Source organism: Caretta caretta, chromosome 3 (assembly GCF_965140235.1).
Source record: "Caretta caretta isolate rCarCar2 chromosome 3, rCarCar1.hap1, whole genome shotgun sequence".
In the NCBI taxonomy this organism is placed as follows: Eukaryota; Metazoa; Chordata; order Testudines; family Cheloniidae; genus Caretta; species Caretta caretta.
This window is the reverse complement of record NC_134208.1, coordinates 63,790,887-63,862,975: the sequence shown is the minus strand read 5'-3', so window position 1 is coordinate 63,862,975 and position 72,089 is coordinate 63,790,887.

Sequence of the window (72,089 nt, the reverse complement as noted above, 5' to 3'; positions counted from 1 at the left end):
TAGTAAGTAGCCCAGGGAACCAGAAATTGATCCAGGTGTGAAACCAGGAGCAGAGTCAATGTGTTTCAGAGTCAGTGACCCAGTGGTGAATACATTCACTGCTGATAGGGCCTTGGATTGGTACCTGCTGGAGTGGGGAGGGGCTCCAGCCACCAACCCACCTTTCGGTGGCAGCCTACCCCTCACTCCCTTTGGCCACTAGTTCACACTGCCTTGTGAAGAAGGGCATGCTCATTGACCCTGGCTATTAGGCCATACCGCAGTGTGCTAAAGGGTGGCCCTACTGACTCTGGCTGCTAGGCCACACTTTGACTCTGGCCATTAGGCCATTCCACCCTGCGCTAAAGAGCAGTCCCATTGAGTCTAGCTGCTGTGCCACACTGCCCAGAGAAGAGGGGCAGTCTTATTACCTCTGGCTGCTAGGCCATACCCCCTGGCACTAAAGGGTGATTCTATTGATCCTGGACACTAGGCCCAACTGTCCTGAATCTTTCTTCAGGTATGTTGGCAACAAGAAGAAAGCCAAGGAAAGTGTGGGCCCCTTACTGAATGAGGGAGGCAACCTAGTGACAGAGGATGTGGAAAAAGCTAATGTACTCAATGCTTTTTTTGCCTCTGTCTTCACGAACAAGGTCAGCTCCCAGACTGCTGCGCTGGGCATCACAGCATGGGGAGTAGGTGGCCAGCCCTCTGTAGAGAAAGAGGTGGTTAGGGACTATTTAGAAAAGCTGGATGTGTACAAGTCCATGGGGCCGGACGTGTGGCATCCGAGAGTGCTAAAGGAATTGGCGGCTGTGATTGCAGAGCCATTGGCCATTATCTTTGAAAACTCGTAGCAAACGGGGGAAGTCCTGGATGACTGGAAAAAGGCTAATGTAGTGCCAATCTTTAAAAAAGGGAAGAAGGAGGATCCTGGGAACTACAGGCCAGTCAGCCTCACCTCAGTCCCCGGAAAAATCATGGAGCAGGTCCTCAAGGAATCAATCCTGAAGCACTTACACGAGAGGAAAGTGATCAGGAACAGTCAGCATGGATTCACCAATGGAAGGTCATGCCTGACTAAGCTAATTGCCTTCTATGATGAGATTACTGGTTCTGTGGATGAAGGGAAAGCAGTGGATATATTGTTTCTTGACTTTAGCAAAGCTTTTGACATGGTCTCCCACAGTATTCTTGTCAGCAAGTTGAAGAAGCATGGGCTGGATGAATGCACTATAAGGTGGGTAGAAAGTTGGCTAGATTGTAGGGCTCAACGGGTAATGATCAATGGCTCCATGTCTAGTTGGCAGCCGGTATCAAGTGGAGTGCCCCAGGGGTCGGTCCTGGGGCCGGTTTGGTTCAATATCTTCATAAATGATCTGGAGGATGGTGTGGATTACACTCTCAGCAAATTTGCGGATGATACTAAACTAGGAGGAGTGGTAGATATGCTGGAGGGCAGGGATAGGATACAGAGGGACCTAGACAAACTGGAGGATTGGGCCAAAAGAAATCTGATGAGGTTCAACAAGGACAAGTGCAGAGTCCTGCACTTAGGACGGAAGAACCCAATGCACCGCTACAGACTAGGGACCGAATGGCTAGGAAGCAGTTCTGTGGAAAAGGACCTAGGGGTGACAGTGGACGAGAAGCTGGATATGAGTCAACAGTGTGCCCTTGTTGCCAAGAAGGTCAATGGCCTTTTGGGATGTATAAGTAGGAGCATAGCCAGCAGATCGAGGGACGTGATCATTCCCCTGTATTCGACATTGGTAAGGCCTCATCTGGAGTACTGTGTCCAGTTTTGGGTCCCGCACTACAAGAAGGATGTGGATAAATTGGGGAGTCCAGCGAAGGGCAACAAAAACGATTAGGGGTCTGGAACACATGACTTATGAGGAGAGGCTGAGGGAACTGGGATTGTTTAGTCTGCAGAAGAGAAGAATGAGGGAGGATTTGATTGCTGCTTTCAACTACCTGAGAGGTGGTTCCAAAGAGGATGGTTCTAGACTATTCTCAGTGGTAGAAGAGGACAGGACAAGGAGTAATGGTCTCAAGTTGCAGTGGGGGAGGTTTAGGTTGGATATTAGGAAAAACTTGTTCACTAGGAGGGTGGTGAAACACTGGAATGCGTTACCTAGGGAGGTGGTAGAATCTCCTTCCTTAGAAGTTTTTAAGGTCAGGCTTGACAAAGCCCTGGCTGGGATGATTTAATTGGGGATTGGTCCTGCTTTGAGCAGGGGGTTGGACTAGATGACCTCCTGAGGTCCCTTCCAACCCTGGTATTCTATGATTCTATGATTCTAATCTAACCCTGACCATTAGACTATACTGCCCTGAGACGAGTGGTCTGTTGGACTTGGTCACAGGGCCAATACCCTCTAGGGCGTGATGGGGTATACCTACCCCACAACAGGGGCAGATTATTCCACACTGCCTACTGCGGCGTTTCTTCTTATATGCTCTTCTAAAGCTCCAGGTACAGGCCACCATTAGTGAAAAGACACAGGGCTGTATTTCTACATTCTTAAGTAAGGGTGTTTCCACAACTTCCCTTGGCAACCTATTCTGTAGTGTAGTATGCTATGAGGGCATGATCATGAGAAGAGCTAAGTGCCTTCTACACGGTATTGCTCAGTTCAACACCTATAGACATCAGTAAGCACTGAAATTTTGCAGGTCAGGAATGTCTCTATTATCATTTGTTTCACTAATGAAAGCAACTTACTGTGTACAGCTTCTAAATGATTAATTTGCAGTCCCACCAACTCTTTCTTGTTGTATTCCCTCCACTTCCAATGTAAATAAAGACTTTGTATTCTTTGTTTGCTTTTACAAGATTCAGAGACTTTTACTTTGATAATTGTAAACAAGACCTACGGGGGCCACAGAGGATAGATGTGCAGCTGTAGCTGTCTTGGAAACAATAGAATATTATTGGGAGATGCAATATGTCATTGAAAGAAATGAAAATGAAACATAACTTTAACTTCTTAGATAGGAACCTACTTTATGCTGGCTTGCAGCACTCTCATAAAGTATGCAGGTATTAAGACCTGTTAGAGATTTTGGAAATTAGGTCTTTGCTCATGATATGAGCAGATGTTCTGAATTGAAACAGTTTTGGCAATAAGTTAGGAACAGCATCTCCATCCTCTTAAAGAATACAGATTACTCTGTCTCCAGCCATGTGTGTGTTGGGAATGAGACCAGGAACTAAACATGATTCTACTTCAGAGGCATTGTTACTTGGCTAAGTGTATTCTCTATGGCCAAAAAAAATGATGTCCAACAGGAAAAGAGTGAATGCCTTAATCGTGTGAATTACATTAATCTTTTTGAGAGTGCTATAAATTACCAGGGTGGGCTCAACGAAGTTATAAATCCAGAAATGTTATCAAAAAGCCATTATGAAACAATGAGACCTTTTATAATAGAAAATTATCTTTTGACAGATGAGGCAACTTGAGATCAAGACTTTACCTTTCAAGACCTATTTATATAAGATCTGGTTTTTTACATAAAATAAAACCTCTACATCTCAAGATCTGAAAATGGGTTGTGTCTCTCATGTTTTGATGTAGCTCCTCTTCCTAACTTCCCCCTCTCCCATAGGTGCTAGAACTAGGGATGATGGGGGTGCTGCTGGACCCCCTGACTTGAAGTGGTTTCCATCATATACAGGCTTTGCAGTTTGGTTCAATGGTTGTCAGCACTCCCACTATACAAATTGTTCCAGCACTCCTGCCCTTTCCCCTCTCAGATAACTAGCACCTGGGATGGGTCGGGGGTCCTTGAAAGGGGTCATGGTCTGCACTACCAATGAGATTTTGGCTAGCTATTGTGCAAGAGCAGAAGAACTCCCTGCACTTCCTTGCCTTATGCACCATTCAGGGACTGACCAGAATCTGGCCCCAAATAATCCACTATGGCTCAGGTGATGCTCTTGGCAAATCACTCCGCATCATAGAAGATATTGACTGTTGTATAGACGTGGCACCATTCCTATGTAAGGATATAATCCCAAAAATATGGATATTAATAATATTAATCAAAGATTAAATAATATGCTGCATTTTGGGCCAGATCTTAAACTGGTATAAATCAGCATAGCTCCATTGACATCAAAAGAGTTATGCTGATTTCTGTCAACCGAGAAACAGGGTCTTTCTTGCATGACCTTGTAAAGGACCAGACAATTTGTTAAAGTATTGATAGATTCATGTAATATGTTAAAGATTACCTAAAGCCATATTACACATAGCAATAAATTCCCCCAGGATAATAACTCTTGTACTAAAATAAGGACTAAATTAAATGATGATGATTTTATTACAAGAACAATAGGTGAAACACCTGTAACCACATGTGTTTACATCATATCTGAGACCAGTTAACATATTCAAGGGTATGTGTTGGATTGTGTAATGATGGTTAATATGACAGGTTTCAGAGTAACAGCCGTGTTAGTCTGTATTCACAAAAAGAAAAGGAGAACTTGTGGCACCTTAGAGACTAACCAATTTATTTGAGCATGAGCTTTAAGTGAGCTGTAGCTCACAAAAGCTTATGCTCAAATAAATTGGTTAGTCTCCAAGGTGCCACAAGTCCTCCTTTTCTTGATGGTTAATATGTAATCAGTTAATTTACATGCTTAACAGTTGTAATAGGGGAATTTTTAAGCTAAATATAAATATACTCTTATGCCATGGGCTATGCTATTAACGTAGAATGTTCGGACAGAGCTGTTCAATTTGACTGGTGGTGAAAGTTTGTGTAGTTCAAATAATTACATGAAACTAATATATAAAACACCTGGTGACCTACGCATTTGATACATTAACCTCACTAAGATATGTCCTTCTATTGGACGATACAGTTAAGGGGCAGAAAGTGTGCTTTATTCAGCTAATTGTTCAAGACAAGTCTCTTTTCTTGAGAGGACCTAAGAAGTGAGGCTCACCTAGCAGTACTGCCTTGCTTCTCATGAGCCAGAATACTCCATGGATGGGAGATCAGAGAGAGTTAGGTCCGTGGCTGGCCCTCTTTCTTGTACTTATGCAGTGCTATAAGCGTGTGTGGTCCTTTAGAAAACAGATAAAGACTCGTTCCTTAATCTGAAAAGATTACAAACCAAAGGTCCCATTCCTGCAATGAGCTGTGTGTGGGCAGATCCCAGTTAGTGAATATTTAGACTCAGTTGATATATCTAAAAAGATACTAGATTCATGTTTCCTGAAGTCATTTCACTTATGATCTTTGCCAACTGTAAGATCAAAAGGTTTCTCCTGTAAACTTTTCTTGGGTGAGACCACAGATCTCCAAAGACAACAACAGCCTGCATAGGAACACTGCAGGGAATTTCCCCAGACTCACTAGTTCTCCTTTTATTATATATGGAAACGTGATTTGTGACAGTTTAACATTTTTGGCAGGACTTCATACAGCAGACTTTTTCTGTTTGGAAACTGTTATCATGATAAGAAAATTAAGGAAAAAATAGTTCTCTCTAAAAACCTGATCCAATATTCATTGAAGTAAATCTGAGTTTTCTTTAATTGACGTCAGTGGAATTTGTCTCAAGCCTTAAATTGTATTTAAATTAGGAGACACTGAACTAGAGATGGGACCAAATAAACTTGAACATAGGGACTCAAAATCCAGATTTCCCACCAGAATTACTATGAACCAAAACCAATGTATTAGAGCTGTGAAAAATGATGCAAAGGAGAATCTAGAGTTTTGGTTCAAAATCATCTTTTTAGTGAAGCTTAAAAAATAATTGAATCACAGCTTCATTTGAAAGATTTCCTTGCAGCAGGGGCTTTTCCTGATGAGTAAATAATGGAGTCTTATCTTTTAAAAAGACTGGTTTGAAGAGATAAAATGGGACTTTATGGTCAGATTTTTAAAGATATTTAGGTGCCTAGTGGGATTTTCCAAAGTACCTAGGTCCCTAGGTAACTCCCACTGAAAGTCAGTGAGACTTAGGCTCATAAGCGTCTAAGTCTATTTGAAAATGAGACTTGACATAAAATGACTTGACATGAAATTAATATACAATATTGGTCTAGATCAGCAGTTCTCAAACTTTAGCAACCCGAGGACCCCCATTTTGATTTTAAAAAATTTTGTGGCCCCCTAACCACCTTCTAACTTTCTCCGGGAGTGCTCGACCCATGCTCAACCCCAGGCCCCGCCCCCACTCCACCCCTTCCCCCAAGGCCCCACCCCTGCCCCGCCTCTTTCCGTGCCCTCTGCCGAGCGCGCCCCATTCCCACTCCTCCCCTGGCCTCCCAGCACCTCCTGCACACCACTGAACAGCTTCAGATTAGACATAGCACAGGAAATCCTGGTTCCATTGAAGTGACTGGGAGCTTTGACATCGATTTCACTGGGGCTAGGCTTTCACATAGTCATGTAAATTTGCTGTACTATCTACACAGGAAACACTATACAGTGCATTTCTGCCTAGTGCTTTCTTGTGTGCTGCCCCATACCTGGAAGATCTCAAGGCCATTACTGTCTCATTATTCAGAACCCTCTGTAAGACTAACTTGTATCAGTATCATTACAAACACACTTTAAAAAAATTCTTTACTCATGTTGGTTTGCACTAATCTTTCCTGAGTAACTGCAAATGTATTGATAGTCTTTCCTCATCCAACCCTTCATTACTGTTTTGTTCCCTTCTTTCATTGTGGCATGTATGAAACAGGTATCACTTTGAGGATAGGGTCAGTAATTTACCCTGGACTTTTGCATTATCCTTTGCATTTAACTGTCCATTAAATCATTCAAGGATATTTCATGAGTCAAGAGTATAGATTCTCAGACTGTGTGGCCAGCCTTTGGATTTTGGGTAGAGATTATTGTTACTCTCCGAAAGATGGCTGAGAAGTTATATTGTTTTAAAACCATCAAACTCTCACATGCTCTTGGTTTGTAAATTTTGCATTTTATCACTCTTTAAAACTGTGCACACTATAACTATGTATCAAAGCCAAAAATTAAACAAATTTTAGTAAAGACGGTTTCTGAGGAAATAAAGTCATCTAAACCACAGAGAAACACTTTTACTTATAATAAAATATGGAGAACAATGGGTGTTTACCCTATTGCATATTTCACTTATCAGTGCAAAACATCATTTTGGAAAGTGATCAAATTTGACACGTTTGTAATTGACAAAATTGATTGTAATCAGTCTTGTCCCAAATAGCTACCTTCCACTCCCAGTAGACAAGGTTGGAGAACAAACTCAGAGCAGTGGGTTAATTATTGCTGTTTTTACAAATTCTTCAATTTTGGAAGTAGGAAAATGATAACATTGAAACTGCTGCCCATTTGTATTAAGTGATTGTAATTTCTTATGCTATGCAGTGCTACAGTATGTTTCAGGTTGCCCTTCATAACTAAAAGATAGACCCAAACCCCAGATCAGTATGCATAGGGAGGCAGATTCTCAGCTGGTGTAAACTGCCCTAGCTACATCAGTCTATCACAGTATATGAGGATCTGCCCTGAGATGTTTAGATCTAAGGCTGAACTTGGTGGTTGGACCTTCTCTCTTGAATAAATCAGACCAAAACTTTGAATTCAAACACACTCAGAATTCAGATCTGGAGCCTCTGATGCTTAGTAAACATGGCTAGGTGTGGTAGGAAAAAAGAATTTAGTAAAAGTGAAAAATATTACTCAAATCAATTATCAGTTTTCCAGAAATGTTCCTCAAAAAGACTTTTCAATTAACAAGATCTGCCTAAGTTGCACTAAGGGATAAGGCAGAAAATAGAAGCACTGAGGAAGATTTAAAAAGGTATTCAAGCTGGATGAGGCAGACAGGAATGGAAAACTTAAAATGAAATCATTATTCTGGAATTTGTAAATACGTAAATATGTTCCATTGCTTATGCATATGGTTCTGTGCAGTGGCACCTGATCCATGAATATTTGAGAAATTATGGATGTTAAAAAAAATGTTACACTTAGATTCACAAAGGAACTTGGGCACTTAGAAAACCACTGGGATTCACAAAGCGGTAGTTCAGTCCCTTATACAATGAACGGGGAGAGAGAAGTGAAAAGCCTGCACACTAGGTCAGCACATTTAGGTTGCTCCTGGTCTACATTAGCCAATCGGAGATGCCAAAGTGAGGAATGTATCCTAAGTCTCTCTGTCAGGAAGTACAGCACCTAAATCTGGGCTGGAGGTAGACACTCCCTCCTGCTTGGGATTATCAGTTGCAAATCCTCTCTTGGCTTTGGGCACTGTTAGGATATAGATATTCAGGCCTGTCTGTAAAGGCCTATACTCTAAGAATTTAGGTGTATTCTTATCACTTAGCTAGTTATAGAGGTATAAAAGAGAATCAAAATCACTGACTGCCAGTGTAAGGTCCTTCTCTTACTGTGACAGTCTGAGGGTATGTCTACACTACGGAATAAGGTCGAATTTATAGAAGTTGGTTTTTTAGAAATCGGTTTTATATATTCAAGTGTGTGTGTCCCCACAGAAAATGCTCTAAGTGCATTAAGTGCATTAACTTGGCGGAGCGCTTCCACAGTACCGAGGCTAGAGTCGACTTCCGGAGCGTTGCACTGTGGGTAGCTATCCCACAGTTCCCGCAGTCTCCGCTGCCCATTGGAATTCTGGGTTGAGATCCCAATGCCTGATGGGGCTAAAACATTGTCGCGGGTGGTTCTGGGTACATATCGTCAGGCCCCCGTTCCTTCCCTCCCTCCGTGAAAGCAAGGGCAGACAAACATTTCGCGCCTTTTTTCCTGAGTTACCTGTGCAGACGCCATACCACTGCAAGCATGGAGCCCGCTCAGGTAACCGTCACCCTATGTCTCCTGGGTGCTGGCAGACGCGGTACGGCATTGCTACACAGTAGCAGCAACCCCTTGCCTTGTGGCAGCAGACGGTACAGTACGACTTGTAGCCGTCATCGTCATGTCCGAGGTGCTCCTGGCCACGTCGGCTGGGAGCGCCTGCGCAGACATGGGTGCAGGGACTAAATTTGGAGTAACTTGACCAGGTCATTCTCTTTAGTCCTGCAGTCAGTCCTATTAAACCGTCTTATGGTGAGCGGGCAGGCGATACGGACTGCTAGCAGTCGTACTGTACCATCTTCTGCCGAGCAGCCATGAGATGTGGATGGCATGCAGTCCTTCTGCACCGTCTGCTGCCAGCCAAAGATGTAAAAGATAGATGGAGTGGATCAAAACAAGAAATAGACCAGATTTGTTTTGTACTCATTTGCTTCCCCCCCTCCCCTGTCTAGGGGACTCATTCTTCTAGATCACACTGCAGTCACTCACAGAGAAGGTGCAGCGAGGTAAATCTAGCCATGTATCAATCAGAGGCCAGGCTAACCTTCTTGTTCCAATAAGGACAATAACTTAGGTGCACCATTTCTTATTGGAACCCTCCATGAAGTCCTGCCTGAAATACTCCTTCATGTAAAGCCACCCCCTTTGTTGATTTTAGCTCCCTGAAGCCAACCCTGTAAGCCGTGTCCTCAGTCGCCCCTCCCGGCGTCAGAGCAACGGCAAACAATCGGGCATCTGAGAGTGCTGTCCAGAGCAGTCACAATGGAGCACTCTGATGGGGCTAAAACATTGTCGCGGGTGGTTCTGGGTACGTATCATCAGGCCCCCGTTCCCTCCCTCCCTCCGTGAAAGCAAGGGCAGACAATCATTTCGCGCCTTTTTTCCTGAGTTACCTGTGCAGACGCCATACCACGGCAAGCATGGAGCCCGCTCAGGTAACCGTCACCCTATGTCTCCTGGGTGCTGGCAGACGCGGTATGGCTTTGCTGCACAGTAGCAGCAACCCATTGCCTTGTGGCAGCAGACGGTGCAATACGACTGGTATTCGTCCTCGTCGTGTCCGAGGTGCTCCTGGCCACGTCGGCTGGGAGCGCCTGGGCAGACATGGGCGCAGGGACTAAATTTGGAGTGACTTGACCAGGTCATTCTCTTTAGTCCTGCAGTCAGTCCTATTAAACCGTCTTATGGTGAGCGGGCAGGCGATACGGACTGCTAGCAGTCGTACTGTACCATCTTCTGCCAGGCAGGCAAGAGATGAGGATTGCTAGCAGTCGTATTGTACCATCTTCTGCCAGGCAGGCAAGAGATGAGGATGGCTAACAGTCGTACTGTATCATCTTCTGCCGAGCAGCCATGAGATGTGGATGGCATGCAGTCCTTCTGCACCGTCTGCTGCCAGCCAAAGATGTAAAAGATAGATGGAGTGGGTCAGAACAAGAAATAGACCAGATTTGTTTTGTACTCATTTGCCTCCTCCCCTGTCTAGGGGACTCATTCCTCTAGATCACACTGCAGTCACTCACAGAGAAGGTGCAGCGAGGTAAATCTAGCCATGTATCAATCAGAGGCCAGGCTAACCTCCTTGTTCCAATAAGAATGATAACTTAGGTGCACCATTTCTTATTGGAACCCTCCGTGAAGTCCTGCCTGAAATACTCCTTGATGTACAGGCACCCCCTTTGTTGATTTTAGCTCCCTGAAGCCAACCCTGTAAGCCGTGTCATCAGTCGCCCCTCCCTCCGTCAGAGCAACGGCAGACAATCGTTCCGCGCCTTTTTTCTGTGCGGACGCCATACCAAGGCAAGCATGGAGGCCGCTCAGCTCACTTTGGCAATTAGGAGCACATTAAACACCACACGCATTATCCAGCAGTATATGCAGCACCAGAACCTGGCAAAGCGATACCGGGCGAGGAAGCGACGTCAGCGCGGTCACGAGAGTAATCAGGACATGGACACAGATTTCTCTGAAAGCATGGGCCCTGCCAATGCATGCATCATGGTGCTAATGATGCATGCATCATGGTGCTAATGATGCCAATCCAAGGACGACGGGTGGAATATTTTGTACCTTGGGGAAGTTTTGACCTAAGCTGGTAAAGATAAGCTTAGGAGGTTTTTCATGCAGGTCCCCACATCTGTACCCTAGAGTTCAGAGTGAGGGAGGAACCTTGACAATGCTATTGGTAAGTTTCTGGATAAGACTAAGGAGAAACATGGAGTAGAGGTGGCAGATTGGTTTCCTGACCTTAATCTGGTTTTGGTGTCTGCCCAATGTACTATGAGACATGTTACTGTGTCTGAGTTTGACAAACAGAAGCAGTATAGATTGAAACTGATGACCAAAGTGTGTGTCTTTTTGACCAGTAGAAACATTGGGGATTAATGGGTATAGGAGAAATTTGGTCATTTTGTTTGAGGGGTTTTTTGTGGGGAAGGGCAGATTCTAAGCCTGTCTATTGGCTTGCTGACTGGAGAGGGGAGGTTCTTCAGAGTCATGGTTCCACTGCAAGTGCAGGGATTGCTGTTCTTTTTGAAGACATGGTGAAGCCTGATTCAGCAGCTGTGCAGGAAGTTTTCCACACCGTTTTGATGGTTCAAGCTACTTTTGAGCAATATTTTATTATTATTTCTTAATGTCTATTCTCCTACTGAAGGGAAAGCCAGGGTGTGTTTTTAAGTGCTTGAGTGCTCTCTTGACAAATTGTTTGAAAAGTGATATTTTAATGGAGGGGGAGCTATTTTAATAGTATTCTTAATGAGAGATTGGGTAGGAATCATTTGGAACTGCATGCACTGTCTGCTCAGCAAACTGCAGCTCATTTACAGGCTTCTGACCTGACTGATGTGTTGCAACACTTCACCTTTACCTGCCCCTCTACTCTTGGTTCAGTATTAGTGTCAGCTCTTTCTCTATGGCCCATTCGGACCATTTGTGTTTTTCCTTGTCCTTTGTCTCATTTGCTTGCTAATTGTATTGTTTCTCCTGGGATTTCAGATCATGGTTTGGTCTTATTTGTCTTGACTCTTCCGTCTATCAAGACTGTCAGCCATACTGGCATATTAACACTCCTTTTACTAGAGGTTCACTTTTGGGACTCTTTCAATTATTTTGGGGGTGCCTGTTTTGTCTCAAAGGATGCTTTTCCCTCCTGGAGGCAATGGTGGGAGGATGGTATAGTTGAATATTAAATGTTTGTCAGCAATACACTCAGTAGATAACCCTGGGCCTTCGTTGGAGTAGAGTTAAAGCCGGGGATTGTGGAACTAGAAAAGTATTTCATGGCAGTAATGATGCTGGATTGAATGAGAGCTTGAAATATAAAAAACAGCTCTTGCAGAACCTGTTAGATAGCAAAGGTCAAGGTTCACTGCTTAGGGCCCGATTTCCAGGCCTTTCTGAAATGGATTCATCTGCACAGTTTTTCCTCAGCCTAGAAAAGAAACAATGCTGAGCAGAAGATGATTGGTCTTTCAAGATGATTTCAAGATGTCATCAGGTCAAGAGTTTTCAGATCCTGTGTGGATTAGGAATTTTGCTGTGAATTTTTTCTCAGATCTGTATACCACAGAGCCTTGAGGATCTTCCTAGGATTTCAACATTGAATGAGGACAGACATGAATGGGACCTGTTACTCTCAGAATTGACTTCTGCCCTAAATGGCTTTGCTCCAAGGAAGGTACCTGGTATTGATGGTTTACATTTTGAATTTTATAAGGCCTTTTGGACTTCCCTTTAGGTTTTTCAGGAGAGCATCAGAAAGGATTCTTACCCTATTGCACAAGAAGGGGGACTTTGTGGAGATGAAGAATTGGAGACCTGTGTCCCTGCTTTGCTCTGACTGTCAACCTTTTACAAAGGCCTTTACAAATAGATTGAAAACTGTGATTGGTATGGTCATGCATGTTAATCCAGACTACCAGGACTAATTTTGATATCCTTTTCCTACTGTGGCCTCAAAAATGTTTTGTTTGCATGTTGAGTTGATTTCCCTTGATCAAGACAAGGCTTTTACTTATGTAGATCATGGATATTTGTTTCACACTCTTTGTGCTTTTGGTTTTGGGCCCAGGGTTGTCTCTTGCATTCACTTACTGTATAATAATAATATTATATATATAGTCTGCTTAAGGTGAATATGGTTTTAAGTGCTCCCTTTCCAGTCAGTAGGGGAATCAGATATGATATGCTCTATTGAGCTTTGGTTATGCAAGTAACAAAACTGGTTCCTTTAACTGTGCTAATTTTACATGGGTCTCAGCAGATATCTTGCCTGTCAAGCTTGGTTTCCATTCCTTTCACTGGGTTTCTTGTTTTTTTTCAGAGGTGGAATCACCGCTTTCTAGGGGCAATATTACCAAGCTAGACTGTTGCCTCCTTGAGCGAGCCATTCCTGATTATACTAATGGTTCTATTTTCTACCTGTTGCTCTTACTGTGAATTGGGATGCTGATAAGCCTGGCAGCTTGCCTGCCTTCAGTGAGTCTCTGAATGTACTTTTAATGGTAAACGCTGTAAATCATTGTATATGCTTGTGATAAATATTTGTCATTTTTAAACACTTAGTGATTATCCCTATATCCTATATGGTATGGAGAAGACAGTTTCTAGTGACAGACTCCATCCATCCAGCCTGGTGAACTATATACAAGCCTCCAGTTAGAAGAGGATGATGCTCTCCAATGTGAATTTGTCATGGAGCTATTGCCATGAATGTGTTTTTATATCATTTGACTCTGGAGGTGTCCTTGCCAGGTCCTTTTTGTGACATGGAGACAGCTTTTCATTTGTTTTTTCACTTGTTCCAAGTCACAGCCATTATTTGTTTTACTGCAGGATATTTTTTGGTTATCGTCACTTGATTTTTCTCCTACTGTATTTTTACTATTAAGTATAGATTCACAAATAGGTCGGTAGTATGCCTTGCAAACTTTATTTTGGGTCAAACGAAGATGTCCATTTTAAAAATATAGGTGATGTAAGTTATTTGGTAATGGGGTTGCTGACATTCTTCTTTTAGATTTTTGTTGGTTTTACACCTTCATTTGGAGTTTAGATATTACACTCCAAAGTGATTTGGATCAGTTTATTCAGCAGTGGGCTGAAATGCACTTTTTACTTTTCGGGAAGGGCACTTATTGTTGAATTTGTAATTTATTTTCTTGTTTTTACTGTGTTTCTGAATTGATTTTATTAAGAGTCTCTCTCTCTCTCTCTGGCTCAATGACTCCAATGATTTATTCACAGTGAAACAGCTTCAACAGAAGAGACTGAGGGGGCCCCCCCATCTTGATATCCTATAACCCAGTGGTTAGTATATTCACAACAGAGGTGCCTGGTCTCTGTTCAAATCCCTTCTTCCCCTCAGGTGGAGGGGAGACTTGATCTGGGACATTTTCCACACCCCAGGAGGCTAACCACTGGGCTAAGCATTATGAGGGTGTGACTCTTCTTCACCCTGTTTTGGCGGGTTTTGTGTGAGCTCACTTATGGGGTCTGCTCAGTAGTGGAGCTCTGAGCAGATTTACTGGATTGAATTAATTAGATGGAGCAAAGCCAGTCTTCCCCTGGTTTGTGCATCAGCATATGGGTCTGAACACCTAGAATAGGTCCGTAGTGCACCTGTGCGTAGGAAGAAACTTAGGTGTCTAGGAAACTTTTACATCAGATATTTAGACCCCCAAATGAGTTTTTCAGGGTTTGGCAGCAACTGAGCAGGGATTTTGTGAATCCCAGTGGGGTCTGATTCTGGGAATTTGGCACCTAAGTCCTTTTATGAATCTAGCTCCTAGTGTGGAAGATTAAGTTGAGGTAAAAAGGATAATTTGTTAGGTTGAAATAGAACGTGTCTGACAGAAGTAGTCAAACAGGTTTTTAATTGGTTGAATGTCTTCCAATGGGGTTTCACTTAAGCTGCAATTATAAGTAGGAAAAGCTATTTGAACTCAGTTTAATTACTATTGCAGGGGACATCTGGCAAAGCAGGGCTTTTTCTTTTGTGGGCAATTAAAAGTGAAATGTGAGAAAGCTATAAGCAGGATATATGTATTAATCTTCTATATGGTTTTTTGTTTTGAATCTCGTGTATTTCTCTCAGATGTCATTTTAATGTAGTATCTTTTATGGCATGTGATTAAAGATTATTTAAAACTTTATACTGCCAGTGTCCAAGCTCTGTTGGATTGTGTGGAATTGAAGAGTTTTCCCAGGAATTGCCATTGTTTTGTTGTCACAGAAACAACAATTAATTCAGTAACTTAAAAAAAAAAGTTCAAAAAGTCTCAGGGAGGTTGCAGGAGGAGATGCTTATATTGTAAAATAAAATATATTCCCAGTATTTTGGGGCCTCAGCAGCAGCTCACAGTTCCTGTCTATCTGATGATGCTGAAAGGGTTGGTCAAAAAGTTTTGCTTTATTACTTTAAAATTATTTCCCTGATTTGTTTTGTGGATTTCACTAAGACTTTAGTTACCACCTGTTTGGCCTGCACATGGCTCAGAGGGAGTAATAAAACCCTCTAAAAATGACCTCATGTCAGTTTTCGAGAAGTGTCACGCATTTAAAGTCCATTATCACAGCCTTTCAGAACTAAAAGCAAATACTGCTTCCACTGGAAAGCCAGGAAATTCCCTTTTTAGTTTTAGTATTTCTGCTTCCTTTCTGCCACGTGCCAATTGAAGCACCAAGTGCTGGATTCAATCTGTCCAGGGATCCTTTGCAAAAAATAAATAAATAAAACAATGTTTGAGCCCCCACCCAGAGCTTTACTTCTACTGCCTGTTCTGGGAAATTAAAATGTAACCTCCTTGCCCTTTGCAGGAGGTTCTTCCACATTTGCAAGCACTCAGAGTCCATTGGGAACATGGAACCACAAGAATATTTCTGGGGGGGAGGAGAAAGGGCGGGGGGAAGAGAACTCAATATATATTACATACAACAGACTAAGTAACCCAAATCAGTGTTTTGGGAGTTGGTTAACCCCACAGTTCTAAGCAGTAATTGTTCAACTTACAGAGCTCCAGGTCTTTCAGACCCACTAAAACTCCACCCACTGAAAACCCCATTGCAGTCAAGGGACAGCTTTCTTACTCCAGTCTGCTCTAATCCAAAGAGAACTTCTCCACTAAGTCCTACTTGCTCTTATGTATTGCTACCTGGTCCAGTTCTGTGATGTGGTATCTCCATTTCTGCTGGTTTGGTGGGCCAAGGTGCTGCAAAGTCAGCTGACCTTTGCCAAGATACTGCACAATCCTCACTGAGTCACCACCATCTTGGTTCCATCGGGTCTAACTTCAAAGGCAGCTGTGCTCTGCTGTTGCCACTGGTTTAAGCTGGGCCTCACTGTAATGTCAGATCTGCCCTACCACTGCCACCACTCCAATCAGACCTCACTGCAAAGTCATCTGTTTAATGCCACTGCTACACACCACACAGGTTGCAGAATCTCAAGATGAGGAGTCAGGAGCAAAATACAACTTCTGGACAGAGATTCTGCTCCTTGGGACACAGCTCCTAGTCTCTAGGACAGAGCCGTTTTCTTTTCTTTTCGTCTTTTCTGAGCTTGTGTTTGTTACCAACCAAAGTCCCCTATCCATAATTCAGGGTGACCCATTCATTCCAGAGCATATCTGGCACAATTCCTATGCCTTTCATTAGTAAAATATTATCATTTATATAATCTAAATAACAACAAATATCAACTAATGCAACAAAACTGGAGTTATGGATAACAATGTTATAATTCAAGGATATGAAACTGGCCAGAAATTCCTTTTTGCCTTTCTTCTTTACAAAAAGAGCAAAGTTCCATCCCTCTTAGACTTCTGGCCCTGGAGCTTACATCCAGGTTACAATAGTGCCTACAGGCCTCAAGCTTAATCTGGGTCCCATTGTGCTAAATGCTGTATAAACAGGTGGTAAAAGATAACCCCTGTTCAGAAGAGCTGTCTTAAATTATCCAGAGGTTTAGAACATTGGCATGAATTCCATAGAGTTGGATTAGTGGCCAGAGGGCAAGTAAGGCAGTCTAAGGTGCATGATATGTCTATTTATCAAATGACTCTGAAATTTATCACACAGCTGTCAGTTCAACAGATGTGATGGGCATATAAGTAATAAAAATACTTCCAAACTGGCCAATTTTTGTTACTTCTAAATAAGTGTGTGCATGTGACATTAAGCATCCCTGCATTCACACCCTCCATGCTATTGTAATAATCTTTGTACAAAATATGCCTTGCATGGTATCATGAAAATTAATACCTCGCTGATCGTTAATATTCTTGTGTTGTATGTACATGATGGGTATTAAAAATTATGGATATCTGCTAGAATTATGACTAAAGTGCGTGTAAACCAGACATGTCAGGAGAATTTGTTAAAGAGATCTATCCTAAGCAAATGGGTGGGTATTTAACTTTAGTTTACAGAGAAGCAGTAAACGGGACCATCAATATAGCAGGCGGAGGAGACTCAGGAAACTGAACAATTTGCATTTCAGCAAACACAAGTGGGAGAAGAAAAAGCATGGAGCTTCCTTCAACACCAGACTCAATGTTGCCTTCCTCACAGTTTGAATAAACTTCCTTTTGTGGGGAACCCTTAGAAGATGCCATTTCAAAGGTTTACTAGTCTATAAAGACATGGGAGCTAAACCTCAAGTGATAAGCAATTGAATCAACTGATTTTACAGAATATTATTTATTTTAAAAAGTGTATACATGGAGGTATTTTTTTAAAGTTAATTACACAGTGGTGATTAATATCATTGTGAAATGTTTGTATTAACACTATATGAGCAAATATGGATAATTAAATATATTATGTTTTAAAGTCTGTAGCCAAACAGGGAGAAACTGATTCCATTCCAGGCAGAAGAGAAGGCACCAGGTTTCCTGTCTCCTCTGTAAATTAAGCATGGTGGAATCAAAACAAGGGGAAGTCCCATTTACGTACAGGGGGATGGGAAGCTCACATTAAGAGAAGAACAGCATGAGATCATCCTGCTGCTTGAAACAAAGTCATTGAGCTTTAGAAGATACAAGCAAGGCAAGAAGCCGTCTTTAGCACCCATCACTAAACAGACACAAGGGAAGTGTTCTTGCAAGCTAAGAAAAATGGGTCCTTTAACCAAGGTGGGGTTGAAGTGTCTGGGAACTGAATATAGGTGTGAAAAAACATCTTGAACAAAGCCCGAGTCTTGCTGGATTTTTAGTTGTGTGTTTTCATTTTGGTTTTACTTTTAACCCTTCCTAACTTTATTTCTTTTACTTGGCATCACCTAACCTATGTCCTTTTGTTAATAAATTTGTTTGCCTATTACTCTAAACCACCACTGCTATGTTTGAATTAAACTGAATGTTAGCTCCAGTTAATGTGGCAAGCTGGTGGGCTTTCTGGCTTTAGAGGAACAACCAAAGCATATTATTTCTCTGAATTGTCCAGGGGAGAGCTAGACATTACAAAGCACACGGTTTGAGGAAAATTCAGAACTAGGAGTTAGTTGGGGTCACCCTGCATGTGACAACGCAGGCAGGTGTAAACCTGAGTGGAGTTGTGGGCTCTAGATAGGCTGCAGGGGGTCAGAGCTGCTGAATCAGGGGTGTCTAGCACAGAGAAACTCCAGGGATGACCTACATGTTTGTAAGCTGGTTGTGAGCATGCCAGGTTGGAAGCCACAGCAAGAGAGCATTTTGAGACACCCAGGGTCGCAGGGAACGTGGTGGCACCACCACTTATTGGCCTGGATTGCACCTGTCATAATATGTATTATACAATATACTGACAGTCCGAAGACGGTTTTCAGAAGTGATAAACCTGGTAAATGACTCAGGGTTGGATATGGCAAAAACTAGACAAACTGCATCAACAATCTGCACAAAGAGTAACTTTCTACTTCACTGGCTGCCCTTGCTGTACTCTACAAATGCCATATGGAGTCAGGGATAAGTAGCAATGAAAACGATTAAATGAGTCATGGATTGAGACTCTGCTGCCATTGTTGTTATATTTAATAAGTACCTAAAGAGCAGAGCAATGGCACTATGAAAAAAATATTTTCAAGCACTATAATCTATGCCAAAATGCTTTTTATTTATAAAGTATACCAAAATGAAGCAGCATAGCAACATAAATTAGGAGAAAGTGATCTACTCTCTAGCAGCAACTAGCGCTGAAGGAGTAAGTGAGGAGGTTTTAAATCCTTCCATGCCCTTGCAGAACATCAGTTCTGGTGCAGAAGGATGGAAAGTGACCTCCTTACCAGCAGCAGCAGAGTTAAATAGCTCACCATAGAGACCCTCTTTCTAACTGTTATACCTTTGTTTTCTGACTACTGCACCTATAATTCTTTAAGGAGTCTGGTGTCCACATAGATATTTTGTATTCCACTCAATCCAGTCTGTTACAGTGGGACACACCAATCCCATGCTCTCTCATGGAGCACTTTTTTCTATCCTGTTTTAATGTTTTTTGTCCAAAATAAAATCATTCTGACTGAAAGAGGAGCTATTCTTTGTGTGGAGAAAAACGTATCTTGTGAGGGGCTGGGTCTTGCTATCACCTCAAGCAGCTACTGGGTGGAATCAACTAGAGGTGGTCCCGGCTGTGGAAAAAACCCTCAGTTTCAGTCACAAAGGTGTCTCTGAAGGCCTTTGGGTTTTGTGGAGTTATGTTAAATTATCTGTAGTCAACAATATCTGAAGCACATAACGAAGAAGACATTAAGCAACATACTGAAATATCGCCAGCAAAAGTGTTCTAATGGTGAGACTTAACAGAGCAGGGAGAAGTCTCTCAGGGGTAACGATGGGCACCCTATTGCTTCTGTTATTTAAGGACTGGAGAAAGCAATCAAGAGCGTACTGTAAGGAACAATCCTGCATTAGCGAGTGGGTTCAAATCAGTTACAATAGAGTCTTTGGAAAACAGCTATATTATAAGACCTATCAGCTTCTATGGGAGCCAATTTAAATGTGCATTGTAATAAGAGGGATGACATTATTTGAGAATATTGTCTGTAATTTAGCTGCATTCCTCTCTTGCTAGAGGCTTGATTTTTTTCAGAAGTGCTGACCACCTGAGGTTTCCATGGATTTCATCTGCAGTTGTGGGTGCTCAGAACATCTAGTCATTTATCCTCAGTGATGAGCTCTGGGCATAAGGGACTAGAGCTAAGTGGCGAAAAGTAATTCTGTTTCATGGAAGAATTCTATATTTCAAAATCTGGTTTCATTCTACTTTGGAATGAAAAATGAAAAAAAAAAAATTCTCCATGAAAGGAAAAGGTTCCCTGGCTCTGGGGCCCATCTGCCATGCGGTAGCCCAGAGCCACAGACTCTGGAAGCCCTGGGTACCTAACTTCAGGGCAGTCAGATAGATGGATTGCCTAGAAGTTGGGAAGATGAGCTGACAGGAAACAAGGTAACATGTTTCAGACCCTGCTTGTACCATGGGACTTCATCAAAATAGAATCACCTCTGGGAAACGTTTCTGAGCATAGTCTGACCCAGTATGGCAACACCTAGGTTCTGATGTTTCAATTTCAACAAACTGCCAACTTCTGAAGAAAAAATGTTTCATCATTTTTTTCTTACAGCTCTATAAGTAATTGCTGTAGATGGCTATAAGTAATCCTGAGTTTTAACTGGTAAATTTATTTACATCTCTTATATGCTTCCTTATTCAGAGACCTTAGTGTTTGGGCCTACACATTGGCTTGTAGGACTCTTTTCACCATAGAGCCAATTGTTTGTGATTTGACATGGTTTGATTTATTAAGAAGCATGATATTTTTTTTCCAAACGTGTATATTCAGGAGAGACAGAGTTTTTTTTCAAATAAAAAGACGATCAACGAAAATTATTTATGGTAACTTTTTACGTAAAATTGCATGTATCCTGGCCAATAGGGTGGTGGTCCTTTGAGCAGCTCATTTAACATGCTTTCAACCTCTGGCTGTAGACCAGGATTTAACAATTCACTCCAACTCTCTCACCCATGCCCCACCTATGGAAGCTGCCAAGATGTTCTCATAGTCATGACCATCAATCAGTAACAAGACTGGAATGTGAAATGATCAGTTATACAACAGGCTCTAGTTTGAAAAATGGTTCTTCACTTTCCCATTATGAATATTTAAGAAAATGGCTGAGAGGAGCTCTGCTTGGCTATAGGAATGAAAATTGTGAAACTCATTACTATTATACTTATAAAGGAGGAAAGTGTTACAGACTTCTAATCTGAATCACAACAAAATAACCTCTCATCTCTAAATATTGTTTTTATTAAGCTACCTTGATATAGAGATACTCTGCCAAATTTAATTTTTAGATACAAAGCACAAGCCTTCATTTATTCTTGTACACCTACATTTGAGAATAGAATGTGGCCCACTTCATTAACCTTCTAAAGTGTCCGTCTTACACATTTATACGTATGCATCCGATGAAGTGAGCTGTAGCTCATGAAAGCTCATGCTCAAATAAATTGGTTAGTCTCTAAGGTGCCACAAGTACTCCTTTTCTTTTTGCGGATACAGACTAACACGGCTGCTACTCTGAAACCTGTCACATTTATAGAGTGTCAATGAAAACATCTAGACCCCAAGGTCTATAACAAACTACCCCTTTTAAAACACACAACTATCGCACTTCAGAAACGTGTATAAACTAAAACACCAATGTTATTTAATCTATGAATTTTGTTTTCCAAAAATGCTATTTTGAAAAATTATTGTCATCCTGTATTGACATTACCATGAGTACAGTTGCAGTTGCGAGGTAAACCTGCAACTGGACCAGAGGTGCTCACTCAGCTACAATGACTTACCCTTATCTGGCACTGGGCCAGCGCATGGGGCTCTCCACCTCTTGCGTACCACATCATATACTCCAGGAGGTGAGAGCAGCCTTCTGTTTCTGAACCATGCCTAGGAAACAGCTGTACACATTCATCCTCTCTACCTTTCACTTTCTAACCCTCGTGTCTTGCCCCGATACCAAGTGGCAGGACCTCCTACCACCTGTGGACAGTGAGGGGCCCTGGTGGGTTAGTCTGTATTCCACCTTCATCCCCTGGCTTGCCAGGGATATTAGTTGGTGGCCCCTTCTTGGAGCTATGAGCACAGGCGTGTAACTGGTGCAGTTCACCCTCCTCCCTTACATGTTCCCCTTTTGCAGCATAAAGGACACACATCTACCTCTAGTGCATTGGGCTGCAGCCCCTTTTCCAGCATCTCCAGAACTTTCTCCTTAGGTTCTGGCTGCACTTCTTCCCATACTTCCTAAATGACACAGACCCTATCTATAGCCCCATCAAGTCATGAGACCTCCTCATCAACCTCTGCCTGGCAGTCGCCAAGGTGGCCACCCATTATACCAGGAGGAAGATGCTGGACAGGGAGGTGCTCTGCAACTGTGGGCCTATTTCTGCTCTGTCCTTCGTTCCTATAGCCAAGCAGAGCTCCTCTTGGCCATGTCCACTGGCTCCCTAGACACTTTCAAGGAGCAATAGATGCTGCCAGGGGTTCTCTGCTCGGTGTCCCTATCTGGCTACCTGATTTTGATCCTATGATCTCAATCCTATCCCTGTTTTATCATGTGTTGCCCCCCAAATTCTTTGACGTCTGGGTTCAGTGGCTCCTTCCCTTAAGCTATGGGAGCAGCCTTTAGATGTAGGCAGGCTTGTGCCCACCCATCCAGAGCCTCAATAGGTACAATGATGCAGCTCTCAGGCATACTGCAGCAGCCTATCCCTGGGCAAAACCCAGGTTAGATGACCCCCAGGCACAGGTATTTCATGCTCACTACCAGATATGCAAGTTGGTCTGTGTAACAGCACCGCGTGCCTTGGAACCTTCCTGCTGCCTCTGGTGTTACAGACTCGCTAGATGTCCAGCCTTCCCTCAGTCCTGCCGCTGTCTCTGTTCCTACCCCAGACTTGCCCGAGCCTTGTTCCAGCCCATTTCAGCCCTGTTTGTACCCTATTCAGACCTTGCTCCAGCCCTGTTCCTGACTTGCTCCAGTACTATGCCCATCCCCTTACTCCCAGGCTCTGGAACTTACTCCACCCCAACTTTGACCTTCAGCCTGCTTCTGGACTCTCACCATGATCTTTATTTGGCTTGTCCATGGACTCTGATCCCAATGGTGTTTCCATTATAAAGCCTGGTTTCTAAAGGGCACTAAGCAGAGAAAGTCAAGTGAAAGACAGATGGGAAAGTAACTTAGGGTATGTGTACACGACAAAATTAGGTCGAATGTATAGAAGTTGGTTTTTTTAGAAACTGTTGTTATATAGTCAATTGCATGTGTCCCCACACAAAATGCTCTAAGTGAATTAAATTGGCAGAGTGTTTCCACAGTACTGAGGCTACCATCGACTTCCAGAGCATTGCACTGTGGGTAGCTAGTCCACAGTTCCCGCAGTCTCCGCCGCCCATTGGAATTCTGGGTTGAGATCCCAATGCGGCAAAAACATTGTCGCGGGTAGTTCTGGGTACATGTTGTCAGGCCCTCCCTCCCTCCATGAAAGCAATGGCAGATAATTGTTTCGCACCTTTTTTCCTGAGTTACCTGTGCAGATGCCATAACACGGCAAGCATGGAGCCCGCTCAGCTCACCGTCACCGTACATCTCCTGGGTGCTGGCAGACGCGGTACTGCATTGCTACACAGCAGCAACTCATTGCCTTGTGGCAGCAGACAGTGCAATAAGCCTGATAACCATTGTCATCATGTCCGAGGTGCTCTTGGCCTCAGTAAGATCAGTCAGGAGCGTCTGGGCAGACATGGGCACAGGGACTGAAATAGGAGTGACTCGACCAGGTCATTCTCTTTAGTCCTGCCGGCAGCTGTATTGCACCATCTTCTGGCAAGCAGCCAGGAGATGAGGATGGCTAGCAGTCCTACTGCACCATCTGCTGCCAGCCAAAGATGTAAAAGATCAATGGAGTGGAGCAAAACAAGAAATAGACCAGATTTGTTTTGTATTCATTTGCTCCCCCTCCCTCCCTCCGTGAAATAAATGGCCGACAATCATTTTGGTGAGGTCTGTCAGGGACACCTTGAAAAGTTTAGTGGCAATTCAGTCCTGCATGGAATACCAGGCGGGAGGGATAGCTCAGTGGATTGAGCATTCGCCTTCTAAACCCAGGGTTTTGACTTCAATCCTTGAGGGGGCCAGTCTGTGTGACAGTTGTGTCTGTTTCTCCTTGATGTAAAGCCACCCCCTTTGTTGATTTTAATCCCCTGTAAGCCACGTTGTCAGTCGCCCCTCCCTCCATCCGAGCAATGGCAGACAATCATTCCGCGCCTTTTTTCCATGCAGATGCCATACCACGGCAAGCATGGAGGCCGTTCAAATCACTTTGGCAATTAGGAGCACATTAAACACCACACTCGTTAGCCAGCAGTATATGCAGCACCAGAACCTGCCAAAGCGAAACCGGGCAAGTAGGCGACGTCAGCGCAGTGACGGGAGTGATGAGGACATGGACACAGACTTCTCTCAAAGCATGGGCCCTGACAATGTGGGCATCATGGTGCTAATGGGACAGGCTCATGCCATGGAACGCTGATTCTGGGCCCAGGAAACAAGCACAGACTGGTGGGACCGCATAGTGTTGCAGGTCTGGGACTATTCCCAGTGACTGCGAAACTTTTGCATGCATAAGGGCACTTTCATGGAATTTTGTGACTGGCTTTCCCTTGCCCTGAAGCACCAGAAAACCAAATGAAAGCAGCCCTCACAGTTGAGAAGCGAGTGGCAATAGCCTTGTGGAAGCTTGCAATGCCAGACAGCTACTGGTCAGTCGGGAATCAATTTGGAGTGGGCAAATCTAATTGTTAGTCTCTAAGGTGCCACAAGTACTCCTTTTATTTTTACTGATACAGACGAACACGGCTGCTACTCTAAAACCTGTGGGGGCTGCTGTGATGCAAGAAGCCAACGCAATCAAAGATCTGCTGATATCAAGGGTAGTGAGTCTGGGAAATGTGCAGGTCATAGAGGATGGCTTTGGTGCAATGGGATTCCCTAACTGTGGTGGGCCATAGACAGAACCCATATCCGTATCTTGGCACCAGAGCACCAAGCCAGCGAGTACATAAACCGCAAGGGGAACTTTTCAATGATGCTGCAAGCACTGGTGGATCACAAGGGACGTTTCACCAACATCAACGTGGGCTGGCCAGGAAAGGTATATGACACTCGCATCTTCAGGAACTGTGGTCTGTTTCAAAAGCTGCAGGAAGGGACTTTCTTCCCAGGCCAGAAAATAACCGTTGGGGATGTTGAAATGCCTACAGTTATCCTTGGGGACCCAGCCTACCCCTTAATGCCATGGCTCATAAAGCCATACACAGGCAGCCTGGACAGTAGTCAGGAGCTGTTCAACTACAGACTGAGCAAGTGCAGAATGGTGGTAGAATGTGCATTTGGATGTTTAAAAGCGCGCTGGTGCAGTTTTCTGACTCACTTAGACCTCAGCAAAACCAATATTTCCATTGTTATTACTGCTTGTTTGCGCTCCACAATATCTGTGAGAGTAAGGGGGAGACGTTTATGGCGGGGTGGGAGGTTGAGGCAAATTGCCTGGCCACTGGTTATGCGCAGCCAGACACCAGGGCAGTTAGAAGAGCACAGGAGGGCGTGGTGCACATCAGAGAAGCTTTGAAAACCAGTTTCATGATGGGCCAGGCTACGGTGTGAAAGTTCTCTTTGTTTCTCCTTGATGAAATCCCCCGCCCCTTGGTTCACTATACTTCCCTGTAAGCCAACCACCCTCCCCTGCCCCCCCTTCGATCACCACTTGCAGAGGCAATAAAGTCATTGTTGCTTCACATTCATGCATTCTTTATTAATTCATCACACAAATAGGGGGAGAACTGCCAAGGTAGCCCAGGAGGGGTGGTGGAGGAGGGGAGAACAAGGCCACACAGCACTTTAAAACTTTAAAACTTATTGAATGCCAGCCTTCTGTTGCTTGGGCAATCCTCTGGGGTGGAGTGGCTGGGTGGCTGGAGGCCCCCGCATCATGTTCTTGGGTGTCTGGGTGAGGAGGCTATGAGACTTGGGGAGGAAGGCGGTTGGTTACACAGGGGCTGTAGCAGCGGTCTGTGCTCCTGCTGCCTTTTCTGCAGCTCAACCATATGCTGGAGCATATTAGTTTGATCCTCCAACAGCCTCAGCATTGAATCCTGCCTCCTCTCATCACATTGCGGCCACCTATCAGCTTCAGCCCTCTCTTCAGCCCACCACTTACTCTCTTCAGCCCGCCACCTCTCCTCCCAGTCATTTTGTGCTTTTCTTCACTCTGACATTGTCTGCCTCCACGCATTCATCTGTGCCCTGTCAGTGTGGGAGGACAGCATGAGGTGAGAGAGCATTTCATCACGAGTGCGTTTTTTTCCGCCTTCTAATCTTCGCTAGCCTCTGGGAAGGAGAAGATCCTGTGATCATTGAAACACATGCAGCTGGTGGAGAAAAAAAAAGGGACAGTGGTATTTAAAAAGACACATTTTATAGAACAATGGGTACACCCTTTCACAGTAAAGCTTGCTGTTAACATTATATACATAGCACATGTGCTTTCGTTACAAGGTCACATTTTGCTTCCCCCCCACCACGTGGCTAACCACTCCCTCCTCCCCTCTCCCCATGGCTAACAGCAGGGAACATTTCTGTTCAGCCACAGGCAAACAGCCCAGCAGGAACGGGCACCTCTGAATGTCCCCTTAAGAAAAGCACCCTATTTCAACCAGGTGACCATGAATGATATCACTCTCCTGAGGATAACACAGAGAGATAAAGAACACATGTTGTTTGAATGCCAGCAAACATATGCTGCAATGCTTTGTTCTGCAGTGATTCCTGACTACGTGCTACTGGCCTGGCATGGTAAAGTGTCCTACCATGGTGGACGGAACAAGGCTGCTTTCCCCAGAAACCTTTTGCACAGGCTTTGGGAGTACATCCAGGAGAGCTTTATGGAGATGTCCCTGGAGGATTTCCGCTCCATCACCAGACACATTAACAGACTTTTCCAGTAGCTATACTGGCCGCAAATGCCAGGGCAAATTAATCATTAAACATGCTTGCTTTTAAACCATGTATACTATTTAAAAAGGTACACTCACCAGAAGTCCCTTCTCCACCTGGCAGGTTCGAGAGGCAGCCTTGGGTGGGTTCGGGGGGTACTGGCTCCAGGTCCAGGGTGAGAAACAGTTCCTGGCTCTTAGGAAAACCAGCTTCTCCACTTGCTTGCTGTGACCTATCTACAACCTCATCATCATCATCTTCCTCATCCCCAAAACCTGCTTCCGTGTTGCCTCCCTCTCCATTGATGGAATCAAACAACACAGCTGGGGTAGTGGTGGCTGAACCTCCTAAAATGGCATGCAGCTCATCATAGAAGCGGCATGTTTGGGGATCTGACCCGGAGCAGCCATTTGCCTCTCTGGTTTTCTGGTAGGCTTGCCTCAGCTCCTTAAGTTTCACGTGGCACTGCTTTGGGTCCCTGTTATGGCCTCTGTCCTTCATGCCCTGGGAGATTTTGACAAATGTTTTGGCATTTTGAAAACTGGAAGGGAGTTCTGATAGCATGGATTCCTTTCCCCATTCAGCGATCAGATCCCGTACCTCCCGCTTGGTCTATACTGCAGCTCTTTTGCGATTCTGGGACTCCATCATGGTCACCTCTGCTGATGAGCTCTGCACTCACCTGCAGCTCGCCACTCTGGCCAAACAGGAAATGAATTTCAAAAGTTCCCAGGGCTTTTCCTGTCTACTGGGCCAGTGCACGTGAGTTGAGAGTGCTGTCCAGAGCAGTCACAATGGAGCACTCTGGGATAGCTCCTGGAGGCCAATACTGTTGAATTGTGTCCACACTACCCCAAATTCGACCTGGCAAGGCCAATTTCAGCGCTAATCCCCTCATCGGGCTGGAGTAAAGAATTCGATTTTAAGAGCCCTTTAATTCGGAAAAAAAGGGCTTCATCGTGTGGCTGGGTGCAGGGTTAAATTGATTTAACACTGCTAAATTCGACCTCAACTCCTAGTGTAGACTTGGAAACAGTCTTTGAAAAGGGACATCAAGAGGTGTACAGATAAGAGTCATATCTATCAATCCAAGAAAATAAATGATTAAAAACATTTACTCATAGAATTTCTGTACATGGCAGCTAAAACAATGTACTGGTAAATAGTGCTGCTTGGAAAATGGTATTTTCCACACACACACAAAAATTGTTTTTTTCCAATTTTTTCCCAAAGAAATAGTCTGTTTTTCCTATGAGAAGCCAAACCATTTTAGTTATTTTGAATATTGAAACATTTTGGGGTTTTGGAACAATTTAAAAAAAACAGTTTGTTTGTTTTTTAAATTCACAAAAATACATTTAGAAGAAAAGTCCATACTAGCAAAGCTTGTGAAAAGGACAAGTAAGTAAATTTGGGATCCAATGTGCAAGCGCAGGCAGGAATGGCATAACTAGCTGCTATTGGCACTAGAAATCCAAGTTGTGTACATCCCACTGATCATCATACTTGATGACCAACCCGGCATTAGGCTCAATATTCACCAAAAATATTTTCTGTGTTTGTCCTGTCCTTTGCCACAGGTATATAAACCTCCACTAGAGTGTGGGATAATATAGCTATACATACACACATCTTCTGAAAAAGAGCACAAAATGTTTTTTAATTGTTTCTTTGGCTCAGTCAGGCAACCACCGTCTAAAAAGCTCTTAAAAGCCAATACCTGCCACTTAGGGACCTACTAACACAGAGGCGGACAAACTTTTTGGCCTGAGGGCCACCTCGGGTTTCCAAAATTGTATGGAGGGCAGCACAGAGCACTGGGTCAGGCTGGGGCTCTGCAGCTGCGCTGTGCCAGGAGCTCGCAGCCCCTCCCCACCCAGAGCATTGCGCCAGCCGTGCAGTGAGCTGAGGCTGCGGGGGAGGAGGAACAGCGGGGGAGGGGCCAGGGGCTAGCCTGCTGGGTCAGGAGCTCAGCGGTTGGGCCGGAGGGTCCCGCGGGCCGTAGTTTGCCACCTCTGTACTAACACATACCAGAACTAGAAGCTCAACTCTAACAGAGGACTCCAATCCTGGGCTCTGATTAGCAGAACCCTTTGAGTCCTGATTGGTTCCCTGCTTCTATTTAAACCTAGCACAAGAACAAGAAGTGCTAGGCTGGGTGGGCTATTTTCTGACCCCAAATGAAGTGACTCTGGAACCTGAAGAAGAGTCTATTAGAAAGGGAGAACAGATGCAAAGTAGGGAAAAAAAGAAAAGCAGAAACAGATTGAGATTTTGATGATTCTGCAAAGGATGTGAGGGAGAGTCAATCACCTGAACCATTCTTTTTAGGTGACATATCTGAGGAATTGTCCCAGATTGAGGTGTCCATAGAAAATGTTTTGGAACAAATTGATAAATTAAACAGTAATAAATCAACAGGACCAGATGATTTTCATTTGAAAGAACTTAAATATGAAATTGCAGAATTATTAACTGTGATATGTAACCTATCACTTATCACTTCTCTGCAAATAGAGTGGCATGTAACCCAACACTTATTTGTTTTGGAATAAGAAATAATTTTTAATTTCAGTCTCAGAGCTTAGGGAGATAGAAAAAAAGGGTGTCTTGGTATGTAGAAGTGATTTAATCAATGAAGTTTATTTCTTATAACAGAGTTGGTACAGATGGGAATACATGCAGTATTCACTTGGATCCCAGTGCATATTGGGATAATGGGGAATGAAATGGCAGACAAAGCACCTAAAAACATTGTAAGAAATGGAAGGATTGACATAGAAATACTCTTGAATAAACAGGAATTCAAAAGCCAAGTACAGAAAAAACTAAGAGGAATGGCAAAAAAGAATTGGATTAATGAAAAGAAAGGAAGAAGATTTTTTCAATTGTGCCCTAGAGTTGAGGATGATGACCTACGTCAGGGCTTGGATAGGACTAATGAAGTGCTTTTGTTTAGAATGTGAACTGGCTTAAACAAAAATCTTTCTTAAATAAATAGGCACAAAGATGGACTATGTGCATTCTGCAAGGTGGAAGAAACAACTAGTCACTTTTTATGTAAGGGTTTTGATAAAGAAAGGGAAAAGCTTCCTGAGGAATTCAAATGTGTTAGAGTAACAAAAATTACATTATGCTATTTAGCAGAAATACTGGGGGAATGGGGTATTATTAAAAGGGCATTGTTACAGTACCAGAAAGACACAGGGCGGAGTATAAACAACTCAGTACTGAGGAATTATAGCTGGTGGCAGCTATAGACTATTCAGTCAAGTCTGCTTCACCTTAAAAAGAAGAAAAAGGAAAGACAAGAAAGGAGTTGTCCATGGGTTTCTCCTGCTTCCCTTGTGCTACCTGCTTCTACTGTCTAATTCTGATCGCCAGGTAACCTGATCTTGCTTACCTCCTGACGCCTGACTCTTGGTTTGCCCTCTGACATACCCCACGCTCTGATCTCCTAGTGTCTGACCTGGCCCGACTCCTGCTCCAACTACTTGGTCAGACTAGCCATGTCCTGCTTGTAACAGGCTCTAGGCAGTTTTAGAAAATTAAATGACATTATATAAAAATACATTCCAAAATATATGTGGAATGATGAAGTGCCTATGGGATAGCAGAATATGATTTTCCCACCATAACAGTTGCAATAATTATCTGACACAGTAGCCCTCAATCCATTCACTCTCCAAATATCTAAGAACAGGGGAGCTTTGCAACATACTCACATTAACAGATACAATGAATGCCTGAAGAAAACATTATTAAAGGGGATGTTCTAGAATGTTTGATAAAATGTATGGTCTATTTGTAGGTACATCTTAAGCAGCAATTGTGTGTTGTTCTAGGTGCTTGTAACTGTAATTCATTATAGATGTTGGTGTAACAAAGATTTAATAATTCTTACAAAACATATGCCCCAACTGTGTTAAGATTAAATTTTGTCCTAATTATGGTTGCTCTGTGTAATGTCCTTTTCAGTTGAGCATGGTAATATTACTAGTGAATACTATCTCTAGAAGGATCACAAGAGAGCAGCAGACATGAGGGATCAATGAAGGAGGAGATGAAGCTGGGAGGTGGTCAATCTGGGATTAGGTGGATGCCTCACAAAGGTAATAATAGCCAACAATGGGGATTCAGTTAAAATCTCCTAATACTATCTCATCCTCCTCCTCAAACAGAAAATCTGTATCCACAGTGGTACAAAATTAGAATTTCACTTGGCCTGTCAGATTCTGTAATTTCATCTGCAATTTGACAGTTGAGTCTGTAGCTAGTCTTCAAAATTTACCACATTAAGAGAAATGGAAAACAAAAGTTAACTTCACTAAGTGCTTTTGTTTTGGGCTTCTCAGCTGTGGATGAAAGTTGGGAAAAAGCATTATTACAATCTCTCAAATCATATGAAACTTGTTTTTTGGTTTTGTCACAAACTCAAAAGGTTTGCTGAAGTTCATAAGCATTTTGCGTGAACCTGGGCTGTTTTATGGTTAACAATAGAAACCATGCAAAATGTTTGGATTTGCACACAATCATGTGAAACTTGGTGGTTTCAGCTGGAGTTTATCGTTGAATTTGAATATCCTTTCACACCCACTCACTTGGGGCAAAACAGAAGTTTTGTGTGAATCCTTGTGATTCAAAGCCAAGATAAATACAGGGTCAATGATCTTCTGAACTCCTGCAAACCAAAACCACCGAATTATGTTATCCACAATTCATACAGGACAATAGCACAATGCTTCCATTAGCCAGGCTCTCTTCACTACCAGGCATTCTAGAAATTTTTATTTTGGGGCATAGGGTCTAGAAATACCAATGAAACCTGCCTGAAAGTGTTAATTCTACAATACCATATGCCCTTCTGTAAGCGCAAAGCTTCATTTGCCCTGCTGAAGTTGGTGATGACGACTCATGTCAGGCTGATCTGTTTGGTCATTTTGCAATGTTTCTCCGGGAATGGTCCATTTATAGGAATGCAAAAAGATTAGCAATACAAACAATGAATATGCAATTTTTTTATTACTATGTTTATTTTGTGCTCGAATAATGCAAAAAACCTCAACGTTGGTTGATCAAAACTTCATTTTGGTAAATGTTTAGAACTCACAGTACAGCATAATCCCACTATTAAAATCTTAAAGACAAAGCTAAAACATGGCTAAGATATTTGACATTGGCTCAGGCCACTATTCAGGAAAGCTCTTCAGCACGTGCTTAACTTCAAGTTAACTTTAAGCAAGTGCTGTGATTTGCTAAATAGAGGCCTTCAATTCATGTACAGTGACTATTTTTCATGAGGATTGCTTTTGCCTTTGAACACTCTCAGTTCCCTCTGACCACCCACCAGACCAGAATAATTAATTTTGTCATGACCTAGCAGGAAAGTAATGAAACATCTTTAACATGTCTACATTAATCCTTTCAGAATAAAAAACAGACACAGGGGGCCTGATCCCAATCCCACTGATGTATTGACTTCAGCAAACTTTGGATCAGGTCCCAAGAAAAACATTGTAATCTAATGGCTAAGATACAATATCAGATTCTTCAATAAAAATTTACTTTGTTTCTGTTTCACTTTTCATTTTATTGCATTTTATCCATTTTTGAGTGTGTCTGCTACGGAGAACACACCATCCCTTTGTTATTATTTCCACCATAGCAACTAGTATTTAAACATTGAACACTGAGCATTGTTTTCTATTTTTCTTTGCTTTCATGAATTCATGGAACAGTAGGCCATCTTAAATGAAATAAGAATACCAGTATTGCCTTGCATCATTTATACTCTGAAGGTAGTAAATAGGATCATGATGTTGTTCATAGCAAACGTTACTGTTCATTTGTTAACTGAAAAACAGACTCTGGACCAAATTCTACTCTCAGCTGCACTGGTTTTCATTCTCAGTAATTTTATTGACTTTAGAATGATTTACACTGAGGTATCCTAGAGGAATCTTCTGATTTAGGAGAGGGTAAATGTTGTCTTCTGGAAGAACAAGCCAAGCTCTCTCTTCACAAGGACCTTTGTAACAGCAAGCCACCTTCATGTGTTTATTGGTTTTGATCTCCTTTGTATTTAGAGATCTGCCAGTGAAAAGCACTATTTAAGAGTTAGCTATCATTATTATTTACAGTTTTGTTATAAGACTTTAATAAATGAAAAAAATGAAGTATGAAAAGCATTAAAATGTCATCAATGGTATTATCTGGACAATTTTTTCACTCAGATTGGCAATGTGGGTTTCTTGCCCATAGTATTGACTTTATTGCACAATAATATTATTTATATTTCCAATTATTTCATAGAGAATTTAGATAAACTGTACAATGTATATAGCATGTTTTGTATCCAATATCGTCAGCAATGGACTACCATGTTAACATAACACAGATTTACCCTCTTTTGTTAAATCCTTTTGGTTTCTTCATAGATCTTCTCTTATCCTCCCTTTAAATCAGTATGTTATCCAGAAATTAATCTAAACTCAGATTTTTAACTGAGGTAGCACTCATGAAGAACAGTGCTTCATACCCCACAATCTCAATAGCATAGCAGGGTTTGCATCAGTTTAACTAACTTGATTTAGTTAAACTAATAATGTTTTTCTTGAATTGACAAGATCTTATTACCCACTGTCCCGAATTGAATCTTTTTGAACTTTAAAAAAATCCAAAAATCTTTTTTTTTTAAAGTGGGAGAGGTTAAGAAGTCATCTTGACATGTCTGCATTTCCTCTACACAGGAAGACCCAGAAGCACTGAGTACTAGAAGAGAGACTACTGGTATTTCCTATCTATCCAGAAGCAGAAAACACCAAATCTCATGGGAAAGCTTTGAGCCTGCAGGATTTCCAGAGCAATCTCTGGAGCAAAGAAATTCAGGTAGAGTGTTTATTAAATATGTTTTAAGGTGGAAGTTACTGAGGTGAGATAATTATTACCTAACTTCCCTACTTATGTGGTATAAAACGTGATGAAAAAAAGCAATAACTAATTTTCTTTTTTAAATCTGGATGCTTAATGACCTAAAACAAAATTTGAAACCCTTTGAAAAAGACCCCTGGCTAATAATTATTTAACCAGAGACTGGAATTATAAAGGGATGTTCTCTGTGGGTTTGATCCTATGACAGCCTTTCCACTAGTTTCAATGGGCTTTGGATCAGGTTCTATTGAGGCATTTTTGAAGATAACAATCACTGTGGCATTTAGTTGCCAGTTGCGGTAATATTTATTTGGTGATATCTAGTCAGAGCAGTAACAATGTCTTCAGTCTTCAATCTGTATTTGGTTCTGAGTTTTTAAATATGTTGGTGTTGTCTGGAAACATAGTAATATTGACAAAACTATAAAGAATTTTAGCCCCCACGCTAACTCACATTGAAGTCAATGGTAATAGTTCCACTGATTTCAATGGGAGTTAGATCAGACCTTTCGAGAGCTTACACATTTTTCTCATCTAGTGACAATATCTAGGATACAGCCCCACTCAGAAAAATGAGAAAAAATTAAATCAGAGTAAAAATAAATATTTTTCTCCTAATTCTTTGCACCATTCCCATTGCTAACATAACCAATCTTCTAATAAAGGATCAGCTGATGTGTAAAGCTGGGTGAAAATGATCAGATTAATAATTTATTCACTGAAAAATACAGTTTGGGATCAACTGAAACTATTCCTGAATTCAGGTCAAATTTGGCAAATAGTTTTGGCTGAAAAAAAATCTGATTTTCCCTCAAAAAATCTAAATGTTTCATTTTGACATTCTCTAAATGAAATGCTTCAACTTTTCATTTTGAAATGGTTTCATTTTTGCATTTTGATAGATTTATTTTAAAGAACAAAAAAAGTAAAAAAAAATAGCCAAAACCAAACAATAATGAAAAAATATTTTGGATGGAACAAAATGTTTCATTTGACCCAAAATAATTTTTTTTTTTTGGTGATTCTTTCAGTGTAGCCACCAAACCAAAAACCCATTAATTCACCAGCTCTACAGATAACAGCTCTGCACATACCAGTAGGGGGACACAAAACAGAAGCAGGATTTAATGAACACCACAGTGAAGGGCTGAAGCAATTTCAAAAGTGCTCTTCGAGCACTCGTGTGCAGCCATGGTAAGGCACAGCATCTCATCCAAAATTCTAATTTAGAACCACCACTTCTGAAAGACCTCTGTAAAACCTGGAATCCTACTGTGTGACCCTATTCAAATCTTTTGCAAATACTTATCCCCCAAGCTCTAGCTTTCACCATCAGAACCAGCTCAAGTAAAAAAACATACTTTAAAAAAATCATACTAAAATTGTATACATGTTATTAAAGTCCCGCTCCTAAAAAAACATTTAGACTATTTGTGCCATAACCTGTGCATAACGTTTCTTAGAAATATAACAAATATAATTGCTTTAAATTTCAAAGAATTATTCAAGTCTCATAGCAACCAAATGATAACTTGTGAAAATTTTCTTTGGAAAGGAAGGAAGGAACAGTATAACTATTTTTTCTCCTTTTCCAAAATTCACATGTTAAGCTATTGCCAGAGTAGTTATCTGTTATTAGTCACAAAAATTCTCACTACTTTGAGGAGCTTATTTCACTTCACAGATATCAGAAACATCACTTTCCCTTTGAGATCGATACAGAGTTCACCTGTTTTGTTTATACTGTTTTACTGTAATTATATTAATAGACTGCTTGAAGCTATTAATTTATAGACTCAGTTAAAATAAATATTCACTATCTAGATGAATTTCATAGTTAGGGGTAAAAGATACCATACTGACATCTGAGGAGAATCAGTGAGCTGATGAATTTTCCTGTTTTTCTTTTCAGGTGCTCTGGCTGTCAATACAAGAACTGTAAATACTGTATGAGGCACCCCCACTACCAATATCAAAACCCTTTCAAGTCATACTATATCTATCCAGAAAGTTCACAAAATGTACCAGATCATATATCACCCGGAAACAGAGTGCTCCACTCATCGTATCCCAGCATGCACATAGTTCAATGGAGACTCAGGCAGGTGGGGGAGGGCACTGCGGCTGGTCAGTCAGCTGAGAGATGAGTTTCTCAAAGGGAAAAGAGAAAGTGACAGATGGGCAGTGCGAGGACATCAGGTGAGGCAGCCAACCCAGACACCTTTTTACTGAATTAATTGAGAAAAATAACCCCAGCTCCACCTGTCATATCAAAACACCTGCACTCACTTTGGTATTCTGAACTACCCAACTGACTGGCAGAAAGTGGGAGTTGCACTAAGCAACAAAATACCCTAGTGCTTCTGGCCAAGAATTTTTCAACTAAATATTTTTTAATTAGAAAACACTTTTTATTGAAACCAAAACTGTTTGCAGGAAATGTTTGATTCCAACAACTTTCTTTTAAATCAAAAAAATGTGTGAAATGTTGAAACGGGACATTTCTACCATTTACAAAATGAAAAATTCCATTTTTTTTCAGTTCAAAATGTCATTTTGTTTCAAAATTTAATAGATTGAAAGCTAAACAAAATGTTTCAACAAAACATTCTGATCGACTGAAACAAAAAATGTTGCCAATTGTTGGCTTGCAAACATTTTCAAGACTTACTTTTCTGAACCAAAAAAAAAAAAAATTGAAATCTGGAAAAAATTTCCTGGGACAGGAAAATCGATTCCCACCCAGTTGTAATCTGTATACCCAAGATTTTGGGGGTAACAAAGCCTCACAAGCCTGTTTAGCTCACTTCTATAAAATTGATCTCTCAAACTTTTGTTGTTTTTCCGTCCATTGCATCTGAACATGCCTGCAGCAGTGCCTGCCAGCTGGTACAGAGACTAGAACAGACTTAACAAATTAGTAGAGTCCTCCACCTTGTGGCTGAACTCTGTGAACATACTTCCTGCACATTATTGCAACTAAGTCTTTAATTGGGGCCTTCATTATTCATAGGCACCATCTCTACCAATGGGATCTTCCCCGGCCAACTCATTGGGAGCTACACTGATCTTGTCCCAGCTGGAAGTCACTTACTGCCTGAATATCTTGCGTTGTGGATATCACATTCATTCAACTGGTGTTGAGTGTATAAATAATTTTTGTACTTGTATTTTTATATTCCCAACTGCACATTATTCTCAAGTCTGTCACTCTCTCCACTTTTACGCTTTGCTAAGAGAATATGCAGAATTCTATTTTTAAGAAGAAACACATAAAATAAAACTAAATCACTAATAGCAGTTTCAGACATTATTCTTGCTAAAACTGATGGGTACAGGTTTTTGTTATGAACCTCAAAACATGTCTGTTGAAAGTTTTACAACCCTTTCAGCACCACTTTGCATGACTGGGCACTAAATGAAGATATGGCCCAACAAGTGAAGGCCAAACAAAAGGGAATTGGTAGAAAGGCTAATCTGCTAAGTTTACAGATACACAATCCTGAGTTTACTTGAGTGTCTTTTTAAACAATATTTATTTTTTAAAAAATGCATCAGCAACATTGTTTTAAAGTGATGGCTTTAACTCTCTCATTCTGCTTACAATATCAATCCAACATTCTATCCACCGGTACAGTGCAAGTCTTGTAAGATTTCTTAATGGAGTGGTATGTCTGTCCATAGTCTCTGGCATCAGTGATTAAATGTTCCAAGTAAAGCAGTTATAAACTCAGTCTCCTGTGTTTAAGCACGTGAAAAGGCCTCCCAAAGAACATTGGGGTGAGATGGCAAACAAGATCTGCTTCTTCACTTGTTTATTTAACTGGAAGATATCAAGATCTTTTTCCCGATACCGAGGAAATAATTGGGATATAATTTGGTCCTCCCTGCATGAGTCTTCCCTTGCTCATTTGCAGATTAACTGCAGGTGCAATCGTCCCAATTCCAGTTCATGTAGTTGCTGCAATTGCTTTTCTTCATCTTATTGTGCCATTTGCGGTCTCTCACCTCTGGCTGCTGCAGTTTTTCCTGCCCATGCCTCTTTCTGTCTTGCTGCTGAATGTTTTCATTAAACAAAAAAATAAATGAGACAAGGATGGTGAGCCAATATCTTTTATTGGACCAACTTCTGTTGGTGACAGAGATGAGCTTACACAGAGGTCGGTCCACTAAAAGTCATTACCTCACCCAACTTGTCTCTAATATCCTGGGACCAACATGGCTACAACACTGCACAATATATATGTCCGTTACAGTTAATAAATGACCAAAACATGAAATAGACTGTTGAAAAAAAAGTGTCCCCTTTAAAAGTGTTTATTATGTGTTTTGTGTGGACACACATTCAATGCCTACAATTAAAGAATGATTATCAGTTGCCACTCAGTGAAATCTCAGCTCCCAGAATTATTTTCTATTCTCAGTTTAGGTGCCTACATATTATGATGGATGCACTAGATTTAACTTGACGGAATGATAAAAGGGCATTGTGAGTATGGGACTAGAAACCAGAGACTGACGTTTTAAGCCTAGTTCTAATATTTATTTGCTATGTGGCTTTGAGTAAATAAAAAAGGGAGCAGACAGGTTGTGATCTCTCTCATAGGGATGGTAAGAGAACTAATTAGATAGGACCAGAAACTGATCTACTTACTCTGTACATGTAGTATCTTACTCTGCCAGTAGTCCCGTTTCAATTGGGACTACATGGAGCAAGGTGTTAGTGTGAGTACAATTATCACAATTTGTTCCTTATTGTTTGTAAAGCATACTATGAAGTAAGAGTAAAGCATTGTTATGATATTATTTGTTTAGTTAGTTGGTATTACCTTTTACTATACATTGGTGTGTGCTAAAACAACATTAATTGACTTGTTAATGCAAAGAGCTCTCATAACAAAGAAAGGGCCTATGGTGCAGTATCATCTACTGCAACATCTAGACAAAACAGTTTGCTTCTGGACGAAAACAAAACATTGCCAGATAATTATTTGTGGCAAAATAAAAGCTACCCTTTCTTACAAATCTGGACACAGCATTGAAGTGTGCCCTGGGGAAGAGTGACTATTAAACACTTTCATCAGATGTAACTATTTCAGGAAAAAAAAAATCTGTCTATGGCTTCTGTTCTGGCAACATTTTAGAGCTGTGATGTAGATACTTTAAATGATTTGTCTTAATAGCTTGAGTTGTAAAGAGCTTTGTAAACTTTTGCAATCTCTAAAAACCCATGTTAGCCAGCATAATTTAATTGGTTAGGGCTTTAGTCATCAGAATTTTTTAATTCCAGTTTTGATAACAGAGTCAGGTTTCAAGTTACACATACACAAAATACTTATATTGGATTACAGAGTCATCTGCTGCCATATTAAATATATGGAAAAGCAGCTCCAAACAGCAATGACATCAAGATCTTTCCATTCCCTCTGCTCGGGGATCTATTATTCTGAACATGTAAATGTTTAACAGAATTACATGAAGACACAGCCACTTCACAATCAATCTAGTCAACAAAGATCTGGCTAACAAACAGGCAAACTCTGCGTGGCAGGCCAAATTGAAAGGCACTGTGGCCCTACTATTACCCGAAGATTTGAAATCAATTATATCAAGCCAATGAGTTTGCCTAAAAATACCATTTTCAATTTAAAACCTTTATTTTCAATTTATCTATTCTGGTAGTAAAGGTTTTGGCCTGCCCTAAGGGATTTTCCAGGGAAAGCCGCAGCTAGCTAACTTTCTCCTGAAGGACACAGATACAGCCCTCCGATCAAGAATAGGCAACAAGCAATAAATTCTTCAAAAACAAAAATAATATTTATTTAGAAGTGAACAGTTACAGTAAAAGAGTAGCGATAGAAGCAATAGGGTTACAGTATAAAAATGAAGCGGCACAGGAAATAAAGAAACAATACTACAATTACAGTTTCAATTAACTCTATCACATATAACAATATAATCATGAACTTAATACGCTATACCTTATAATGTAACAATTAAACATATAACGATATATTAATTAACATTCAATACTAAATCCTTAACACTAAGCATCCAATTATTAGATGGGTAGGGAGATCTCACTCAGACCACAGGCATCCAGCTTTATTTACACTTGAAACCCATACGACCTATTATGTTAAATAGAAAAAGATTTTAACTTACAGAGGCTTCTCTAATATCCCTTTGAACCGTCTAGGAAATGGTCCTTCTGCTCTGTCTATTTTTGGGATATGGTGTTTGGGGAGCATTGTCCAGTGGTGGGCTGCTGTCTGTTCAGCTGCTTGCTGTTGCGTCTTCCTTCAGGAAAGTAGCTCCTCAGGCAGGAGAGACGGAAACCTGCTGGTTGCTGGTGCTGGGCTGCTGTGGAGGGCTCCTGCTGGCCAGGCGGCAGAAGCGGCCATTGTCAGGGGCAATCCTGGAACCCTGGGTGGGCTGCTGCTGCGGTACCTGTTTTTCAAGCAGCCTTTCTTTTGCCAGGTTCCCCGGGAGCTGCTGACACTGTTCCACAACCACCTTCTTTCTTCCAGGTATCCTGCAGCGTTCCTCTCTCTTGGGGTCCTTATTCCTACAGAGCTTTAGCCTGCTGGCTGTGGCCCTTATATACTGTTGGCCACCTAGGCTCAGCCAATCATCTTTCAGCTTTTCGATGACATCACACCCTAGTGATGTGTACCTACATGTGACAGAAGCCCCATTCACTTCTATGGACATCAATGTATTCCTATGGGATTTCGCTTAGTCATTCTGATTCATCATTTACCCTTATTGTATCCTGTGGGGTGCGATGCATTCCTATGCGGGTTTCTTAGCTGACTTTTGGATGAACCCTAGCAAAAGTCCCATGTAGTCCTTTGGCCTGCAATGTATCTCCACAAGATGTTTCTCTGAAAACATCCACTCAATGTGCAGAATCAGTCAAAAAAGCAAACAAAATGTTTGGAATCATTAAGAAAGGGATAGATAATAAGACAGAAAATATCATATTGCCACTATATAAATCTATGGTACCCCCACAGCTTGAATACGGCATGCAGATGTGGTCGCCCCATCTCTAAAAGATATACTGGACTTGGAAAAGGTTCAGAAAAGAGCAACAAAAATGATTAGAGGTATGGAACAGCTGTCGTATGAGGGGAGATTAACAAGACTGGGATTTTTCATCTTGGAAAAGAGATGACTAAGGGGGGATATGATAGAGGTCTATAAAATCATGAGTGGTATAGAGAAAGTACATAAGGAAGTGTTATTTACTCCTTCTCATAACACAAGAACTAGCAGTCACCAAATGAAATTAATAGGCAGCATGTTTAAAACAAACAAAGGGAAGTATTTTTCACACAACGCAGTCAACCTGTGGAACTCCTTGCCAGAGGATGTTGTGAAGGCCAGTACTATAATGGGGTTCAAAAGGTAGCTAGATAGATTCATGGAAGATAGGACTATCAAAGGCTATTAGCCAGGATGGGCAGGAATGGTGTCCCTACCCTCTGTTTGCCGGAAGCTGGGAATGGGCAACAGGGGGTGGATCATTTGATGATTACCTGTTCTGTTCATTCCCTCTGGGGCACCTGGCATTGGCTACTGTCAGAAGACAGGATACTGGGCTAGATGGACCTTTGAGCTGACCCAGTGTGGCCGTTCTTATGTAAGAGATGATCCAATACAGTCTCCTGATTACATCATTCTATAGCTGCCATTACTGGATTTTCTTAATTTAAACTATTCTTAATTTTTATTTAATTAAAGATTTATCCCTAAAACTAATTACTGTTATAAGCATGTAAAAGGGTCCTGATACTATCACCACTCATTTTATGTTCAGTTAAGTAATTTAATAATTTTTCTGAATTTAAACCCCTTCCGTGGTTTTTCTGCAGATTTTCCCATTTAGAGTTTGGTAAAGCATTTTGGGCAACTTAGTCAATATCTCTTGTCACACTACTGAATAAGGACCTGCGTTCTAGTCCTAGCTCTGCTAATGCTCTACTGTGGACAGGTAACTTTTCTTTATATACCCTTTGTCTGTCTTATGTAGAATGTAAATTCTTTGGGTCAGGGACTGTCTTTTGTTATATGTTTGAACATGACCTAGTACAATGGGGCCCCAATCTCAGATGAGGTCGGTAGGTGCTACAAATAATAATCTGGTTCCACCTGTTACTACATGCATTTCCTTTTTCTCCCTTAGGTTTTACTGGTGATAAATCTGATTCTTCTGTGTCTCTCAACCCAGAAATATTTCACATAGGAACTATTGAGTCTATTTCCCAGCAGTGTTCTTAGAAGTTAATAATACTGTCTCCTTTCTTCTCTCCTGTTCCAGCCTCTCGATATAAGAAAATAGTCTGGCCAAAGACAAAAGGAGAAATGTCCACTCTGCTCTAAGGACATTTGGAAGCTTGCCTTCTAATGTCTTATTACCTTGCCTTCTGTAGCAGGTTAGGGCAGGAAAAGCAGCAAAAGTTTCACAAGGAATCTTGAATCTTACAGAAGGGACCCCCAACCAAAATACTTAGTCAGTATGTGGAGATTTTCTTGAACCAGCCCTGCTTTGTGGAGCCTCCTTTCTTCCTACACATCCACATAAAGCTTCAGTAACCCTAAAGAAATATTTCTTTCCTAAACACCTGACCCCGAATCTAATTCTTCCTTCTAGTATTGCTGTTTCCATGTTGCGTTTTTTGAAAGCTTTCCTAATAGGGACGAATTCCCTCCTTTTGACTTGTACTTCTGGGCTCATGTCCAGGAAGGACACAACTTGATAGGATTGTACAACATATCTCTTGCTTTTCCAGTTCTGGCTGGAGTTCTCTTGTTATCACGGATGTTTATAATAGTTAATATAAGGGTCATTCCTGTAACCTGCCCAGACTTCTTACTTTCAACTCTTCGTTCGTATATACTTATATCAATATAGAGAGAAAGTGCACATCACACACTCCACCATTAGACTAGGAATGCTCAGACTGCCATCCCAAATTGTTATAAGAAAGATCATTCTATAGTTTTCTAAGGAAATATTCATGAATAAATTTATCAATACTGACAGTACTTTACATGCTCCTCTTCTATATATTTCAAAGACTTTTTATGGAATTAGCAGTCCCATGGGAACATTTATTTTCATATATGATTAATGTCACTTTTTTAACACGTGCCTAGTTTTTGCTGACACAATGTAATCTCTAGGAATTCAATGCTTACTGGGGTTTAGGATATAAAATTCTGCAAATACAGCCATATTTCTGTACTGTGGTTGCTAGCCCAAAATCAGAAAGTGTAGAGATGCACAATTTATTTATTAAATTAAGCATTATGAAAACACTTTAAAACCTGGAAAATGGTGTTTGGTTTGACAGTTAGGAAGTGATTTGGGTCAAACAAAGTAGTCTGACCATCTTTATCTTAATCTGTCCAATTTTTCAAAGAAAAATCCCAAAGGTGTTTTGCATCAAAACAGTTTAGTTGTTTTTAGGAGCCTTTTTTCCCAGAAAAAAAAAAGACCAATTTAGTAAGAATTGTGCCAAACATGTCCTTTAATCAGATAAATCTCTAAATAAACAGTATAAGCCTATTTTGGGTTAAGAAAAGATCCTCTCTCTTTGATAACTGTCACTGATTTAATTTCACATTAAAACTGAACACGTTATGTTTTTACTCAACTATGTCCTTTAAAAAAATTAAAAAGGCAGCATTCTTCAGAGACAACTTGTTCATTAAGAAATAAAACGTGTTCTGGACTGGAAGCAGTTATACAAAAACACTGTCTATATATATTTTTTTTAAGTATATCAGATCACGAGTTGGGAAACAATGTGAGGTTTGTCTCAAAGAATTGAAAAAATACATATAAAATATCAAGATGGGAAATAATGGCAGGATTGTCTCAAAGCCAGGCATAATTATGCCATTAAACACCTGAAATATTACTGAAATTCCGCCTGGTTGTCTAACACCTGAAATCTTTATATACCATACTTTGCAATAAGCACTATTTTGTGATTATTCCATCTTCTTCTTTCTCCCTTTCATATTACTTGGCATGCATTATATCTTCTGTCTATGTATGCTTTCAGAGCCAAGGAATTCCCATGTTTTTAAAAAACGCATATTGTGCAAGATAAGTTCATATGAGGTCTGAGGAACTATTTGGTTCCAAGTGCATCTTCTGCAGAGGACTTTATTGCGAACACATTTCGTATAGTGGCATGATTATCAGAGCATTTTACAATCATTCATAAACTTGTATTGATTTTCTTATCAGAACTGAATAAGTTCAGGGGGCATTTCTCCAATAATGAAATTCAATTATATTAAAGTGAATTCTGAAGGAAGAAAAATAACCAATAACTTTTGAGAAGTATTCAGTGATACATAACGCATGTCAGAAGAATGGCACAGGAGCATTGCTACAATGCTGTAGCTGATACCTTCTTCACTCCAAGGAATGATCTTTTTGCCAGTGAAGTCAATAGGAGTTTGCCGCTTAGTTTGGTGGGAGCAGGAAAGGGCCCTATAAAATAATATAGGTTGTTGAGCCAAAAAACTGAGTCATTTGAATGTTGTTCTGTACTGTTAGATCCACCTTTGAAACAACAGCTATGTTTAAAAATATTTTCTGTAGCTTCAAATTAAAAACACAAAAACAATCTGATTTGTAATGTAATCAGAGCAGAGTGTTTATAATTGTAAGTAGGGTTCTCCTGAGCAGTTTGTAAAAAGCAACTGGAACTTGACCTTGCATGCCTTTCTTACACGTATGTGATCTGTCAGAGCCCAAACTATTTAAAGAAAAAATATGTAAGAACATGTTTTAGTACTCATTTTCTTAAACTCATTTTTTCCCCTGTAATGCATAAAACATTTGTTTCTAACCCTGATGATTAAATGTCAGGACTGAACATTGACAATCTTGGAGTTGAGACAAATATAATTTTTGGGAAAAGTTGTATATATGGGAGAAAAAAGGAACAGTTTTCATAACAATTTGAAAAAATGGTACATGCGTGCGGTTGCTCAGAGGTTTGGAATGTTAGAAGCCATTACAGGGCAGGTGTGACTGTCAAAGTGCCAGGTAGAATTTGTGAAATGACTCTGCAGTTTATACCATTATGCAAAATGACACAATTTTATTCTTATTTGTTTTCTGTTAGGCATTTGTTTTACAATGCTTTCAGGAGAGGAAAAGGGAGATTCTCTTCACCCACGTAAGATATAACAGATAATATTTTCTCCTGATTTCTGTCAGAATGCAGCCTCAGAATGCACTCTCCTTCCATCAGATCTGACTCCTCAAAAAGTGTCTCTTGCAGAACCAGCTGCCACCTAGACTTTCTGCAAGAGATAGAAGAACAGGCTACCCTTGGGATATTTCTTTACAGTCAAATCTGATTTCATTTGGCCCATTGGTCAACTGCTGAAGATCTTGGAATATTACTGAGGCAGAGAATAAGGTTGCTAATTTGTTTGTGACAATATCAGTGTGAGTGGTGATATGTAACAGAATCTGGAGACCAGTAAATGGACTTGCTAGTTATATGAAATATTGCTATATCAGCACCACAAGTATTGTATTTCTAGAAACATAGCCAGAGAATGAGCCCAGTTAAATGAGATGGCGAAGGGTCCATGATCACACCCTTTGCAGCGAGGACTGCACAATGTCCTTGGCCAAAAGGACTAGCTTAGTGGCAACTAGATAAACCAAATATGGATTTGGCAACAAGCTCTGTAGCTGGAACACTCACACCATATGCAATTTCCCTGGGTGAATATGATGAGGAAAGATTAGTTTGCAGTTTGACACAAGTCTACAGTATTCAACACACTACTTTTTCGAGCATGAAAGTCTCAGGAAACAGATTGACTCAAGTGGCATAGAATATTATTTTAAATTTTCCTAAAAATTTATAAATCCTAGAAGCCCAGTTTCTCCCAACTCCATAAACTGTCTCCACCATCTCCCTGAGATATCAAAGGACCATTAACTTAATTAGACCCTCTGCCTCTTTATTGCAGTTATACTCATTATATCAGAAAACAGAGAAACACATGACTAAGCTGACAAATCACAGAGACCAAAAAAATAGCTAAATGTATTGAATAAACTGAATCATTAGAAATAGTTCAACCAGATCTATAAAATAGTTTCCATCCAAGGAGCTGAAGGTTCTTTATTAAATGTGAGCTTATGACACTCCTGTGAAATACGTAAGTATTATTTTCTCTATTTTACAGTGGTGGGAATTGAGGAACAAAGAGGTCAAATAATTTGTTCAGGGTATAAAAACCCAAAATAAAACCCAGGTCTCCAACCAACCATGCCTGTTCCTTAACCAGAAGATCATGCTGCCTTTCTTTAACATCCCTTTAAAGTTCCATACATTTTATAACCATCAGAGGAATGTAACTTTTCTGGGATGTACAATATATGGACCATCATTAAAGGGAAATATGGATCACAAATCATCCATGCTAACTGAAACATCCAGATCAAAGAAGAGAAAAACCTGAAAGTAAACAGCAGGAATATTCTCCTGTTTGAGCAGGAGGTGGAATGTGAAACTTGGCTTTTTCCTGAGAGGGTCAGATCAAACTTGGATGGGCTCGGCATGATCCTCATCATTCTCCAGGTGAGAAAATGAATTCAAGTTATACCATCCTGAGAAAAGCTTCAGAATAAAGCAAACACTTCAGAACTGGGCAAAACCATTTTGGATAAATGCTAATGTGTGGGGGCATAAACTAAGAAACAATAAAATAGGGGCAACAGCTAAAGAATAAAATGTATCTCTTTGACCTTTGTAGTCAATACATCGGTTGGAACAAATTGTATCAATAAAACATGTCTGTTAGAAAAGGCCCTTGAACCAAGTTTATTTTACATCTTGCCTTTCCTAGTGAAGCTGGCATGACTATTCCAAATAGTACTGCAAGAATTATAGAGTTGTGTGTGCGTGTGTGTGTGTGTGTTTATAAAAGTCTGTAATTAGCTGTGTTTTATATTCTATATAGTGCTGCCTAGTTGTTGGGAAAACTAACAGCACGTTTTGCTAGAAGCAGCCCCTCTACTGTAAATTTGCAATGCATAAAAGTCACCAAATTCTTCTCTGTGGGACATCAAATATCTGTTAATGATTCATTTGCCTCTCCAAACCTTCCTTAATGAGAACACCATGGTGTATGTGTGTGTGTGTGTGTGTATATATATATATAATTGTTTACATTTCGGTATTGTTCTGAGTATGTTCTACCACAGCAACATACAAGTAATAAATAAAAAGAAAAAGCTCCCTTACGGTTGTGAAAGCTGGGTTACGTACTCCAAGCAGGAGTAGAGATTGAATAGTTTCCACCTCCACTGTCTTAGAAAAATCCTTGGAGTTACTTGGGACCAACGGATCACCAGTAAGGAGATCCTTGAAAGAACCAGCCTACAGTCTATGCAGACTATGCTGGACATTCACAGGCTATGCCAGTTGGAACATGTGAAGCGCATGCCTCAAGATCGGGGTCTCAAACTCAATTTACTTTAGGGCCAGTGCCAGTACTTAAATCCTCCCAGCGGGCCAATAATGTCACTGAAGATGGTGTTCAGAAAAGAAAACGTTAATACTTTATTTTTTATTTTGAATTTCTTAGAAATAATAAAACTGTCAGACAACTTTATGCAATTCTTTGGCTTCCAGAGAGTTTTTAGTGTTTGCCAGACACTTGGCAACGCTTCAGTTCTGTCCATTTGTTGATGTTTGGCCTCAGTGACTGAGCAGTTGAAACCTTCAGGATTGCAGCAAGGTGTGCCTCAGACAGCTGTGTTCGGTATTTTGACTTGTTTATATTCATTGTGGAAAAAAGTGACGCTGCCTCCATGGCTGACTCTGCCCAGCAACTGATGATGCTGCCTCTGATGATGGTTAGGCCTCTCTGATATTCCTAAGAGTCATCTCTGATCTTGACTACCTAGATAACTTTGTGCTATCTGACAGGTTTCAGAGTAACAGCCATTTTAGTCTGTATTCGCAAAAAGAAAAGGAGTACTTGTGGCACCTTAGAGACTAACCAATTTATTTGAGCATAAGCTTAAGTCTCTAACGTACCACAAGTACTCCTTTTCTTTTTGTGCTATCTGCAAATGTTTCTACCTTACTATTCAACCACCCTTTTCAACTCATTAATAGATGTATTAAACTATACTTGACCTACTATGGAACCTTGAAGCACCCTGATGATTAAAACTGACCATTTAATTCTACTCTGTTTTCTGTCTCCTAGCCACTTTTTGATCAATGACAATACTTTCCCTCCCACCCCACAACTCTTTGTTTATTTATTAGACCATTCTGAAGGACCTTGTCAAAGCCTTGTTATAGCTAATTAGCACTTCATGTACCCATTACAATAATTTTGCACTTGACAAATTCTGACTAGCTCAGATTCAAGATGAGAAGATTATTGTTTTAGTGGGAACAGTTTTTTGAAGCCGTGTAACAGTATCATTGATCATTCTCAAATTGTTAAAAACCTACACATCAAGATTTAGGGAGGGAAAGATCTGGGGTGAATATACACTAGTATTTTGATTATCTCACATATTTTTCCTTTTTGAGAGCCAAAAATAAAGAGCTAGGAGCATTCACATCAAGAGCAAAACAGAGCATGTCTCTGTCTAATAAGACAAAAAGGCAGAATGTAATTATTGGTTTCACAGCCAATACACTAGAGGGTGGGGAAAACAGGGTTGGTTAGAGTAATAATTACCAATTACGCAGTTATTCAAGTTTTAGCTGTTTACATTCACCAGCTGCTAAAGTGTCTTTCCTGCAGCTAATGAGGTGGTATTTTTCTTTTTTGTATAGGATCTCTTGCTTTTTTTGAATAGAGTGACCAATGCCAACAAATGGAGGGAAACAAAAACACCTCCTCATTATCCTGTAATGACTAATACTTTTTATCTCAGGATAGTAAAGTGCATGATTTTGTTTATTAGTGGAATATATTACCTGTGTGTGCCATCAGACTTCTGTTAATGTAATTATGACTCAGTCATTACACAATTTTTTGGTATACATACTAAAGTATTTTGCTTCAGCTGCCAGAATCCTCCTACACATGTTCTAAGGAATAAAGTGTCTGATCTAATCATACTACACAAAAAACTGATAGTAGGCCACTGTTTCTGAACTGTGGGGTGGGATTCCTAGAGAAGCTGCCAACCTGTCTTGAGTCGTGCAGCTTGGAAAGTAAAATAGATGGTGCTCCACAATGGAAGGTAGACGATTAAGGAGTCTTTGGAAGTCAATTGCACTAACTCAGATTAAGTCTACTTTAATTCTGAATGAGAGTATTCACACAGGGGCTTAATGCCGTTTAACTAATCCACTATAAATTCACACTTTTAGGGCTTGTCTACATGGAGGAAAAGCCTAAGTAACGGGTGTACACTAGCTATTCTGCACTAACTACCTGTGTTGACATCTTACTGTTCATTAAGAGTTCCTTTGTGTACATTAGCTTAATGCACATTGGAAGTATATTAAGCTAACCCTCCTGAAGGCACTCTTAGGGTTTGTCTTCATTACAGAGCCAAGCAGCTAAGCAGATCCCAGATTTTCTCTGTGTCCTTTTTATCTGTGAATTAAAAGAATACAGCATAGACAGGGACTCTTTGATTACATTGTTAACATCTAACAATATATATGTTAACACACAAAAACACAAATATTATCTACCCAAATGTCTCTAAGGGTTGAATTTGGGTCAATTAGCCTGCAAGCTGCTTAACACTTCCTAGATATGCATCACACTTTGTATAAGATTCGTTGCAATTATATAACAGTGGTAGCAACAGTGATTTGCATGGTCATATTTTATTCAGATAATGCCACACTCTGCTCCTGAGGTATTTCAGAGATTGGTCTTTCAGCTCCTAGATAATATCCCCAGTGCATGTTGCTATTTTGATGACATTCTTATCTTGGCTAGGACTCTTCCTGAGCAAAATACTATTCTGGACCAATGCCAAAAAGCTGGCATAAAGCTGAATGCAGCCATGAGAAGTTTTACAAAAGATGCTGCAGAGTTTCTAGGGCATTGTTTGCTGGCTGATGGTGTGAAACCAACAAGCTGTTGCTTCGCTACTGTTATCCACTGTTCGTAAGCAGTTTATATTTGTTCCTTGGCAGAGCTCAATATATATATGGCCATGCTCTGCCCCATGTTAGTACCCTTGCCAAGCCAATGGCACAAAGATTAAAGAAGCAAAGCAGACTTTGGAAACCCTGTGTCAAGTCCTCTGTCAGAGCCAATCCCATGCTTATTTTGACCCTTAGATGCCCTTAGTGATTCAAACTGATGCATGCAATTGGGGTCTGGGAGCAGTTCTGCTCCAGGAGGGACTGTTGGTCATATTTGCATCCCATACTCTCACCCTGGCAGTGGTTTATTCAGTTTTAGCAATGTAACTTTGATTTGGTATACATCAAAGGAAGACATTATAGACAATACACTACCAATCTATAAAAAAGGGAAATAAGGATAACCCAGGGAATTGCAGAACAATCATCTTAACTTCTGTACCCAGAAAGATAATGGAGCAAATAATTAAGCAATCAATTTGCAAAAACCTAGAAGCTAATAAGGTGATAAATAACAGTCAGCATGGATTTGTCAAGAACAAATCATGTCAAACCAAACTGATAGCTTTATTTGACAGGGTAAGAAGCCTTGTGGATAGGGGGGAAGAGGTAGAGGTGGTATATCTTGACTTTAGTAAGGCTTTTGATACTGTCTCACATGACCTTCTCATAAATAAACTAGGGAAATGCAACCTAGATGGAACTACTATAAGGTGGGTGCAAAACTGGTTGGAAAACCTTTCCCAGAGGTCTTTATCAGTGGTTCACAGTCATGCTGGAAGGATATAAGGAGTGGGGTTCCCCAAGGATCAGTTATGGGTCTAGTTCTGTTCAATATCTTCATCAATTATTTAGATAATGGCATAGAGAGTACACTTATAAAGTCTGTGGATTACACCAAGATGGGAGGGGTTGCAACTGCTTTGGAGGACAGAATTAAAATTCAAAATGATCCTGGCAAACTGGAGAAATGGTCTGAAGTAAATAGGATGAAATTCAATAAGGACAAATGCAAAGTATTCCATTTAGGAAGGAACAATCAGTTGCACACATACAAAATGGGAAATGACTGCCTAGAAAGGAGTAATGTGAAAAAGGATCTGGGGGTCATATTGGACCACAAGCTGAATATGAGTCAACAGCGTAACACTGTTGCAAAAAAAGCGAACATCATTCTGGGATGTATTCGCAGGAGTGTTGGAAGCAAGACACAAGAAGTAATTCTTCCGCTCTACTCCATGCTCATTAGGCCTCAACTGGAATATTGTGTCCAGTTCTGGGCACCTCATTTCAGGAAAAATGTGGACAAATTGGAGAAAGTCCAGAGAAAAGAATGATTAAAGGTCTAGAAAACACAACCTATGAGGGAAGATTGAAAAAATTGGGTTTGTTTAGTCTGGAAAAGAGAAGACTGAGAGGGGACATGATAACCGTTTTTAAGTACATAAAAGGTTGTTACAAGGAGGAGGGAGAAGAATTGTTCTTCTTAGACTCTGAGGATAGGACAAGACACAATGGACTTAAATTACAGCAAAGGAGGTTTAGGTTGTACATTAGGAAAAACTTCCTAACTGTCAGGGTGGTTAAGCACTGGAATAAATTACCTGGGGAAGTTGTGGAACCTTCCTCATTGGAGATTTTTAAGAATAGGTTAGACAAACACCTGCCAGAAATGGTCTAGATAATACATAGTCCTGCCATGAGTGCAGGGGACGGGACTAGATGACCTCTCGAGGTCCCTTCCAGTTCTATGATTCTATGATTATTTACTTGTCAATGCTCTTTTGAGAAATTCTTCTGGATTGGCACTCTCATATGCAGAAACGGCAGAGTACACTGTATGTTTGTTACTGAAAGATACGCCAATTGATTTAGGGAAGACCACTGATGCCACTATTCAAAATTCAGAACTGTGCAAGTTGATATACGTTGTACAAGTGGGCTGGATAAATTCCATGCTTAAGAAAACTTTGTCTACTTTCTACAAATTTCATCCTGATTCCACACTGAGTACACATGCAACTTATGCAGAGGCGCCCGGGTGAGCATTCCATTAGTATTGTGACAAGCAGTTCTGAATGTGGCTCATGGAAGACAATTTAGGAGTTATGAAAATGAAGGAATTTCTGAGTAGTTATGTTCAGTGGCCAGGGCTGCACTCAGACATTGAGCATCATGTGAAGGCATGCTCAACCCACACAATGTGAAACAGCCCCAAAGCCTGTGGTTTAAACTGGGAAGAGATGCTGTCCAGAATGTAACAAGGGACAAAACCTGCCCTCTCCTCTGTAGCCCCACTGTGAGGGACCTAAACTAGGGTTGCCAACCCTCCTAGAATTAAAGATTAATCTTTAATCAAAGATTGTCATATGATGAAACCTCCAGGAATACATCCAAGCAAAATTGACAACCCTATCCCAAGCTGATTAAACTAAAGTGGGGAGCTGTGCAAGAGGTGTGCACAGAATAGAGCTCTGTCTGTGCCTGCACCCTGTGTGAGCCAGATAATCCACAACAGCTCAGAACACACTACTAAGGGTGGTCCGTGAGTCTGACTTTGTCCCTACATTTATTGGTCTGGGGAAAAAACAGCTGATGTGCCTTGCCTTTGATTATTTTCAAACTATAAATCATAGTAAGATCATTAAAAAAAGATAGAAGAATCACTGAAGGATCAAAAGACCCCTCTGTCTGAGTTAAAAGAAGCCAGCCTAACAATTCACTATTGTACAGTACTGGGCTGGAATTGGCTTCTTGGAGAAAAGCAATATTAATTTTCTGACACTACTGAAGGTTCATCATTGATAATCTTACTTCAGCTTTTACAGCTATTAATATTCCAAACTAATAAAATAAATGCTATAAATCATGCCTAATACATTCTGAATGTGACTGGGCTTTGTTATCAGTTCTTTAGCTCTGTCTCTAGGTTAATCAATCTTGCTCTCCTTTTTTTTCCTGCCCTATCTAGGCATGAATTATCATACTTAAAGAAAACATTTTATCCTTTATATAACAAAAAAATCAAATCTACTGTATTTGACAGTACTGTCCCCCAAATGTAACAACTTCCAATAAAATTATTGTCATAATTTTGGCCTTTGATATATTATGATGTTTGGAGTTTGATTTGGTATAGTTTGGCTTTTCCAGTTGCTTTTCTAGGAGCCTCAAAGAAACATGTAAAGATTTAGGGCCAAATTCTCTGTTGGTATAACTTTATTGGAACAAGCAGATTTATGTCAGTGGAGAATTTGGTATAGTTACCACCCTACAAGCTTATATGCTGAATGCAGACATTGCATCATGAGCAAACATTAAAGACAAGTAGGAAATCGTAAGATGGGAAGGAGAAGAGAGAATGGACCAGGGTAAGAATAATCAGGATTACTCAAAAAAATGTGCGCACATCATGGCTGTCCAGACAAACCACTTTTCAGATCTGATGCCATGTCCTGGTTCTGAAAAGAAAGGTCTGTAGGACAGGTGGGAATGCTACAAGCCTTTGACATCTGAGCAAGTGACATATTGGGATTAACTGGTTAAAACCAGGGAAGAGTGTATGACTTTTGGGGGAGTTTTCCTGTATTTCTGTGATTATGAACCTGGAGAATCCCTGCTGGTATTGTAGAAACAGAGTGAAACTGTCTTGGTGGGTCACACTGTACAGCTGATATAGTTCCAAAGGTAGCCAGGGCCCAGACCACTGAGGGTCTAGTACTGTAGATTAGGACTAGAACCTTGGCTTGGCCACAGAGGTAGATGGAGAGCTTTTGGAGAATGCTGAACACTGCTCTTACCCGTTAGTCCTTTTGAAGAGCCAGGCTGCTACAATATTGAAAAAGCTGAAGTTTTTGAACTGGCCTTGACTGATAGTTGTAGATAAGGGGAATTACAGTATTCCAGCCTTGAGGTGGATCATGGTTGCAATGTCCTTGTCCGGGTATTATGGAGGCAGTTTCCTAGCAACATGAAAGTGGTAGAAGGCATTTCTTGCTGCTCTGTTAACTGGTTATCAAAGAGCAGAAGTAAATCTAGTTAATCTTGAGGCTCTAGTTAATCTTTACTTTGACAGAGTGAAGGGCTCAGCAATGGGTAGTTCACCAAAGTTTTTCTTCTTATAATTAGTATCAATTCAGCAGTCATTTCTATTCTGGGTTTGACATTTAACTCTCTCTGTGGCAAGTCATCTCTTACTCAGTTTCTCCATGATCCAGAAATAGAGATAATATATAAAATTGGAGTAATATCTTACAGGTTGCAGTGAGGATTAAATAGATAATTTTCCAAAATTTCTTTGAAGATGAAGTTATCATATTTATGCTAATTATTATATTTTGTAGTTGTTGGGGTAAAATTTTCAAAAGCACCTAACTCACTTAGGAACCTACATCCCATTTTCAAAAGTGCCTATGGCCCGGATCCACCAAGGTATTTAGGTTTCAGATAGTTAGTCTGTATCCGCAAAAGGAGTACTCCTTTTCTTTTTTCAAGGTATTTAGGCATCTAACTCCCATTGTTTTCAATGGGAGGAGCCACCTAAATACCTTGAAGGATCTGGGCTTATGTAACCTTTGAAAATGGGATGTGGGCTCATACGTGAATTAGGCACTTTTGGAAATTTTACCCTTAAGTCTTTTAATGGATGACGTCTCCCAATGCCCCCACAACAGTAGGAGTGGCAGTCGCAGGATGCAGACATTGCTACTGTAAGTCTAATGCCAAACAACATTTATTCATGCAAGGAAGATTAGGTAAATGAGCTTTCCAAATTTCGTATGTTAAGATCCATATCAGTGTGGTGTTTAGGGTTTTGCGTAACAATACATGGAGGCCAGGTGCAGTACTGGTTATGATCATGCAGTGTTTCACATCTGCTTTTTTTTTACTTTTTCCACAGCCAGAAGAAGAGATCCAGGTCCACCTCCTGACCCAGCATCAATGAATTTTGAATTTGTTCATAATATTTATACAGTGATTGAACTGTTTAAGTTTTCTTAGAAAACATTATTTGGCATCATTCTTCTTTTATTGTTGTATAAATATGCTTATGCTGTAGGACTTCTGCATTTTATGTACTTTGTCAAATCAACATGTTAGTAATTATATCATGGGGAGAGAACCTCATGTGACCGAATAACTAACATGCTGTTTGGAAAGTGAAACCTCACATAGATATCACTTAACCGGGCACATGAGGACAAATTTTCATTGCGTTTCTAAAAATGCACCCAGAAATTTTCCAGATGCACCAGTTTGTGCTCAAATACCAAATCCAAACTCTCCTTTTCTTGACTCTATATTTGCTATGTTTGCTTGTACAAATGGGAAGACCGTGCTCTATGGGATTTTGCTGCATGCAAATAGATGTCTCTAAAAAAATTTCCCAGGTATGGGTTATAATTTGTTTGCTGTAGAGGTCATATGTTACTATTGTCACAGAGATAGTCAAATGTCCCTCTTGGCCACCCACCAGTCTGCTGTGAGGGAGTTCAACTGATGGATCCCACATGCTTTAGGAGTCTGAACAGAGTCCTGGCACTGCCCCTCGTTGGGATCTCCAGGTACCCTCTTGAGGTGCAGAACATTTGTCTAGCACCTCTACAGAAAGCTGAGAACTCACAAACCAACTGCCCAGCCCAGAGACCAGTGCTGATTCCCTCAGACTCCTTTGTAACACTCGCTCCCTGAACTCTACCTGTGCAGGTGTTCTGGGTTCACAGCTTAAGTCTTCAAGAGCACATGAGAGGTGTAACACATAATGCACCCACAGACTTTACACAGGATTCTAACACCATTGCTCTTTTTGCATCACACAAGAAATACACAGATCTATACAAAAATAATTAATCCTACATACATTTTCCCTACCTTAGTTTCCTTACCACTCTGGAGCATCCTTTGAGCTGGGGTCAGAGTCCTCTGGGGGCATCCGGAGTGCTCCTTCCACAGCACATGCTTTAATCCCACCCACGGACTCTGCCTCCTTCTCGTCAAGTCAACTTGGTTTGATCTTGATTGGTCCTGCACCTAACCCTTCCCAGGTCCCTCTACAAAAGTCTCTTACCAAAACTTGCTATATGGGGCTCTGAGTCTTCCTCCGGGCCCACCCAGCTTCTATGGATTTTAAAAGCTAGCATCAAAACCTTGGTTCTTTTTCCAGCTGCTGTTAATTTTCCAAACTCCAGGAGTAGGGAAAATGATTCTCCTATCTTCAGCCAACCTCCTTAGCATACCCAATGTGTGGTCAGAGTACAGTCATTAGGGTTAACTACTCTCCACTGTCCCTAGTCTGATAGGTATATACTACAAGCCCTATCAGACCATGCTGGATTGCACATTTACATAAAGCATTCAATAATACGGCAATTTTCATAGTAAGAACTTCATGATGTCAACCATAATTCATAAATAGTACTGACCGAGTCCCCAAATAGTCACAATTATATTTCTATAGACCCTAAGGTATTATAAACCGTTAATAATAATAGAAGGCAATGAATTTTTGCATTTGAAGTTTTGGAAAGCTGTTAGAAAATCTGGAGTGAATTCCTGGCTTCATTAAAGTCAATAGCAAACCTCCCAGTGATTTCAGTGAGGTCAGGTTTTCATTGGTGGACCCTAAGTACACTAGCAATAATCCTAAAACTAATTAAATGACTTGCTGTACTCAATTCAGGATGATATTCAAAATAGCAGTGCAAAATTACACCTACACAGTGATTTAATATCGTTATCATATATTTATACTACCCTAGAATCCTTTAGATAGTATTATAACTCTAAACTTAGGAGACTTTGGCTAATGGCACATACAATTTCTGTGTTTCAACTGCATACATTTATTTATAAGTCCATTTTTACGTGAATTGTATGGATACTAGTATGCAGTAAGGACTAGCCTCCCACTTCATCCAATGTTCATCCCTTTTTGAGTAACTAATACACACAATCTTATATTATATTAGGTCATGGCAATAATGTTAAGCTTCTGAGTTCGTATATAACTATGTCACAGAGGAAAGAGAAGAATCTATTTTACTGACAAAAAGAGAGAATGAAAGAGAAATGAAGACAATAAAGAAAAAACAAAAATGCAGAAAGTAAATAAGAGAATCATATGGCTGGAAGGGACCTCAAGAGGTATTCTAGTCTGACTCCAGCCCCCTCCACTGAGGGAGAATTAAATATGCCTAGAACAATAAAATAGAGTATCTAGAACTAGTGTGCAGGCAGTCAACCAGATATTATAGGGATCACAGAAACATGGTGAAAAAGAATTCATTACTGGAATACAGGTGTTGAAGGGCATGTGCTGTTTCAGACAGATAGGAATAAAGGTAAAGGTGGTGGGGTAACATTGTACATCAACAAAGCGGTAAGCTGCAAAGAAATAAAAAGTGATAGTATGGACAAAACAGAATCTGTTTAGTCAAAATCACTTTAGGGAAGGAAAGTAAAAGGGTTCTATTGGGATAGTATTAGGGGTCAACTATAGACCCCCCCAAGGTCAGACTCAGATATGGACAGAGATCTCTTTGATATTATTAGAGAGATAAATACTTTGGGGAATTGTGTCATAACTGGAGACTTTCACTTTGCAGATATAGACTGGAGAATAAATGCTATTAATACTGGTGGGGGCCAGTTATTCCTGAATGTGATAGATGACCATTTTCTTCACCAATTTATCACCAAACCAACAAGAGATGATATAATTTTAGATTTGGTTTTGGTACATAGGGAGGAGATCATAAAAGAGCTGGTCATAGGAAATAACTTGGGCTCGAGTGATCACAACTTGATTCAGTTTAAGTGAAGAGGAAGAATAAACAAAATCAAGTCATAAGACATGATTTTTTATTTCAAAAGGGCAATTTTGTAAGTCTGTGGGAAATAAGGGAATAAGTTAAAGAAGGCAACTGGACTGAAGAGCTCAAGAACTTAAATATGGAGGATGCTTGGAATTTCTTCTGATCACTTATACAAAAACTATCTGTAATTTGCATTCCAAGAAAGGGGAAAAAACATGTAGGGAAAGGCACCAGACTGAGCCAGATGAATAATCAGGTCAAAAAGATCATTAGGACTAAGCAGAGAGCCTATAAAGAATGGAAAAAGAGGTTGATCAACAAAGAAAGCTACGTCATAGAGATTAGAAAATATAAGAATAAGGTGAGAATTGATAAAAGTCAAGCTCTCTTGTCAAAGAAATTAATATAAATAATACATTTTTTTTTAGTTTAAAAGTAAAAAGAATAAAGAAGATGAGGTTGAGCCGTTATGCAGTGTGAATAGGAAGGAAATTAAAGATAATCTAAGTATGGCACAAAAACTAAATTAATACTTTGCTCCAATTGTCATACTGGAGGGAGGTTATTAGTTGAGTTCCTCAAGGACAAATCTTATAAAATATTTTTATTACTGACATTGGCACAAAAAAGTAGGAGTCTGCAAGTGAAATTTGCTGATGATACAAAGTTCAGGAGGAGGATCGGAATATTATACAGGAAGATCTGAATGACCTCGAAGACTAGAATGACAGAAATGGGATAAAATTCAATAGAACAAAATGCAAGGTCATGCCTGTAGTGTTAATAATAAAAATTTCTGCTACAAGCAGGTGGCTCATCAGTTGGCAGCGACAGGTGAAAAGAGAGACCTGTGTGTGTAGGTTGATCACAGAACAACTAAGTGCCAACAATTTAACACAACTGTGAAAAAGGCAAATGCATCCTTAGGATGTGCTAGGTGAGGCATTTCCAGCAGAGATAGAGAAGTATTAATGACATTGTAAAAGGCACTGGTAAGAGCTCATTTGGAATACTCTGGTCACACATGTTCGAGACAGTTTATGTCTTATGTTCCTAAAGGTCCAGGCTTCCGGGTTTCAGCCAGCAACCTGCAAAGGTCAGGAAGAGATTCCCCCAAAAATATTCTGGGAACTGGTGTAATCTCCTTTCACTGAAGCATCAGAGATGGCCACAGCTGGAGATGGGACAGGAAACGGGGCGGGCCAGGGCTCTGAGATGGTACTGAGCATTCTCTTTCAAGTGCTTGGCTGCCTGGTTCTTACTCACATGCTCGGGGTCTACCCCTCTTATGTGGGTTTGGGAGGGAATTTTCCTACAGGTAAGATTGGCAGTGACCTTGGGGCTTTTTTGCCTTCCTCTGTGCTTGTGGGTTCAGGTCACTTGCCCGCATTATCTGGCTATAACTCACTTAAATATTTCCCTGCCTTCAGAGGGGGCTCGGGCACTGGTGCACCTTGGTCCCTGCTATTCTCTCCATGTGCTACATAATAGTCTAATCTCCTGTGGGCTGTAATACTTTGGTCTAATTTATGTTGTTATGTGTGGGTGCTGGGTAGTTTTGGTAGCCTGTGATATACAAGAGGTCAGACTAAATGATCTGGTGGTCTCTTCTGGCCTTAGACACTCTGACCATCCCTCACTGGTGTTTGTGCAACCTGTTCTTAAAAACCTCCAGTGATGGGGATTCAACAACCTGCCTTGGAAGCCTGTTCCCGCACTTAACTATTCTTATAGTTAGAAAGTTTTTCCTAACATCTAACCTAAATCTCCCTTGCTGCAGATTAAACTGATTACATCTAGTCCTGCCTTCAGTGAACATTGGGAACAATTGATCACTGTCCTCTTTATAATGGCCCCTAATTTATTTGAAGACTGTTAATTGTTTTAGAACAGCACTGCAATGCATTTTTTTCACCATACCCATTATAACTCAAATTTTTAGAAGGGAAGGGATGAGTAGTGTATTAGCCATGACATTTCATTTGGACTGAATTTTAATGTACAAGGCCTGATACTCTCCTTTGTTCTGCTGGTCTTGTGTTACTCTAACACCACCAAATGCAAACCCACATCTTAAAAAATATTTAATATATGAGAATGAGCATGTTTGAGTACTATTAACTGGTTAAATATTGGGCTGGTTAATTTTAGTTATTTGCTACACAACTTTGACCCTCTGAAAACTCCATCAGATCCCGACAGACCTACTGAGCTTTGCCAGGTTTTAGAGTAGCAGCCGTGTTAGTCTGTATTCGCAAGAAGAAAAGGAGTACTTGTGGCACCTTAGAGACTAACCAATTTATTTGGGCATTAGCTTTTGTGAGCTACAGCTCACTTCATCAGATGCATAAAGTGGAAAATACAGTGAGGAGATTTATATACACACAGACCATGAAAAAATGGGTGTTTATCATGCACATTGTAAGGAGAGTGATCACTTAAGATGAGCTATTACCAGCAGGAGAGTGGGGGGCGGGGGGGGGAAGAAAACCCTTTGTAGTGATAATCAAGGTGGGCCATTTCCAGCAGTTAACAAGAACGTCTGAGGAACAGTTGGGGGGGGGGATAAACAAGGGGAAATAGTTTTACTTTGTGTAATGACTCAACCACTCCCAGTCTCTATTCAAGCCTAAGTTAATTGTATCCAATTTGCAAATTAATTCCAATTCAGCAGTCTCTCATTGGAGTCTGTTTCTGAAGTCTTTTTGTTGAAGAATTGCCACTTTTAGGTCTGTAATCGAGTGACCAGAGAGATTGAAGTGTTCGCCGACTGGTTTTTGAATGTTATAATTCTTGACATCTGATTTGTGTCCATTTATTCTTTTACGTAGAGACTGTCCAGTTTGACCAATGTACATGGCAGAGGGGCATTGTTGGCACATGATGGCATATATCACACTGGTAGATGTGCAGGTGAACAAGCCTCTGATAGTGTGGCTGATGTGATTATGCCCTATGATGGTGTCCCATGAATAGATATGTGGACACAGTTGGCAAAGGGCTTTGTTGCAAGGATAGGTTCCTGGGTTAGTGGTTCTGTTGTGTGGTTGCTGGTGAGTATTTGCTTCAGGTTGCGGGGCTGTCTGTAGGCAAGGACTGGCCTGTCTCCCAAGATCTGTGAGAGTGGTGGGTCATCCTTCAGGATAGGTTGTAGATCCTTGATGATGCGTTGGAGAGGTTTTAGTTGGGGGCTGAAGGTGATGGCTAGTGGCGTTCTGTTATTTTCTTTGCTGGGCCTGTCCTGTAGTAGACATAATCTTCTGGACAGACATAATCTAAAAAGGAAGCAGCTAACAATTCTGAAGGAGGTTAAAAAAAAAAAAACAGACTGTAGTATATGCAGCGGCCTCTGAGCATCCCAGTGTCCAGAAGAAACCTAATCTTTCCAAATTGGTTTAGCACAGCTCAGTTTCAACTATGTTAAAGAAAAAAAGCAAAAGAAATAGCCAAAGAAAGGTCAGAAATTGAGCAAATCCAAGTCTACAGGACATTATAGGATATGCATTCACCTATGATTTTCTTCTAATGCCTTATAGGTATGGAGAATTGTATTGTATAAACTTTGACAGACAGAGAAGAGGAAACAATATTTTATGTTAAACCTTCCAAAGGGCCATTGTTAAAATGGAGATCTTCCAAATGGCTTTATCATCATTTCTTCCTTCCCTATCTTCCCAGAGTTCAGTGCTTTTCATGTAAAATAATCATCAGACCTAGTCACCCTCGAAATCTTCAAGAGCTTTTGACTGGAAGTGTAGAAACAGTACTTAGCAACAAGTTGGGTGTGTTTTTTTCAAATTGGGGTTGTTGATTGCTCAGAGATATACTGTTGTGAATTGACTCTCTTTATCAGGAGCAGCTTGACATTATTCCTAAAGTACAGAACACTTTCTAGTTTAATTCACTCAGGCATATTGTACCCATGGTGAAAAGTGATTCTTTTTTTGTCAGACACATTAATGTTCTCATTTAGCAGTATATCAGATATTGCATCAACCTCACATACAGAAACATGAAAATTGGAAGTATCAGCCCAGAAGAAAAGTAATAGAGTGGCTTATGTGTGTGTGTGTGTGTGTGTATATATATATATCCTGGAGTAGACTATGACAACATAGGTAAGGTATGTGTCAGATTTTCATTTAACAGTAGTGTAAATGTATATTTATAAAATAAAGGTTTATCTTTAAGCACCCTTCAAAAATTCAAGAATATGTCTTCTTCACCTTGTATAAGATCACGACATTGAGAACAGAGCTGGAGAGAGCTCTTGTTTGGAAATCCAGTCACTGGAAAAATGAGCTCACAGACTCCAGCTCCAAAGCTCTCTGTCATGAGCAACATTCAGCTCACATCCAGCAAAGGCAAATACTTCTGACATCATTAGTAAGTGCTCTGATCTGGTCCACTACTAAAACACTCTGTCAAACTCTGAGTCAAGGAGTAGCTTTCAGCTTGCAAGCAGCAATGGGAGAAGGGCACTTGTTGGTTCATTTTTAGGTTTTTATTTAACATTTTCATGAAACAGAAAAAAAAAACCACACAGGGATCTGGAGACAGAATTCTGCAGAGAGATCATTTTTAGGTTATACATAAATTAGACTGGTAATCAAGAACAGATAATTCCTATATCTGAAAAAAACCATGCAAAGGACACATTACTTGATCCATTTTGGCGGCATTGTGGTGCTGAAAAAGGGACAGCATAAAAATGGATTGGTTTAGTCCTGTCATTTGAATAATCACTCCAGCTCATTAGGATGCTATACCGTTTATATTTGTTTTCCATTTGTTGAAAACAAACACTGAAAATCTGCCATGAAAACTTCCTGGAATATCTGTTTCTTATTTAAAGAAACAGGTATTCTATTCTCTTTCAAAAGAGATGTGTTCTGTTTCAGCAGATCTGTCCGCAAAGAAAAACAGTTTTATTCGCTAACATGTGGTAGATACCTTCCACGGCAAATGAAAACCAGTCTCAGGGTTGAAAGGAGGTGAAGTACAATGTATATATGCAGTGTGTGGCCCTTATAGGTACATAACTATACAGCTTCTATATATAGCATATACAACTCCAAGGAGACTGCAGAGGGAAGTTATTAAAACCTACCAATGTGCTAAGGAGACTTTATAAAATATTCCATTTTAATATTGTTCCAGCTTATTGGAATGAATAGCACTGAGACCTAGAAAACTTCTTCGTGTTGTCCAAGTAGTTAAAAATACCACAATGAGAATATGGTGAAAATCAAGTCTGACCAAACCTTTTCACTTGGTCTCCAAGTGTAGGATAGTAAGTGATGAGAAGCACATTATTTTGAGTAATTTCAAACTAGCCAATCATTCAGATCTTCTATAATCAACAACTGCGTTGTGTTTTAAAAGTGCAATTTATGTCTTCTTATTGAGTCTATAAACATGTAGGGCTAGATTTTGACACTTACATCAAAACCCAGTGCAGTGCTTTGATCACCCAGGGGAGTGCTAGAGAGATTGTGTCAGGATTGAAAACTTCTCTCTCTCACCAAAAGAAGTTGGTCCAATAAGATATCACCTCCTGCACCTTGTCTCTCTAATACAATTAATGAGGCAGATGACTCCCTCACTGTGTGGAAGAGGATTGACAAGATTACATCCATACCTCTTCCCTACCACTTTTCTTTGGATTCCTCCTGCGGAGAGCAAACAAGAACCTGTGCTCCCTATATATCCCTATGACATTACTTTGTAATGGGTAAACCATGTGTCCACCATCCCCATTGTACAATAATAGTATCCAGAAATAGTCTCCTAGGCCTTGCTGCAGTACTTGCTTCCTCAGTTCATTTAAAACAGAGGTGCCCAGCTTATGGCCCGTGGGCCGGACATTGCCCACCGGAACATTTCATAAAGGTCTGCGGCCTGCTTCAACAAAATATACTAACAACCGATTCATTAGCATTTTGACAAAATGAATTGTACATATTTTAATAAAATTTAAAGTCACCTGTGTTGATTTGTATTTTAAGTTCAGCTTGTTTTGTATGTATTTAGATAGGTTGTTTCTATGTACAATATTGTCTAATTACACGCTTGTCATTTTAGTTTACACGAGTGTGTAAATAGACAATACTGTACATAGCTTGTTTCTACCTTCTGCCTTGCTCTGGAAACGTCAACTGAATATTTCTGAACCTCAAAAAAGTTTTCGTTCATTGGAGTTCTATGAACTAAATATAATATTTAGAAGAGATTGTTTCATTCAAGATTATTGGAAAATGGGATAAGTGACCACTGGAAATCATGTAAACTATAAGATGCATAAAGTAAGGTTTTAAATTCCACCACCATGTACTTTAGTTTGGTGATAAAAAATTGACTATCAAGCAATTCATAGGATTGCTCTTATCACTATGTGATTTATGGCTATATTCCTCAGTGTCAGATAATAGGCACACATGTTCCACTGAAAGCACCCCTATATTTGGAAAACTGATGGGCAGATCCAATGTTTTGAAAAATTCCAGCTACCCTGGTAATAGTGGTGACACTTTGGTATTAGTACAGGCCTTGGAACTCAGCAAACTGTTAAAACTACTGCCCCAAATGTTAATCTACCAGCCGAAAAACATATGCAGTATACAAGGGGCAGATTCATTACACAATCCATGATAGCAAAACCCAGCATAGACTCTCGTTGAAAGCACTTGGTCAGGGAAATCCTCTGGGAGAGAGGCTGAGGCAGAAGACAGTCATAATCTTGATTCTGGTGAGGACTGCAGTCAAATGGTTAGCACTGGCAAGTGTGGCCAGAAATACACTAATTCAGAGATACAGCCCATGGTTTCTGCCAGTAGGATTTAAGGTGCCTTTCCTTCCCTTATGGGAATCTCAACATTGCCTGTCCTCCCACAGCATAAACCTGCATGGGGTGCTGGGGAACTAACTGGAGCAAAGAAGTGCAAAGTACTCATCTCTCAGCTAATTGTCTTATAGCATTGCTCATCAGTGTATTTCGGCCAGGTAAGCTGCGATCCCTGTTTCATGAAACAAGCCAAGTTCTTAGCTCATCTCCTCAGTGAGGATGAAGGGTGTCTTTTTGCACCCTAGGTTGTATCCCCAACAATCTGTTGTCTTTACTCATAAACTGGATCCCCCTGCTAGTTGTTCCTTTATATGTTCTCTTTTTTGGCCAATTTTAGTCTCTTGATTAGCATTCAGATCACCCAGGCCACCATTGTGAAGCGTAAAATACACAATACACATGACCAGCAAAGAGAGATAAGGGTCTCTTCCCTTCTACCAGAAAGGAACATGTTTATCATATTTTCATAGAATATCAGGGTTGGAAGGGACCTCAGGAGGTCATCTAGTCCAACACCCTGCTCAAAGCAGGACCAATCCCTAATTTTTGCCCCAGATCCCTAAATGGCCCCCTCAGAGATTGAACTCACAACCCTGGGTTTAGCAGGCCAATGCTCAAACCACTGAGCTATCCCTCCCCCAAAGGGTGGTGACCTGCCTTAACTTACATACCTTAAAGACATAATTTTCAGGGTCGAGGCACAACTTCTTAAATATTACCAATCCATACATTTCACAGTGACTATGATGACCAGTAAACTTCTGGCTCTTGCTAGAGACCTTGCATGCCATCCTTTGGTGAACTATTACATAGATGTAATGTATATATGTATATATGTATAGCCTGACCATGGAGATCTCTGTAAACTCCTATGTATCTCTTATGCCCTCCGCCAGTTGGCATCAAAGGGTCCCTGGATCACAGTGAGAGGCTAGGAATTTTATTTAGTATCTATCAGTCAGCTACAGTATGGTAGGCATTTCACAAATGAGACACAATCTCTTCTCAAGGAGCTGGTTTACAATCTATTTCTGATATAGATCAAACAGTTCAGAGGCAGATGAGTCAGGGTAGCATGCTGAGCATTTTTGAAGGGTGTCATTCAAGAAGCAGATTTTAAAATGTGTAAGAGGAGGGGGTGTACAAGAAGAGGTGCTTCAAGTGACTGGAGAATGGGAAAGCATTGTAAGAAGAGCTAGCAGGAGACAATCTTCGGTTGAGTAAAAGAACCAGAAGTGAGAATAGGAGGAAATAAAAGAAGAGTTTTTCCAAGGGCTGAGTTCTGCCTTGAAGGTAAAGGATAAGACCTGCAGAAGGTGAAAGGAAGCCACTGGAAGATTTCAAAAAGGGCAGTGTTGCAGTCTGAGTAATTGAAGAGAGGGATTATTTTATCTGCAGAATTTGGGATGATCTGAACGGGAATGAAATGAATGGCATTGAATCATAGAATCATAGAATATCAGGGTTGGAAGGGACCCCAGAAGGTCATCTAGTCCAACCCCCTGCTCGAAGCAGGACCAATTCCCAGTTAAATCATCCCGGCCAGGGCTTTGTCAAGCTTGACCTTAAAAACCTCTAAGGAAGGAGATTCTACCACCTCCCTAGGTAACGCATTCCAGTGTTTCACCACCCTCTTAGTGAAAAAGTTTTTCCTAATATCCAATCTAAACCTCCCCCACTGCAACTTGAGACCATTACTCCTCGTTCTGTCATCTGCTACCATTGAGAACAGTCTAGAGCCATCCTCTTTGGAACCCCCTTTCAGGTAGTTGAAAGCAGCTATCAAATCCCCCCTCATTCTTCTCTTCTGCAGGCTAAACAATCCCGCTCCCTCAGCCTCTCCTCATAACTCATGTGTTCCAGTCCCCTAATCATTTTTGTTGCCCTTCGCTGGACTCTCTCCAATTTATCCACATCCTTCTTGAAGTGTGGGGCCCAAACTGGACACAGTACTCCAGATGAGGCCTCACCAATGTCAAATAGAGGGGAACGATCACATCCCACGATCTGCTCGCTATGCCCCTACTTATACATCCCAAAATGCCATTGGCCTTCTTGGCAACAAGGGCACACTGCTGACTCATATCCAGCTTCTCGTCCACTGTCACCCCTAGGTCCTTTTCTGCAGAACTGCTGCCTAGCCATTCGGTCCCTAATCTGTAGCGGTGCATTGGGTTCTTCCGTCCTAAGTGCAGGACCCTGCACTTATCCTTATTGAACCTCATCAGATTTCTTTTGGCCCAATCCTCCAATTTGTCTAGGTCCTTCTGTATCCTATCCCTCCCCTCCAGCGTATCTACCACTCCTCCCAGTTTAGTATCATCTGCAAATTTGCTGAGAGTGCGATCCACACCATGATCCTCCAGATCATTTATGAAGATATTGAACAAAACCGGCCCCAGGACCGACCCTTGGGGCACTCCACTTGATACCGGCTGCCAACTAGACATGGAGCCATTGATCACTACCCGTTGAGCCCGACAATCTAGCCAGCTTTCTACCCACCTTATAGTGCATTCATCCAGCCCATACTTCCTTAACTTGCTGACAAGAATACTGTGGGAGACCGTGTCAAAAGCTTTGCTAAAGTCAAGAAACAATACATCCACTGCTTTCCCTTCATCCACAGAACCAGTAATCTCATCATAAAAGGCGATTAGATTAGTCAGGCATGACCTTCCCTTGGTGAATCCATGCTGGCTGTTCCTGATCACTTTCCTCTCATGCAAGTGCTTCAGGATTGATTCTTTGAGGACCTGCTCCATGATTTTTCCAGGGACTGAGGTGAGGCTGACTGGCCTGTAGTTCCCCAGGATCCTCCTTCTTCCCTTTTTTAAAGATTGGCACTACATTAGCCTTTTTCCAGGCCAAAGAGGAAGAGATTATAATAATTGAGGATTAAAGTAATTGATAACAAAGCCATGGGAGGGATTGTAGTCAAAACAACAATCATTCAACCTTCATTAACATACTTAGTCACATCACAGTGAAAGAAGACAAAACACTCTCCTCCTTCTGAAATGATTTAAAACCAATGTCCTTTTCAGACATAGGTGATGCTTTATAAATATTTCCTAAAATGCTGAATTCACAAATTACTGATCTGAAAGCAACGTTTGTCAGAGAAATGCAACTTCTTCACTAGAACTGGGTGCATATGGGAAACATTATTTGCAAACATTCAGATTTTTAAAGGAATTGAGCTGTAGTTGTGTCTGCCCCCCTTTTTAAATTCACATTTCTGTGAATGCTCTAGTCAAAAGGTTTACTGGCAGAAAACAGCACATTTTAAGTAACTAGTGGAGAATATTTGCTGAAAGGAATTTTAAGTTAGTAATTGTGAGCATTCATACTGGGAGCCAGATTCTGAGAATTGCACTCATTCAGTCAAGGGACTGAACATACTACAACTGGAGCCCTGCAAATCTACGGATATCCACTTTATATCCACGGTTGATAGAATGTGGTTGTATTGTTTACCTTCTTTTCAGATTGTGGATCGAATACACATCCAAATTTTTGAATCCGTGCAGGGCTCTAACTACAACTCTTCCACACTCCCTCCTCCCCAAAAATATTATGTAACCAATTAAAACAGTTTGAATTGTGCATCTCAAGCAACGATGAAGTGAGCTGTAGCTCACGAAAACTTATGCTCAAATAAATTTGTTAGTCTCTAAGGTGCCACAAGTACTCCTAATCCTTGTGCTGAAATACATTCACATAAAATAGACAAATAATTTCAGTCAAATTTGAAGAACTCATTATTTCTTCAAGGACAATTTGTGAAGAGAAAAAAGGATTAATTATAACAAATATCTTTCCCCCTGTGAATAGTTCACTCACCTCTAGTAACCACAGAGAATATACTGGTTTCAGAGTAGCAGCCGTGTTAGTCTGTATTCGCAAAAAGAAAAGGAGTACTTGTGGCACCTTAGAGACTAACCAATTTATTTGAGCATAAGCTTTCGTGAGCTACAGCTCACTTCATGGGATGCATTCAGTGGAAAATACAGTGGGAAGATTTATGTACATAGAGAACATGAAACAATGGGTGTTACCATACACACTGTAACCAGAGTGATTACTTAAGGTGAGCTATTACCAGCAGGAGGGGCAGGGGAGGAAAACCTTTTGTAGTGATAATCAAGGTGGGCCATTTCCAGCAGTTGACAAGAACATCTGAGGAACAGTGGGGAGTGGGGTGGGGGAACAAACATGGGGAAATAGTTTTACTTTGTGTAATGACCCATCCACTCCCAGTCTCTAGTCCACTTTTCTTTTTGCTAAACAATCTAATCTTTTATTTAAAAAGCACACACTCAACCTGTAGGCTTACAGCACTTGATCTTAAAAACCCGCCAATTTTACCTTAGATAAATAGATATGGTTGTGTCAGTACTCCCTTTGAGTATTATATACTCAGTATAACTTGCAAACGTTGAGTTATTAGCCCAGATTCTCGCTGGTGTAAATAGGCACAGTTCCATCAGCGTCCACAGAGCTACATCAATTTATACTACATGAGAATCTGGCCCAAAGTATTTTGTTACATAAGCCATTATCTAAGCCAACTGATCAGTTATGAAAATGTTGACCCCTTTTCAAGCAAATCCCTTTTCTGCTTCTTTAATTCAGCTTTTAGAATTCAGCAGTGCACAGAATCAATGGCTGTTCCATTAATATACACTTCTAAAGGTTTAGAGACACCCAGAGCATGGGGTTGTATCCCTGCCCATCCTCGCTAATTGCCATTCATGGATCCATCCCCCAAGAATGACCAGTGCTGAACTAAAAAAGTTGAACTGCAATTGTCTGACCACTTTTTCCACCTAATTTGCATGAGCTTCATTCAATAAGCAAAAAATAGAGTCTCTGGATAGCCATTTGTCTCCTTTAATTGACTCCTTTTCCTTTTCTGAGTCCCTTTAACTGTGGTCCACACAGTAATTAACATCCTGTGGCAGTGACACTATTATTGAGTCCCAGATTGACAATGACAACAATTATCCAGTGACTTACTGTACACAGTATTAAAAATGCTTTACAGAAGAAAGGGCCACTGAGATCACAGGGACACATCTCATTAGCACAGGGTTCCAAGCAGCAACAACAAAACAATAAATTATCCTGCACTCACAGTAACCAATGCTGTACTCTTTCAGAGGAAGTCTGCATATGACCTAGAGCTATTTTCCTTCAACTTGCTTTCCAGCTAGCAGTTCCTTCATATAGGAGGGATAATTATGTAAAACAAGAGACAAGGATGTTTGAGAACAAAGTAGTTTGCTTACCACAATAGTTAGGTAGTTGCTTAAGGAAAGAGGTGCTCCTGCTTTGTTGGCTATACATAATTACCCAATGAGATAGTCACCTTTTAGAATGCGTTTGTTGAAACAATGGAGGAGGAGGAAGGATAGAATTAATCTGGAAGGCCACGGACACATAGTTTAAGGGCTGAAAACTCAAATGATTATTTTTTCAGTTTACCCTGCTAAGCCCACACAGCCTCAGAGAAGATATTATTTGTTTCTGCTAAATTATTCATGTGCTCCTTCTTCTCCATCCTGTTCAGTATTATTTACACAATTAAAGCTACTGCATGCTTCTTTTTCACCACGTCTATGCTCCTCAGGCAATGGCTTCTTACTCCCATTTATCAGCTGCAGCATGTTAATCACTTCAGTGTATGTGTTTGAAGTGATCCAGGAGTTGTGGTACCGCTTAACATTAGTGCAATAGCTGAATTTTTCTTAATCTCTGCCACTGTTCTGCTTAATTTTCAGCACATTTCCTCAAAGACACTAAAGAAAGAGAAGTGTGGATTTTTTTCATCCTGCTCCTCTTTCTTCGTCTACTTTGCAGTCAAACCATTTTCCTTCCAAAATTGTTTGTCCTCCTCATGATTGGTTTCCCATCTTCAGATGCCTTGGCATTTGGTAACCTCCTCATAGGAAATAAGAAAATATTTCAAAATAGCATTTGTTTTTGTCAGTATCAGTTTTCATACTGACTATTCAAATCCAAGTTAATGGTATCTAGTTTGTATGTAATATTAGTATGCTCTAATAGTCATGGTGGAATTTTGCAACAGAAAAGCTTCAAAAACAGACTCCAACGAGAAACTGCTGAGTTTGAATTAATATGCAAACTAGATACCATTAACTTGGGTTTGAATAGAGACTGGCAGTGGCTGGGTCATTACATATATTGAATCTATTTCCCTAAAGTTAAGTATCCTCACACCTTCTTGTCAACTCTAAATGGGCCATCCTGATTATCACTACAAAAGTTTTTTTTCTCCTGCTGATAATAGCTCATCTTAACTAATTAGCCTCTCACAGTTTGTATGGTAACTTCCAAATTATCTGTATGTATACATAAATATATCTTACTATATGTTCCATTCTATGCATCCAATGAAGTGAGCTGTAGCCCACGAAAGCTTATGCTCTCATAAATTTGTTAGTCTCTAAGGTGCCACAAGTACTCCTGTTCTTTTACTATGCTCATGACTGTGGTATCCGAGTGTGTATACTGAAATGATAATATGATGTCATTTAAAAAGAATAACGTAGATGATGGCAGCCAGTGCTGGTCCAACATGTTTTTAGAGATGTAAATAGTTAAACCTTTATCATTTTGAGTTTATTTCTTTTCTGTTTGAGACTTGTACCTTTCTGGGTGTCATTGTATCACCCACATGCTCACCTTGCAGCATTTAGTGGTGAAAATAAGGAAAGAAACCGTTGGAGACAGCAGTGGTGGGTATAATAGGCCAGAAGAAGCTAAGCTTCCCCTGGCGAAGCCACCGCTCTCTCTGCCACTGGATGCCTGGTCCACGGTGGCCCTGCCTCTTCCCCTCCCTACAAAAACGGGAAGTTTTTGCTTATTTATTATGCACCATGCTGGTTCCTGGGTGACTGAGGAGGAGGTATCTGTTACTCAGCTTCCTGGGTCCCTTGGGCTCCCCAGGGAGATTACTGATGAACCCGGGAACCTGCAAGGCACATATAAAAGCTCAGGTTCTCTGCCTGGTTGCTCCTCTCTAGCACTCTCCACCCCAACCCCTCTAGAGGTCCCTGCCGCTGTTCGCTGGTTCTTCCTCTCCTCCCTGCTCAGCCTCCCTGCCACCACTCGCCAGTCCCTCCTTCCTCTCCCTGCTAAGCCCCCGCCTCTGCCACTCACCATTCCCTTTTCCCCCTCCCCGCTCGGCCCCCCTGCTGCCAGCCTTTTGATAACAGGGCTTCCCATGCTGCTGGAACCAGCTCGTGTAAGTGTAGATTTTTCCCCAGTAGAGAGCAGCTGTAGCAAAATGTTGTTGAGCCAGAGATGCTCCATTCTCCCTCCCAGATCCAAGAAGTGACAACTTCACCCCCGCTCAGCCAGAGGGGGCAGTGATACCCTCCTGAGCATGCAGCATGTAAGGCCTGAAGTCAAGGGAAGCCTTTCCAACATCTCTAGGCCCTTAACACCAGCTGGTCCCTCCTCCCACTCCCGGCTCGCCCCCCCC